This window comes from Leucopleurus acutus (assembly GCF_964270905.1).
Source record: "Leucopleurus acutus genome assembly, chromosome: 17".
Classification (NCBI taxonomy): domain Eukaryota; kingdom Metazoa; phylum Chordata; class Mammalia; order Artiodactyla; family Delphinidae; genus Leucopleurus; species Leucopleurus acutus.
In genome coordinates, this window is record NC_139159.1 from 34,740,256 (window position 1) to 34,812,344 (window position 72,089).

General features: G+C 43.7%; 1 protein-coding gene and 2 pseudogenes across 3 annotated transcripts; 2 read left to right on the forward strand and 1 right to left on the reverse strand.

Annotated features, from left to right (window-relative positions):
* Positions 1 to 38,670: 38,670 nt before the first annotated feature.
* LOC309974433 (KH domain-containing, RNA-binding, signal transduction-associated protein 3-like) lies at positions 38,671 to 39,866 on the forward strand (annotated as a pseudogene). The gene has a single exon. The product of its transcript is annotated as a KH domain-containing, RNA-binding, signal transduction-associated protein 3-like (transcript).
* Positions 39,867 to 40,106: 240 nt separating this feature from the next.
* Positions 40,107 to 46,822, forward strand: LOC309974372 (ferritin light chain-like; annotated as a pseudogene). The gene is made up of 2 exons: positions 40,107 to 40,147; positions 46,280 to 46,822. The product of its transcript is annotated as a ferritin light chain-like (transcript).
* A 13,398-nt stretch (positions 46,823 to 60,220) lies between these two features.
* On the reverse strand, positions 60,221 to 63,361 carry LOC309974167 (UDP-N-acetylglucosamine--peptide N-acetylglucosaminyltransferase 110 kDa subunit-like; the record flags this gene model as incomplete). The annotated part of the gene is made up of 1 exon (XM_082858628.1): positions 60,221 to 63,361. One exon carries the CDS (start codon positions 63,359 to 63,361, stop codon positions 60,221 to 60,223), a length of 3,141 nt encoding a protein of 1,046 aa, XP_082714754.1.
* Positions 63,362 to 72,089: the final 8,728 nt, after the last annotated feature.

Genomic DNA, 72,089 nt, shown 5'->3' on the forward strand with positions numbered 1-72,089 from the left:
AGCTGGGGGTGAATTGCAGAATCCCTCTGCTTTCTGGCTAAGGGCGCATTCCCCTGCTGGGTCCTGGTCCCCAGGCAGAGCCAGAGGGGCAGAGGGCTGGCTCTGAGTCTAGGAAATAACCTTGTTTCGTGTTCTACAGGAAAAGGGACAGCAACCCAGAGTTTGGGGGCTGGGGATGAAGACTGATGGGAGCTGGAGGGGTTCCCCAGCAGCCTGACGCCCCAGCCTCCTGCCAGGCGAAGGGGCCAGCTGAGGGAGGAAGGATGTGGGCCTTGCTGGCCTGAGGCGGGAGCTGGGGCCGTCCCTGAGACGGGCAGCGGGCACTGAGAGGGAGGAGGGAGAGAGAGAGAAGCGGGGGTGGGAATTCTCTGCCGCAGACCCTGGGGGCCAGGGCCAGATGTGGAGGGGTGGGGAGTCCCCCCTCCCTCCTAGCTTGGGGGCCCTGGGGCTGGGCTGGGAGGGGCTGAGCCTGGTGCCCTCCGTTCTGCACCAGTGTCTGACTGGCAGAGCCAGCTGAATTTGGGCCCAGGCGTCACCCTGGGAGGTAGGGCCAGGCTGCACCAGCCTGGCTCCTGAGCACAAGGAGGGACCCTTGGGGGGGCCTGTGCCTGTCTGGCTGGGCAGGCGTTTCCCGCCGGACCAGTTGGTGTCAGGTGGGACTTGGCCCCAGTTCCCCGGGCAGAGCTCAGGGTGTGAGGACAAGTTTTGCCTCCAGGTCAGGGTGGCCACATTTTGTCCGCTGCTGCCGCCGGCAGGGCGGGGGCATGCGCCCGATCCTGGGCACAGTCCTGCCAGGAGCATTTGGGGTGTTTCTCTTGTTGGCTTGTTCCTGTTCCTTGTGGCCCGGTGTGTGTAGCTGTGTGAGCTGGGGCTGTAGGTGACAGATTACCAGTTGGTCGTCCCCCACCCACACACAGTCCCCACCCCTGCCGCCTGGAGGGGTAGGCTGGGTTGTGGTGGTGAGCTGCAGGGGGACCCCCCAGGTGGCATGTGCCTGCAGCTTGCCATCTCCCTCCTTTGAGCAGATGTATATTTTTATAGTAATGGAAAATCAAACTGGATAGTAAGTTGAATTCATTTTTTTCTTCTGCTGTGTCAATAGTTGGAATAACCCCTAGAGACTAGTGAACTTCTTGCCCCAGAGCTCCTACCCTCCAGAGGTTGCAAAGATCAGTGAGGGCATGAGCTTTGGGAGACCAGTTCAAACCAGTGACTCTTGTCCCTCTTGGTCTGGCATTGGGGCAGGTGCCCAGGTGGGCGGGCATTGCCCCCTCCCCAGGCATTCCCCCCACACCCCACCTCACCCCAGGTGTAGTCTGTCCTCTCAGCCACCTCCTTGGTCAGTGCCTAAGCTGTGCCCAAGCCCTCAGGGACCTTCTCCTGGTGGGCTCTCTCCCCCTGCCTGGGCTCCCGGCCCACGTGTTGATATTTATTTTCTGTAGTAAAATCCATTTTTAATGCCGTTACTATTGAAATAATATAGAGAGAAACAAATGTGATGTGTTTAAGTTGCCCTCTGTGAGTTTTTAATGTGATCTATGGCTGAGGTAGTGATGGAAGGAGCTGTTCGGCTTGGAGGAATTTGGTGTCATAAAGAAAAAGAGCTTGCTGTTTATTATGGTTGCTGGGCTGGGGGGTCTGGAACAGGGTCGTGGGGGCAGGGAGCCCCAGCACCCCCAGGTGCTGTGGATGGACAGGGTTGCTTCTCAGTTTGAAGGTGCGTGGGTTCCAGGATTGTTTTGCATTGCTCCCCAGCCCTTGATGGGGCCTTTGGTGAGGGGGCTTGGGAGCTGGGGGGCTTTGTCCCCTCCCATTCCACCTGGTTAGATTGGGGCAGGGAGGCTTATGGAACCCCCTGCTGAGCTAAGTGGAGGTGTACTGTAGGGAGGATGGATTTGGATTCTAAAGGAGATTAAGAGACAGAGACGCGGGATCTTTACCTGCTTGGTGTGGCTGTGCTGGAGGCTTGGAGGGCAAACTGTCCCCGGCAGAAGACCTTTTTTTTAGGGGGAGCTGATCTGGACCAGCAGAGCCCCAGAGGGACATTGCTTGTTCTCAGTCAGCCTGGAGCGCTGGCTCAAGCCACTACCTCCTCTTGCCTCTGTTCCCCATTGGACAGGGGCTTCCTCCAGGCAAACCTGATCCCCCTCACTTCCCCTCTTCTCTGCTCTGCCCCACCCCAAGTCAACTTTTTTTTTTTTTTTTTTTTTTTGGTTTGTGGAATACAGAGCTCTGTGCCTCAGGCCAGCCACCCAAGACCGCAGGGTGCCATGCCTTCATACCAGATGCCCAGGCACTTCTGGTGTGATTAGTGAGGTCAAGCAGACTCACCATTATGGGATGGAGCCCAGCTCTGCCTCTGGGTCCCCTGGGTCTCTTGGGACAGAGCCGGGGAGGGGGAAGCCAGGATGGGGTGGAGCTGGGAACTGAAGGGGGGGAGCAACGGTAACATTGTTGCTAATGTCAGCAGATGGGCCCCCCAGGGAGAGAGCTGGGGGAGGTGGGGAGGAAAGAGACCCAGAGAGCCCGACTTGAGGTGGAAAGAGGAAAAGATGATGACAGAAGCCAGTGATGAGGGGGTGAGAGAGAAAACGGTCAAGGAGAAGAGCCAGGATCACAGCCCCTGGAGATGGCATCCAGGGGACCAAGAAGGCCTAGGCATGTGCCACTCCCCACCCCACAGCCCAAGATGAGCGGGCACTGAGAGCCTCTCACCCAAGATCAATTGCTGCTAAGATAGTATCTGAAGGAGAGACAAGCAAACGTCTCTGGGAAAAGGGAGGAGGACAGGTGGGAGAGAGAGAGAAGGAAGCTCTCCCACAGGAGGAGGGAGAACGGGGAGACAGGGGGATTCCAGGGGTCACTTGACTAATGCTCCTGCCCCAGGGCAGCGTCTCCCCACTCCCCAAATGTCTGGGAACAGAGCCGACCTCTTCTTTGGACCTGGGGGCGGAGCCTGAGGCAGGTACAGCACCCCACAGGTTGTGGGCGCTCTGTCAGGAGGCACTGGGCTTTTAAAAGCGGGGAACATTAGGACTGTTAGAGACACCAGGGGTGTCATCCGGTTGGATCCCCCCCACCTTGTTTGACAGGAGGAAATCCAGTCTAGAGGGGCCCCCTCCCCTTGCTTGCCTGGGACCTAGGCTCTTTCCGTCCACCTCTCTGTAGTTAGAGAGCTGGAACAGCTGCAGGGGGCCTCCTGGGTGCGGAGGGGGCCAGAGCCTGAGGAGAGGAGCAGCCGGGCACCCTTGTGGCCAGAGCCCCCCCAGGGGAGGGGGAGGCACCTTTGCTGGGAGAGAGGAGGGGAAACAGTGAGTCAGGCTTCCAAGAGCTGAGGATTAGAGAGCCAGAGCTGGGAGGGAGAGGGTAGGGAGGGCTGCTCAGAAGTGAGGAGACGGAGGGGGCCCAGCCAGGGGCAAGGAGAGCTCTAGAGGGAGGGAGCCAGCCCCTGGCCCTGGCCCAGCGGTAGGGCTGTGCAGGGCTGTGCAGCCAACATGGACTTTGCCCGTGGCAGGTCAGGAAGGAGCCAGATTCTGCCCCTGCGGCATCCTTTTCATTCCCTATTCCTCATTTATGATCCCACCCCAGGGTCTCAGGAAGAATGACTGACTGTGTCATCCCATCCCTTCCTCAGTTTCCCCATCTATTGTGGGATTTGGACTGTGAGCTCTTCTTAGAGAGGGAGGAACAGAGCCTCCTGGGAAGTGTTGGGGGTACTTCCTCCAGCTGCTGGCTTTGTGCCGGGGGCCCTGCTGGAGGCTGCCACCAGTCAGTGTAGGGTGCAGGTCTCCGCGGTAGGGCTCCTCTCGAGCCCTCAGAGTTGCTGGGCCAGGGAGTGGCGGTGGTGGGCCACGAGTGCTGGGGTGCAGTGTGTGTGTATGTGTGTGGTGCCGGGCTGGCAATGGTAGGTGGACTGCCTGGGGCCTCTCAGGATGGCCAGGGCGTAGACAGGGCCACGAACTCCAGATCCAGAGCCAACCTCCATTTGGGGAGGGAAGAGACACCCTTGTGATCCACCCCCCTCCACCTTATCCCTGTGGGTCAGAGGCTCTGGGGCAGCTGGGAGGTAGGAATGGTCCCTGTGGGAGCTGGTGAGAACTGCCTATGGGGCCCCTCGTGTCCGGAGCTGGGACCAGCACTGGAGGGATCCCTAGGGACTGCCTGGGAGGGAGGAGAGAAGGAGCCCCCCTCCCACCCATCTGACAGGAAGCTATGGCTTCATCCAAGGCCTGGCATCCCCCAGCCCTTCCCTCCTGGATCCCCAGCATCTCTTCCATTGGTGAGGGGATGAGGGAGGTGGGCACTGAAGCTTCCTCTCCTACAGGGCCTGGCTTTGGGGGGAACGGTGAAGTGAAGGCATAGTGAGGCCCCCTGCCTCCCCCTACGCGCGCACACACAGACTCAGCTGCAGTGAGGCCCTGCTTTCTCCTCTCTCTGCTCTGGGGTCCTTGGCTTGGGAGCCCAGGGGAGGGGCCACTTCTGCAGCTGGTTGGCCCCGAACTCCCAGCTCAGCCAGCTGCTACTGAAGCTTCCAGAAGCTGCAGCTCTGCACCCCCTCCCCGCCCCCTGAGCCAGGAGAGGCCTTTGCTGACCTGGGGGAGGGTGTCTTGGTGAGCGAGTGGGCACCCTTAGAAGGACTAGCACAGACAACCAGACAGATGGGTGGCGGAGCCGATGGACAGAGACACCCACGCACAGGCAGACGGAGAGAGACAGACAGATGGACCAGGACTGGGAGAGACGGACATACAGAGGTGCTGGCAGAGACAGGAGTCAGAAAAATGGAAGGGCCTGGGGAGAGAGTAACAGACAGAGAGAGACAGACTTGGAGATAGGGAGATCCAAGGGGGGAGACAAGGTGACTGAGATGGGAGGAGAGATACACGGGAGAGAGGGAGGGGCAGGAAGAGATAAAGAAAGGGGGAAACCCAGACTGAGAGAAAGAGAGAGGAGAGACTGAAGGCTACAAACCACAAACAAGGATTTGATGAGAATCTGGAAGGTGTTTTCTCCTGCTTCCCTCCCGAAACCCCCAGGCCAGCCAAGTCTCCATTCCTTCCACCCCCGGCTCAGTTTCCAGCTGCTAAAGAGGTCAGGGAGAAAGAGAGAGAGGAAGACACACACACACACACACACACACACACACACACACACACACACACACACACACACACACACACACTCCCCCCAAATTTAGAGACCCCATTCCCCTGATCTCTTTGTAGGAGGAGGGAGTTGCGGAGGGTGCCTCTCCTAGCCCTGACCCCTACTCACAAATGTACATACCCCTTGTCTCAGAAAATATCCCAGAATACTTCCCACTCACTCCCCACTCACACTCACTGTGTGTCTCCTTGTGTAAGTGCACCCCCCATACTCACACCTGTCCACAGGGGCCTGGCCTCACACACACTCACAAATACACATTTTGTGGCATACATGTCTCTGCTCTCACACTCATCTTGAATCTCACAAACATAACCGGTGAACCTGTCCCTATGCTTTCTTACCCATACAGGCAGTGACACACAGGCCTCATCGTGGCTTCTCAAAACATGTTGATACACACACATACACAGTCACACTCTCACACAACAGTGGCAGTCACCCCAGAGCCGAGAGAGGACTCTTTCTCTCTGGAGGGGAAGATCAGGGTTCCCAGGGAGCCATGGTGTCATGGTGGGGGGGTATGCCCCCCACTCTGACCTAGCTGGCAGGGCAGGGAGGCAGGAGACACTTTCAGCCGGTGGCAGCCTTCCTGCAGGGCCTGGCCTGGACACAGAGAAACTGGCTGGTGTGAAAGAGCTGAGAGCTGGTGAGAGTGGGTATGCACGTGTACAAACATGTGTGCGTATGTACAGGTATAAGGGATGGTGAGTATCTGTTACAATGTGTATGAGAGAGACTGAGTGCATATGAGGTGGGATATGGGTGTGACAGGGAGATCCACTCCCCAAGGTGTGTGGAGTGTGTGGGTGTGGGTGTGACAGCTACTTGTCAGGTATGTCTGTGTGGAGGCATGCATATGTGACAGGTGCATGTGGCTGTACCTGGCTTTGCAGTGTGCGGGTGTGTGTCATGGGCGTACACATGTGAAGGACTGGGACTCTGGGGCTGAGGGGCATGTGTACCAGGGTGCAGTGTTCTGCAGATGTGAAGGTGTGGGGGATGTTTGCGTGTGAGTGTAGTGTAGGCAGGGTGCATGGATGAGGGGGTAGCTGCCTGTGTGAGGCTGTGAGCTCGTAGCCTGGATTGGAGGGCTGTTTTCCAAGGCAAGGATGCTGCTTGAACAGAGGCCACCGGCATGAACACATGCGAAGGGGCTCCAAGGCACACAGTTGGGCGCTGACCCGCACGACGTACAAGGACACACATACCCGCCCCTGTCCTCCCTCTTCGTCTCTCCTGGCGTCAGTGGTTTTCAAAGGAGCCTCCACGAGGACTGTTTGCTGTGCAGTTCCCCCCACCCCCCAGCCCGTGCCTCTTCAAACACAGGGATGCCCTCTAGGCAGCTTTGTGGAGGCTCCTGCCTCGACCATCTGAAGGCAGATGGGTGGGCTGGGATCTGCTGCCGCCCCCCCAGGGAGCGAGGAGGCGGCACTGCTCCTTCAGCCTGGGCACAGGAAGAGACAGATGGACTGCCTGTCTCGACACCCGGATGTGGGGTCTGGGGGTGGGCGGGCACCACCGGCAGAGGGGCTCTAGCGGGCTGCCCCCAGGTGGGCCCGAGCAAAGGCCAGGACTCTGCCCTTCACCTCCTCAGAGGGGCACCCGCCCTCACCCCGCAGCCCCATCACCTGTCTGGGCACAGGGGCCCAACTCCAGCCCCTTGTACCTCCTAAATACACAACCACTTCCCCACTCACAGCTCCAGCACCCCTAAACACACAGCCCCAGCACGCCCCCAAACACACAACCACCACATGCCTACCCACCCAAACACATATTACAGCCCTAGTACTTAACCAAAACCCAGATGTTTATGACCCCCAATATACCCCCAGACACCCCAACACACACACAAGGCTTCTACCACATCCTGAAACAGATCAACTCTTCCTCCAATCCCAGCACCTCCCCAGATACACCCAGGACCCTACTGTAGCCCTAATACCTTCCACACACTCAGGTTCTCAGAGTCCCAGCACCTAACCAGACACCCACAGACTCTCCCGACGGCCCCAGCGTTTCCCTCTGCTGCAGCTCATCACGTCCCCAGACACACCGATACAGCCCCCTACACCTTTCCAAACTCTCCCCGCGACATACACGTACACACACCGCCTCAACACCCACGCGGAGGAGGACACCCCTGTAGCCACACCATTTACCTCAAACACACAGACAAGGTGCATCTTGGAACAGTAATGTCCTCTCAGCTTCTCGTACCTTCCAGGCCGTGCACATGCATGCGCATCCCGCACACGCACACACACCCCCCAGGTCCCAGCACCTCCGCAAACAAGCAGTCCTCTGTGTGTTCCCCAGCAAGCTCCAGCTCCAGTACTTTCCTCAGCCATCCAAGGGCCCAGGGACAGCCCCCACCCCTCTCCAAACACCAGTCCCGCACTCATACACGAACACACAGGGCCCCAGCCCAGTCACCCCTCAGAGCAGCTCTGCCCTGCGCCCCCACCTCACCCTGCAGCCGCACTCCCACCATCACACGTTCCAGCACAGCCTCCCTCCTCAGCGCTCTCCATCACCGCTCCCCCACCCCACCTTGTCCTCCCCAGCCTCCCTCCCCCAAACTCCCCCCAGATAGCCTCAGCCTTGCAGACACACTGGCCCGCTCTTCGGTGCTCTCTCTCATTCTCGGCTGCCTGGTCCTCCCCCACTTCCCAGAGCCTCCTCTGCCTGGGGAGGCATCTCCACCCCCCCCTCATTGCCTCAGGCCTTTCGTTCCTGGACAGTGAGGCTGTACATCTGGTTCAAAGCTGCCCCACCCAAGACCCTGTGCTCTGGGCACCCTGGCCTGGGCTTTGGGGCTTTGGGGCCTCTTTGGGGGCTCTTGGCACCTGGTCATCCTGGTGTGTCAGCCAAGAACTCTGAGTACCCAGCCATGCCCTGACTCTGTCGTGTATGGGTGGGGGTGGGGGGTCTGGGCAGGGGGATTTACCCCCAGCCTGCACATTCTCAGGTGCTTGCCAAATCCCCCCCTTTTTGGGCTCACCTGAGGGGGACATTGGGCCTGGAGCTTCAGGAAAAAAGATGGAGAAGGTGCTGGCTTGACATGCTTCCCCTCCCACCCCAACCCCAGATCCAGGCTTGGGGCTTGGTCTCCCTGGGAGTGAGTTCCAACAGTGAAGGTTACTTTACTAGATGCATGATTTTAAACGGAATCTCCACCATCTGTTCCACCCCCTAATTACAGATGCACAGACTCCGCCTCAGAGGGCAGCATGAGGGGAGTGATTTAGAGGCTGAGCTGCTTCTGCCTGCATTAGGGCTGGGGAGACTGGGGGGGCCTCTGGGTATTGCTCACAGCCCCCCAATCCCATCTCTTTCCCAGGGGCCCCTCGTGCCTCTTCTCTTGTTGGGGGAAAGGCTGCTAGAAAGGTGCCCCGACCCCCTAGACCTGAAAGAGGAAGCAACTGCAATGCTGAGGGAGGGGTCCCTGAGAGATCACCTGTGTCCCAGGCCCCAAGTCTGGGGAGGCAGGCTCCATTAGAGCCTTAAAAAATTCAGTGGATCGATCTCTTGCCTGCTTCTTGTGCCCTGGGGAGCCACAGGCGCCGGCCTGGCCCAGCTGTCTGCCCACCCCAGGGGTAGCAAGGATTAGTGAGGTTAGGGAGGGGGCGGTTAGAGCAGAGGTGGGGACATCCAGGTTTTGGCAGCAGAGGATGTGGCCAGGCACGCCAGGACCCACCAGGTGTGTTTGCACGTATGTGCCGGTCCTCCTTGGCACAGCTGGCAGGCCCGACCCCAGCTTGAGCCTTGCCCTGTGGGGCTGGACGGGCACCAGGGGCCGGAGGGGATGGGTCAGGGCCTGGGCCTCAGAGGGTTCCGAGGGACACCCCGAGAATGGGTCTACCTTTGCCCGTGGCTCCGGGGACCTGGGGCCCCGGCTAGCTCGCTGGTGGTGGTGTCGGCCGCGGGCACACTGTGGTAGAAGCTGGAGCATTCATTGTGGGGAGAAGGGGAGAGAGGCCAGGCTACAGGAATTTTAGATTGCTGCAGGCAGGAGGGTCTCTGGAATGCTGTGGAGCGGGCAGTCATGCAGAAGTAATCCTGTCGCCACCTGCCTGGAGGAGAGGAGAGGAGAGGGGGCTGGGAGGGGAAGGATGGCGCAGCCGCCCCTTTCCCACCTCAGCCCCTGCCCCAGCCAGCTGTGGAGGGAGCCCGGGACCCCAGGGGGCTCCCCCGGGGAGGCACCACCCTTCCACCGCTGCCTGTGCCCCCTGGAGGAGCGGCACAACAGCTGTTGCTCGGCTAGGAGCTCTGGGTTTTATAAATAATGCAGCTTGGAGGTGAGGGCCAGCTCAGCCTTGGGTCACCCACTGTGGCATCATCTCCAGCTGGCAGTCCTGTGGCAGAGCCCCTCTGCCTTCCAGCCTGCTCCTCCTCTTTTGCTATGTGAGTTTGGGCCAGAGGCCCAGCCTGTGTGAGCTGGGCCAGGGCAAAGGAGTGTGGAAGAACCCAGAACCCCCTGTCCTTTTGTACCCCGCCCCCACCAGCCTTCACAGGTTAACTGGCCACTGGCTCAGCAAATCCAGGCTGGGAAGGGATGACCCGCTGTACAGGGGCCTCCCCAGTTCCAGCCCCTCCATTTTGCAGATGGAGTAACCAAGCCCAGAGAGGGCAGGGATGGCCAAGGCCAGCCAGCTGATGAGCACCTCCTTCCTGTCCCATTCTGCTGTCAGTCAAGGCTCTTCTCAGCCTCAGCTCAGCTAAGAGCAGGGCCTGGGGAGCGGGGGGGATGTTTGGGAAAGTGGTTGTGGCTGAGACGTTACCATGGCGATGCTGCAGGATGCCGAGCTGAAGTGGGGGTCTTACAGGGTCCCTGGGGCCCCCAGCTCCACACCCCTGTGGTCTTCTCCTCCCCATCTCCTGTCCCTCACCCAGAGGCCCGTCAGGCAGCTCCGGTGACAGGCTGAGTGGGTGACAGGTGGTGCAGGTGATGGGCTGGGTGGGTGACGAGCTGGGTGGGTGACAGGTGGTGCAGGTGATGGGCTGGGTGGGTGACGAGCTGGGTGGGTGACAGGTGGTGCAGGTGATGGGCTGGGTGGGTGATGGGCTGGGTGGGTGACGAGCTGGGTGGGTGACAGGTGATGCCGGGTGCGAGGCAGGCAGGTGACAAGCTGGGTGGTGATGGGCCCTGCTGATGACAGGCAGGGGGTGTGGTTGGCGGGGATGCTGTCTCCTGGCTGGTGGCCTGTCGCAGCCCCCCACCCTCACGCGTGTGCACATGCACAGACTGTGGGCTCAGAACTTGGGGCTAAGATACTAATGAGGCTTATTACGTGTGGGGGGGCAGGTGCCCAGGCTCACTAATGAGAGGCCTTTAACGAAGAGGGGAGACAGCTGGGGGGCTCTGAGGTATTTGGCTGGCCCTCCTGGTCTGGAGGATGAGCCCGGTCGGGACCCCACCTACCCTTCCCCCCGGCCACTTGGCTTTGTGTTAATGCTACCCACAGTCATGATAGTTACCATTGTCCAAGCGTTTGCTACACTGGCCGAGCCCTTTACATGCGTTTTCTTATTTCAACTGAGCAGTCGTAGGAGGGAGGCACTATTGCCCATTTTATGGATGAGGAATCTGAGGCTGAGAAGGCAAGGGACTTCCCATAACAAGTTTCTGTTGCAGCTGACATTTTAATCTTAAGTCTTTCTGTCCCCAGAGCCTGTGCTCTTAACCATCCCACCAGTAACACTCAGGTCTTGGCGCAGACCCCGACCTTCTCTCAGGGCCTCAGTTTCACTCTTCTGGGAAATGGATGTGCGGTGGAGGAGTGAGCACCATATGTTCTTCAGCTCTGACTTGGGTGGCTTCAGGGGCTCCTCCAGTTAACTGCCAAAGCCTCACCCCATCTGGCCCAGATTCTAGGTGACACCCCTGGACTGGAGAGAGGGCAGGGCTTAGCACTGAGGGAGCGGAGCTGAAGGGGGGATGCCTGGGGTATCCAGACCACTTCCTGCATTGTGTGGTGGGGAGGCTGAGGCTTGGAGAGGAGCAGCAAGGGCCCAAGGCCACACACCCTGTAAGCTGTAGGGTCCCGTGGGATCCCCGGTCTCCTGGCCTGTTGGAAGGGCGGGGCTGGGAGTGGTGCCAGAGCTGGGAGGTCCCCTCCTCCTGGACCCCACCCACCAGCCTAGCTTCTGCCCTGGAGGTTGTGAGCCCCTACATCCTGGGAGGGGGCAGGGGGCTGTTGGCCACCTCTTTAGGGCCATGCCCCTTCCCCATCAGTCTGGGCCCGTAGTGTCAGTTGATCTCCTCCCTTTGGGACCCATTGGGGTGGAAACTCCCTGGCAACAACTGATGGATGGGTTAAGGCCTTGACATTGGCCTGGGGCCACAGCATGACCCTGGAGGGACCAGGCTAGGGCTGGGGGGCTTGGAGGGGAATTTAAGGGAGAAGAATTAGGGTCATGAATCTTGGAGCGTCTGGGTTCTCTTCTCCTCGACCTTAATCTCTTACCAAACCTGCTCTCCGGCTGCTCATCCAAGTCTGAGGGTTGAGGGGGGTCCACCTGCCCATTCCCCTCTCCCTCCAACTGATGCCTCCCGCCCCGAAATTGCACCCCTTATGGGGAAGAACAAGTTGCAGCCACTGCCGCTGGACAGAATTAAGAACTTGTGTGTCTAGACTACTGGATTTGGCCTCTGATTCATAACGGTAGGCAGGGCAGAGAGCTTCACTGCCTCAGTGTCCCCAGCCTTGGGTTTGAAATCCTCTCCTGGTGCCTGACTGCTCAGTCAGGAAGGAGTGCTAAGACCAAGAGGGATTTCACAGCTGCAGGACACATGGCCCTGTCCTCAGAAGCCCCATTCTGAGATAAGCAGCACAGTCCTGGCCTTGAGAGCCCTCAAACCCAGAGGTGAGGTCTTGAACTCAGGCTGGGTGTGCGCTGAAGCTCAGGTAGGGAGTGGGTGGTGCTGGGTGGCTGGTCTGCTTTCTGAAGCAAAGGCCGAGGCTGGGGAGAGGCCAGAAGAAGGGTGGCGGTTTGCCTGGGGGGCTGAGGAGCCGTCTGTGGTTGGGGGTGGGAGCCTGGAAGGGTCTGGCTTTCCCATAGTCCCGGGCAGCTGTAGCCTGAAGTTCTGGGGCCCTCCTAGCTCCCCAGGGAACCTGCTGCTGCCCGGCCCTGGGGACCCAGGCGTCCTGGCGGGTGAGGGCGAGTCTCCGGCAGGCGCCCTGCCAAGCCTCGCAGCCTGCTCACCAGGAATCTTGTTGCTGAGAGATGGAAGATCCAGGTCGCGCCTGCAGCTCATCCCTCTCCTCCGGGAGGAGGAGGGGCCCAAAGATTGCTTCCTCCCATCTGGGGCAGGGCCCTCCTCAGCAGTGGGTGGGGCTGGGGGGCTCAGGACAGGCCTCTAAGACTCCGTCACTTGTCCTGGAGCCTAGCCCAGCCAGCAGTGGGCACCGGGGCACTCTGGAGGCAGAATGAGCCTGGTGTGGCAGAGGAGAGGCGGGGGTAGGGTGCTGAGGCCACAGGGGGCCCTGCATAGGGGCCTAAGCCTGGCCCTGGCTCCCACTGGCTCCCCCAGGGCAGAGGGTGAAGAGTTGGTTCTCTCCCATTATGGGAGCGTGATTTTATTCCACGTGTCACGGAGTCTGAGATTAACTTGCTCACCAGTCTGTGACAAACCCCTCACACCCAACACACATACACACACAGAGGCACAGAGACACACGGAGATCCTTGGTCTCACAAACGCACCTTCCACAGACACACATAAGCATTTCCATGCTACAACGCATGGCAGACTTTCACATGCAGATACACAAGCACACACTCACACTTAAAGATACACCGAGATCTAGATCCACAGTCTCCAAAGCACAACGTTCTCCCACTCACACTAAGGCCACACAGACAGAGATACAAACAGGCGGTCCAGGGGGATGCTCGCAGCCCTACTTAGACATGCACAGATCAAGGACGCCCGGTGCCCCACAGGCACAGATACACGTAGACACACACAACCCCAGACACAGTCTTGTGGGCAAGCCTAGACCAACCGCCACACACACTGAGACAAAGGCCCAGATACATACAGAGACAAAGACAGGCACAGACACACAGCCGGCAGCACGCACACAAGCACAGGCGTGCACACCCGGACACAGACAAAGACAAATAAATGCCCAGAGGTTTTGCTGTGGACAAAATGTGAGGCGCACACACACATCTGGGCCTCCTGCTCGACCCCTCTACCTGGGGACGTGGTGATCTGGCGCCCGTGGCTCCAGGGAGAACTCTGAGGAACCTTCTGCTCGGTCAGAGCCCCACCCTGGGCCCAGGGCCAGCCCCCACCTCTGGCTCCCGGCCCCGTGGCCGAGGCCATGCAGCCATACCCTCAGCAGCGCCCTGACATCCTACCTTACCCTCCGTGTCATGCACACTCACGGTCACACCGTCTCCTCCTGCACGTGCTTACAACACCCTCCACGCCCGCACACTTACGGTTTCTCTCTCACACCCCCCTCAGGTGTCCCCTCCTTGTTGTCTTTCTCAATCACTGTCCCCACCCCCTCGCCCTGCAGACATGCACAACCTCCGGCACAGCCTTCGTGGCCCACACCCTCGCCTTCTCACGCAGACCCCCATGCACAAATAGAACGCACGGGCTCTCCGCCACAGACCCACAAGCCACGTACACGTGCTCCTTCACATACTTCCTCAGCACCGCTCTCACAGACTGATTCACAAATGCAGCACACTCACACACGCACACTCCCCCGCATACATCCCCACCGCCTTCTCACATGCGCGTGTGCGTGCACACACACACATACTTTCAGAGCCTCCCTCACACCATCACTTTCCTTCCTCTGTCTCTCACAAACACTCCCTCTGCCAAGAGCGTGGCTCTGCTGCAGAGCAGCCCCTGAAGTACTTGTCACTGTACTCCACCACGTCCTTGGCCTTCCTGGCCTCAGTCTCTTCCCTTCCACCTCCAGCCCTGCATACTGTGGCCTTGTATTCTTTTGCCATTTCTCCGTTTAGTCAACAAGAATATATAGAGTATTCATTTATTCATTCAACAAATGTTGACTGAGCACTGATTATGGGTTAAGCATTGGGGATTCTATGATGACACAGGTCCTTCCCTCGTAGAGCTCTCAATTTTGTGTCCAATTCGTTTGCTGCTTGTCTCATCTGACTAGACTGGAAGGTAACCCTTGATCTTAGATGTTGAGAGATGTGTAGGAGTTCACAGGAGGAAAAGTAGGGGAAGGGTGTTCTAGGCAGAGGGCAAAGCATGTGCAGAGCCTACAAGTAAATCAAGGTACAGTAGGCTGGAAACTGACGTGATGCTCAGAGACTAGAGGAGAAGCTGCAAAGAGGGAAGAAGCCAGATGTCACAGAGTTTAGATGCCATGCTTAGGGGTTTAGATTTTGTCTAGTGGGCCACAAGGAGTCATGGGAAGTCTTTAGTGACAGGACAGGGTGAGGAAATGATGGTGGCCTGACTTAGAAGAGGTGAGTGGGAAGGAAAGGAGACTCATTTAGGCACAAGAACCAGTGGGGTTCCAGTTCCAGAGCTCTGACCTCAGGAAAGTCACACAACCTCTGTGACCTGGGTCCATCACATGAGGATGGGAGACAGTACCAGAGCCGGGCTTATGGTATATGCTCAGTAAACAATAGGTATTATTGTCAGTTATCGGTAGGACATGGCAGGGCATCAGATGAGGAGGAGATTTTACTGAGCACCTACTGAGTGCTGGGTACTGCGCCAGGTGCTGGGGCCCAGATGGGAGGTGGTCTGCGGCTTCAGGAAGCTCACACACCGTAACCACAGCTCACGTGGACAACAGAGCGCGGGGTGTGAGGGTGGAGGCAAAGCACCTCGGAAGGTTAGAGAAGCATGAGGGCTCTGGGTGGCTCATGAAGGAGCTGGCATTGAGCCGGACCCTAAAGAGGCTGGTTGAACTTGGGCAGGCAGAGGTGGGAGAAGGAGCTTCGGGGAGAAGGAGCCCTGTGAACGACAGCCTGAGGGCAAGGGGTCTAATCCGGCTGTTGTGTGGGACACAGGTAGGGGGTGTCGTGGGATGGGATTATGGAGGCGAGACCTTGGTGGCCAGGCTAAGGGGGGGGGGTGTCAGCACGGGGTGAGCTGCACTCTAGAAATCCCATGTTTTGGTGGTAACATGGAATGTGTCCATTAGAGACTCTGCTCCAGGCTCCGCCAGTAAGCCGTTGCCCTCTTGGACCTCAGTTTCCCCATCTGTGTGGTGAGTTCAGTCTTGTTAAGGAGGGACTTCCGGTATCATGTCCTGGGGCTGGCCTAGCCTACTTTGTTGGGCATCTTCTGGCCTGGGATTCTGGGTCTCAGCAGTGCTTCCTTCCTGAGCACCCTCAGCCAAAGAAAGGAGCAAAATGAGGGGTTCCCCAGAGGCAGGTTTTGGGCGCTGCAAATGAGGGGCCAGGAGCTCCACACGGAAGGGAGGGGTCTTTGCCTGGATCTGACTCCAAGCCCCAGAGGGAAACCAGAAGAGAATGTCAAGGTCCCTCTTCCCTCTCGCCCTGACCCGTGTGGTGGCAGATGTGGGCCATGTGCCCAGTCCCTGGTCCAGGGGGTATCAGGACTATTCTGCCCACTGACAGAGGAGCAGGGCTTGGGTTCAAGAATGTGGCCCAGGGCTTAGAGTCCCCTGGGGTTAAGGAGCCAGGAGGCCAATCTTAGGGTGGCAGAGCCAAGTAAACGCCCATGGGTAACAGGGTTCATTTATATTTGGTGTTGCCAGGAGTTGTGGTCTAAGGCAAGTCCTGGTGACACCCAAAAAAATAAGAAAAAAAATGCTGATTTTATAAAGACTGCTTTCTTCCATAGTTGACAAACTTATGATGGTACCGATGGTTGGATACTACTCTTAGAGATGAAAAAGGTCTTAAGGAATCTTCCATATTCCATTCACCAATCTGTGTTCTTGTTCAAAGCAAAATTAATTCCTTTCAAAATTAAAGTATTAGCTTAATAATAATTTTTAATCTTAAAATAATCTATCTGTGAGAATGGGAATTTTGGGTAGGAAAAAGTGACAGAAGATGGGACAAAAAGACAATTCATAGAAAGACAAAACAGAATTTTTTAAATGGTGGGTACGAACTTCTGTTTCCAACTGTATCAGTTTACCTTAGGAAAACGTACTAGAAAGGCCAGATAAATCATAAGCAACATTTGACTGTGAGCGTTAGAAAGCTACTGAGGTAGCCATGACCTAGAAAAGTAAAATAGAGAAAGAAACTCACTGAAGTGAGAACAATATTCTGCACATGCATTTCTAGCCCAGTCATTTAGGAACTACTGATGAAGAGCAAAAGTCTGAGAAACCAAATGTGGCTCCTAAGAGGTAGAAAAGCCAGTAGATCTTAGGACAATGTCATAGGACTAAGGAAACCAGAGTTGGAATTGAGAAATAACAAGGCAGCTAGAATTTTAAGGACCAAAATCACAGAGAGAGTAAAGATTCAGAGAACGGAGCTGGATTCAGCAACAGTGTTCCCTTGCAGTATTTTCCATGTATAAAAGGTAGACAAGACAAGATGCTAAGAAGTCAAACAAAAGCTAACTGAAGTCAAAGCAAAGACTTAGTTGGCTCATAATGCTGAAGAGACAAAATTGGGGTTCAGAACCTATGAAAGATTTGTGGCCCAATGGAAAACTAATGATATGAATTAGGATATTGGAAGTCTCTACATATGTGTGTGTGTGTGTGTGTGTGTGTGTGTTAGGAAGGTTGATGCAACATCTACATTGAACCTTATAAAGAAGGAAAATGAGTATGAAGTTGGTCCAGGTGACTGAGGTGATCTTCCTCTCTGCTCCCTACCTAAGAATAGGAAATTCTCTCCTCAAGTAAATACAGTTGACCCTGGAACAATGTAGGATTTAGAGCCACTGACTCCCTGTGCAGTCAAAAATCCACATACAACTTTATGGTCGGCCCTTCTTATCTGTGGTTCTGAATCTGAGGATTCAACCAACCACAGATCATGTAGTACTGTATTACTTATTGAAAAAAAATCCATGTATAAGTGGATCTGTGCAGTTCAAACCCAGGTTGTTCAAAGGACAACTGTAATGTCATTCAGATTCTCTACAACTTGTCATATCCCAAGTCTGGTATTCACTGAAGAACCACCAAGACTACCAAGAAAAGGAGAATTAGAATAAAAAACAAAACAGAATCAGAACCATAGATGACCTAAACGTTCAAGTTCATACATATTTTGGTAAATATTATCAAGTTCAAGAAAACAGATGACAAGGTGAAGAATTTAACTTGACAACTAGAAACTAGAAACTGAAGTTGAACTGATAGAATTAAAAATTATACGAAATTTAAAACTCGGTAGTGGATTGGACACAGGTAAAGAGAGGTAAGTGAACTGGAAGATAGAGTAGTAACAATATTAAGACTAAAGCACGGGAAACGAAAAGAATAAAAAGTACACATAAGCGCATTTGAGACATATGGGCCACAGTAAACATTTTTATCATATGTGTAAACTGGAGTCCAAAGAAAAAAGGAGAGAGAGATTGGGATGAAAACAATATTTCAGAAATATTAACAGCTGAGAGTTCTCTAAAACTAAAAGGAATATATGGAGCCATAAATCAATAAGCACTAAAAAAATGCAACAAGAACAAATACAAAGAAAACCACACCTAACATCACCACAGTACAATTCACGAATAGCAAAGAAAAGCATGACATCTTAAAAGCAGCCCGACCAAAACGAGAGAGATTACTTTCAAAGGAACAATAGGATTAAGATTACAGTTTACTTCTCAGCGAAACTGAATGGATACTAGAAAATAATGGAATAACATTTTTAAGTGCTGAAGAAAAGAACTGCCCATTGGGAATTCTAGAGGCAGAGAAATTGTTGTTTGGAAGGAAAGATGCAATAAGGAAATTTGCAGACAAACAAAATTTAGAAAATATTTTCTCATCAGAACTGACTGAATTAAATTATAAAGGGAGACCTGCAGGCAGAAGGAAGATTATCACAGATGAACATAAGGAATTTATAAAGAATTATGTATAACAGAAAGGATAAATAAGTGGATAAACCTAAATAAAATCTAACAACACAAAAGGGTAATAATAAAATATATCAAAAATTAGAATGCATTAAAACAAATGGAAGAGGAAAATATAGTAAAAGAAATTTAAGATCTCAGCATTGCCTGAGAAGCAGTAAAAGAGCTAATAAGTCATGGTACATGTGTAACTGCTACTTATGTAAAAATAACAAGCTAATACAAGGGAAAATGGAATTTGAAGAAATCTCAAAGGAAGAAATAAGAGCAAAAGGAACATAACAAGGTGGGACAAATAGTAAACAAGGAGTAAACGATCTGTAAGAAAATACATTAACTGTAAATACTCAAATTAAAGGACAAGGATTATTGAAACAAACAAAAAACCTAATTCTATGCCACCTACAAGAGACAAGAGTCAGATTGAAAATGAAAGGATTCAGCAATTATGTCATAACAACAATAAGCAAAATTGAAGAAGATTTTTTAATGTTAACAGATTTGAAAGCAAAAAGTATCACTGGCGATAAGGCAGGATAATAAAACCCACTGTTACTTTACAAGGAATATATTATAAATCTAAACTTCAATGCAATATATGAAGGGAAATTCCAAAAATCTAAGTAGAAATAGAAAAATCTGAATTACCTAGATCAGTAACATAGAACCACAACAATAAATCAGCAGATTATAGAAGATCTGAATACCATCATTAAAAACTTTGGCCTAAATTTATATAAGACACTGTACCAACAATGATGGAATATATATATCACGCAGAAATTTTTAGGTGCACGTGGCACACTTATAAAATTGACTATATTCTGGTTATAAAACAAGACTCCGAATAAGCAAGAAATTTAAAACTATATAACCAATATTTTACCAAATAGTTGGATATTAAAGACTTACTTTTGATCATTATGTAGGTCAAAGATAAAGTCGCAATGGGAATTAGAATTTTATTAATTGAATGATAATGAAAACATGCCATAACAAAACCTGTGGGTTGCAAATAAAGCTGTGGTCACAGAGAAGTTTATGTATTCCAATTATACTCTCCAAATGTAAAACGGAAAGGAATAAAACAACTAGAAGATAACCTATCACCCTGAGGTAGGCAGCTCCTGAACTGTACCTGGTGGGAAAGACAGGGCAGAACTTCAGGAGGCCAGCTGAGAGCACGGTGAACACATGTCAGGAACAGTCTCCAAGAAAGAGAATTTAATGTACAAAGGGATGCCTAAAATATATTTAAGAGCTAGCACCCTGACCCCTCTTAAGGATGACTTATGTTGCTGGGGAAAAAATAAGAAGTGCTCGATGTAGAAGGTGAATAGCTTTATAATTCCCAGGAGAATCTTGGTACCAGGACCACACAATGAAGAACTTGGAGTCCCCATGGCTAATCCAGCAGACAGAAAAGGAGGAACAGAGATGCGAGAGAAAATAAAGGGAACTCTTGGTGCAATTCGGTGCTGCTGCAGGCCCAAGTCCAGGTATGTGCTCTCTATCTCCACATCTTAAATAAAAGCCACCATGTTCCTCAGTCTTTCAGGTACTTAGAATTTCTCTTTAGAACCTGAAAATGGGGTCAGGTTTCCGGTCTGCATTGCTACAGTACAAAATAGAGGCAGGATGTTTGAAATAGTTCTCCATCTGGCAGAGGAGGCCTTGAAGCTGTGAGCCACTCACTGCAAACCAGCAGGACATGAAGGATTCTTGAGCAGATCTGAAGCTACTGGGAGGCCTTTGAGGAGTTAAATCCCATAGTAAATACTGTACCTTCAATGGCCCCTTCTCCCTCTCTGTCCAGTCTTCCTCCACTCCCGTGGGGGCCCAAAGGGGTTAAATGAGCACTCTTTGACTTGTACTTGGTGGTCCCAGAAGTTGACGTGGGCTTGGAGACTTCCATGAAAAGTCTGCCTTCCATCTACTGGCTTGGGTTTCTTGGGCTCTCTGCTCCAGGCTAATCCCTTCAACCTGCTTTTTCCATTTCTGCCAATAATCCCCCTCTCCAGACCTTCCTAATGCTCTTCTGGGGCAGGAGGGAGACTTACTGAGGGCAATATTTATTTCTAGAGGGAGAGGTGACCACATGACTTCACACTGGTCGTCCCCTTGATTATTCAGTTTCTGTCTAGATTAGTCGTGGGTGTTTGTGCACCCCAGCCTCACCCCCAGGAGGCTTTAGAACACTGTCCTTATCTCAGCACTGAGCCTCTCTCTAGCCTCCTTCCCTCTCTCTCCTTACCCATCTTTACCCACAGACTCGCAGGCTTTCTGGACCTCTGAGAAAGATAAGCACTTCACTAGAACCTCTGCTACAGAACCAAATATATTGAAATGAATCTTTAGGAAGATACTGAAACAACAGAAAAAGAATACATGACGATTGTTTCTCCTGAGGGTTCAGTTACCGAGGGGGCCTTTAGCAAACTTTGATAAATCTAACCTTTCCTTCCTTGGCAATAGTTGATCACACTGTGAGGAAAACAAGTTAGAGAATGGAAAAATAATATTTGGATTTCAACGAAATAATGAAGATGCAGGGACTATCTTTGACTTTTGCAAGGTGAGAAGAGAGTTTACATTTTGATTATTTGATGGCAGGAATCCCTTTTAAAACAGGGCCAGTCTGCATGATGCATTTAAAAATCAACCTTTTCAAATATAGCCATAACCCCCACAAGATTTCTTGATTTCTCTGGGGTCAGATAAACCATCACATCTCACAGTGGTGCCCTGTACATGAAAGTGATAAACATAACCTGGAAGCACGGCAATGGCTAAAACTATGGAGCTGGCAGCCATTCGCTGAAAGGATTTTTTGCTTTTAATTCATCACATAAAATGCTAATGTCCAAATTCAGGCAGGTAGATCTTACCAGCCATCAAGAGCTTCAGCCCTGCAAACAGCTAAGTATGCACTGTTAAACCCTACTTTGACTGCTCCAGAAACTTACTGGGTTTCGTTAATGCCTCTGTTACTATTTCCTTTGTGTCGTTTTCTTTTTCTTTAAAAACACAGCTGTGCGATCTTGGGGAAGTTATATTATTTCCTTGAGACTTGGTTGCCTTCTCTGTGAATATCTGGGTATAATTTTAGTATTGCTCAATAGAATTTTTGGTGATAATGAAAATATTCTATATCTGTACTATGTAAAGCAGTGTTCAACAGCTACATGGAGCTAATAAACATCTTTGGAATATGGCAAATGCAACTGAGGAACTGATTTTTTAATCTTATTTTTAAATTTGTTTAAATATAAATAATGCCATGTGGCTAGCATCTGTTGACAGTACAGATCTACATAATATTTTAAGGACACCCTCCACTCAAAAACTCTACCATTCATTAACTCAACCTAAATATTTTTGCCCTCTGACAAACAAAAAATAATTTATGCTTCCCTTGAAATTTTCTGTCAAGACCTTTATCAGTTTGGGGACATTATATTCTTAAAATTGACTTTGCTTTATGAAACTTTAATAATGCTGGAGTTTCCTGCCCTTGGTACCACCTTTGTGATGATGGGAAATATTGTGGATGATCAAGGACCATTTCAAGAGATCATGGAGAGAAACCTCCTTCTGGATTTAATTTCATTATGAGGATGTCAAAATGCTACATTACTTAAAATAAAACCCATACCGTTTTTATGCTAAGTTATATTCTACATGTAGATGGAAAAATGTTTAAAAGATTTTTAAAGAACTGCGCATCTGTTTTTGAAGCTGATTTGGGCTAGCACTTTATCCATCTCAGTACTATTTCACTTAGTAAACAAATGCAGTTGCCATAATTGCTGCTTAGGTGTCTGTGGTTCCCTTCTAGGCTATATGTTTTTGAAATTAGATACAATATTTATATCACAGCGCCTATGTATAGCACAATACCCATTGCTAATTCAGATTGTGTTTTAAGATATGAGACAAAATGTAAGACTTTTTTTATAGTCATAAACATCTAGCAAACCAACCAGAAAATAAAAGCTAATTTTCAGTTGGTTGGCCGAGAACAAAAAGGCGAAGAATACCTACTGCAAAACCATATCTCTAATAACTACTGTAGGATTTAGAGCACACACATGCTAAAAAATATCTTCTTATCAAAGATTTGAGGTTAGACCTGCAAAAATTATATCAGAAGTGAAAATAATCATGTGGTCTGACCAGCGTGGATCACACAAAGTAAGTGTATACTATATATAAAGTAGATAGACTACGAGGTCCTACTGTATAGCACAGGCAACTATATTCAATACCTTGTAATAACCTAAAATGGAAAAGGATCTGAAAAAGAAATACATATATCGGAATAACTTGGCTGTACACCTGAAACATAACATTGTCAATCAACTATACTTCAAGTAAAACAAAACAAAACTAAGTGTAAAGGGAAGTATAGTTTTATAAATTCACCTCTGATATCCAATGGACCAGCTGAAAGACAACAGAGAGTACAACTTTCTAAGAGACAGGACATGGCCAGCAAACCAGGCCGTTACCCTCGGTAACGGGCATACCTGCCAAAAAATATACAGACTAGCCTGCATTCATGAATACATAGGAATTCTTCATTTATCTGGCATTATTAGGCAATGAAAGTATTGTATGTTAGGAGAAGTTTTTTTTCAAATGACAAATTTAAGAGGAGTTATTTTAACCTTCACTCGGTAGTTTTTTTCTAAAATTAAGAAATGTATCCACTGGTGTATCTAATGTTTCCGTGATAACTCGGGGTCATCAGTTCAATCAACGTTTGCATGAATAATGCAAATGGAAACAAGACAGGCATGCTTACTGAAACTGAAAATGACATAGCAATGGCTGGAATAACTGATGAGAGAGCAAGAAAAAAGCAAAACTGAAAACAAACCGTGATCAGGAAACAATCAGTCAAGTTCTGACTTTCTGTACTTAGTTTCAAAAAGAGATACCACAAATCCCAGCGAGAGACTCCAGCATCATTAGCTGTCTTTCTCCTTTGTTTCCACCTTCCTTTCCTTTTCCTTCTACCCTAGATTGTTCCAAGAAGTGTTTAATAGCTCCTTGCAAGACACATTCTAATACTTGCTTTCTCTCACACAAACTTCACAATATGTCCATGTGATAAATGGTGTGGAGGTAAAAGAGAATTCATCACAGGCACATCTCCTACGAAAATAAAATTAGAAACTAGCTTCTAAACATGCAGAGAGAAGGGCGTGGTGTCAGGCACTAATGTCCTTGCGAATTCCTCTCCATTTCTAATAGACGTTCTTCTTTACCAAGATCCCTTTTTATTGGTGTCCTATTCCAGACTGCTCCACTCCGCCCATCCTCATCCTGTAAAATACATTCACACTCTTTTGTGACCCTACTTATTTGCCCATTAAATAATCAATCATAGAACTGTCGGAATTAAATACAGAGTGAAATTAAAATACTGGAGTCAGTTGGAGGGTTTAAGCAGCTCCACCAGAAAATACTGGGCAAGGATTTAAAAGAGGCTGCGTGGGACTTGCTCTTGTCCAACTTCTTTCTCAAGAAGTATCTGAAATAAGCCTAAATTCTGAGTTAATCAGACTGGCCTGCTTTCTCAGGTGGACTGGAATTCTGTTCTTTCCCCTCAACTCCCTGATGTCAGTGGTAATTTCCGGAGAGGAGGTGGACTTCTCTGCCTACTGCAGAAGCTCAGTTCCCCCCGGGTCCACTCCCTGTCTGAATCCCACACTTGAGGCCAGATGCCAGCCTTCCCAGAACATTCGTGGCCTCATTTCAGTTTTTGACCTCAGATTGAGTCCCTCTAGACTCTTCCTCAGCTTGAAACCTGATCTTCTACCCCTTCCCTGACCTTGATGGTTACCTTCCTACTTTAGGCCTCAGGTGCTTTAGCTATAAAATGATATAGTTGCCCTTAATTCTACAGTCTTCTTTCTAAAGCGCTACAATGTGGTGGCTCCTTGAAAATGTTTCTCTTTGCTGGTTTTAATTTTGTAGAGAATTAAAACCCCAGCCACTCTAAAAGACAGTAAGTTACATTGGATAAGGAAAGTGTGCTTTTGTAGTTAGATTAACAGGGATGGAAGATGACTTAATATGTTTTAAGATACTCATGATCCGTTCTCGTGAGAGTCGGGGAAGAAGGGGAAGAGAGTTAATAAAATACCAAACGATTGTGACAATTAAGTTCACCAAGATGTAGCTGATTAGTTACTACTTGAATAAGCCACACAAATCCAATCCAAGTTTTCCTTTAGTTTTCTAAGAAGGATCCCAGTGAACTGAGTCCCATGTTCAGTAACTCCACGTTCAATGGCTTAGTCTTTAAAAACTGTTTTGTTGCTGGAAGCAGAAATATTGCCCATCAGTCCTAATTGATGTTTAGCTATCACGCACATTTGAAATAAATTTATTACTTTGCCTTAGCTCAGTGTAATACATTCCAAAGGGGCAAAGAACACACGAAAAGTTATGGAGTCTCCATCTTCTACACTAAAGTGTGCAATAAATTACATATTATTTGGCCGTGAAATTCACAAGCCATAGAAACCACGCCATTAGCAATGTATACAGTGGTAAACAGCAGGTAATGAGAATGATATAAAACAAAACAGACTGTGTATGTTGGCACTGCTGCCAATAAAACAATCATTAAATGCATTCATATGCATCTACGCTAGGTAAGCTCTTTAGGGCAACTGCTATGAGTTCTACATACCTGTCAGGATACTATATATAGCCCAGTTTCTATGGCCTTTATTAAAAGACGCTGAGAAAGGGTTACTCTGGGTAAATTCAGACTTTTTCTCAATATAGAATTTGGTCAACATGCATTCTGAACAGCAAAATTTCACAGTATTTTCCTACACTAATTGCCACCTCAGCAAATGCAGGATTAAGTATAATGGATTATAAGAAGTTAGAAAGGAAAGATGGAAGAAAAGAAGGAAAGTAGGAAAAAGGTTGGTATGGAGTACTTCAACATTTATGTAAAGAGTGGACCTAAAACTAACCTGAGGTTTCCCTGAGCTATTAGCATACGCTATAGAAACTTAAATGAAAAAATAAAAAAAAACAGCAAGGGACACTCAAAGATTCTTTGCTTTTTTACTTTACTGCGTATACACGTCCGTCTTAAACAATCTATATGCTTATATCCAACACGAGAGCATTATTTTGCAAGGCTATTTGGGTTCTATCAGCATGTAAAGGTCGGACAACTCAACTTTAGCAGAGTTAGCCTTCAGGTGAATAATTGCTTCTTTCAGGTTGCGAGCATTTGAATTTTCTAGAAATGTTTCCCAAAAAATGAAAACTAAAAGGGTCCTAGAACAGTGTCCTTTAGAAGGTTTATAGTATCAAGGTTTTTGGAGGAAGAGTATCCTTGTCGATTATCAACACAATGATTCCAAGCAGGTCAATTTATGCTGAGAATATTATATAACAGAACCCACTTCACCTCCATTATACTGACAATGATCTTCCTTACTTCAACCTTGTGCTTCTTAGAAAGTTGAAAATACTGAGCCAAGAACAGACAGTGACAATGCCAGAGATTCAGATTTACCTATAAGGTGCCTTCAGACAACATCAGCCACCCAGGCTAAAGTCCTGGTTTAAAACATCCCAACATGAATGAATCTCAAAAGCCATATGCTGAGCAAGTGAAGCCACATCAGAAGGGCACCTACTGTATTATTCAACTTACATGAAATTGTAAACTCGGCAAAAGTCATCTCTAAAGATAAAAAACAAATCCGTGGTTGCCTTGGGGTGGGAGATGGGGATACTTTTGCAGAAGCCTAGGAGGAAACTTTCTAGGGTTTTAGAACTGTTATCTATCTTTATGGGGATGGTAGTTATACAAATGTATATATTAATTAAAAGTCACTGAACCGTTAACTAAAAATGTCTGCATTTTATTATATATAAGTGATTCCTTAATAAGGCTGATTACAAAATGAAGGAAAACCAAAACAAAGCGGAAGAAAAACCTCTCAAGACCTCAAAGGAAATACACTGTTTTCTTCCAGGGTACCAGACTGGAAATGAGGCATTGGTCTGTTCTACCCTCAGATTATCCCTAGGATTATCTAGTCTATTTTAAAGCACTAGAGTCCCCTATCAGGAAAACTCACCCCATGTTTAATTACTTTGATTTCTTCTCTGCCTCTTCTCCTAACACAGTGAAGCCATTCACGGAAGGAAAACCAGCTTTTTCCAACTTTGCATCACCACATATTCTTTCCAAAGCTATTATTTATGGAATAAAATTTGGCTACACTTCGTAAAAATCTAGCTTTTTGAGCCTTACAAATCTTAACAGTTAACCTATTGCCTTCACTGGAATTTGGAAAAAAATTATTTTGAAACTGAATAGCTGAGACTTGACATTTTTGTTTTTTGTGATTTTTCACTTCTCCTAAGAGAGAAGTGAGAAGGAATGAGAAACACATACATAAAGAAAAATAAATTATCTTGCTGCCTTTGCATGGTTATAATTTATAGGAGGCCCTTTTCAACAATAATCTATTATCAGAATCAATAAAATATAATCTCCATGAAGGCCAGGCCAGGATATTTGTCTCTTTTTCAGCAGATTGCAATACAAACTACATTCATGGATATGCTTCTTGATGATCTTTGTAATACTGTAACAGTTGACCATTTCCTCATGCCTCTTCACCTTAACTTCAACCTGGTTTTTCACCAATGACCTCACATTTCCCTCTCTATCACTTGGTTGTGGGCCTCTTTTCCAACTCCAACTCCAACTCGAATTTCACTCTGTCACCAAAGGAAGACTCACACCTTCCTGCTTTTTAGTGATACCTCAAGGTCATTACCATATTGTGATCACCCTGAAGAATAGCCAGACAATTGTTATTTCAGAGCCATCTGACAGTTTGTAGCTCTAAAAATTAACTAAGGACCAAATTTGTCAAAAATATCCTAGTTTAAGATTTTGGTAATACAGCAACAGTAATTCCGAAGTCATTTGTGACAATCAGTGTGGGAAGCACCCTCCTTCAAGAAGATCCTTTGCCATACAATACTCTTTCCCTGTCTGGTAATAAGGAAGCACGGCCGTGGAAAGTAACCTTTTCTGGAAATAAATACTTGGCTTCGAGAAGGCTTGAAGTTCATATCTTTTTCTTAAATTAGATTCCCCATTAATTACTTTATCCACAAAGAGGTAATTATCAGAATTATGTAAGCAATTAAGGAGATGCTACTCCACATTCTTTCAGCTTGTTGACCTTTCTCACTTTATTTCATGTGGCTATCTGAAACATCAGTGATTTACATGTCTATCTTTTTTTTTAACAGATTTCTGTGTGTGTGTGTCCCCATGATGAAAACATCATTAAAGTAAAATATCATGAATACACTCTTAAGAAGCAGAGTCTACTGAAAGTCCTGGAAAATATGAAAGCACTAATATTCATGGACAGCTCTACACTCTGAAAGTTACTCCAAATGTTGTTGATCTCTCTTTTGTCTAGGAGTTTTTCAAATTTTCTACCATGATCATTTGTTAGTTTTATAATTACATAATAAAGGCATTACATCATACAATCTTTTGTTATCTATTGCAGTTTTAAAACTATTCCTTTCCTTGTCCTCAGCAGATATGTCATACATTATTAGTACACAAGCAGACTTTCAACGTAAGAGTACTTTATAGTGAGAAGAACTATACTGAGCTATCTCTATCCTAAGACAATGCACTAGGAAAGCACTAGGAATTCTTAAGCACTAGGAATACAGAGACGATCAAGGGGCAAGTTCCTTGCCTTCGAGTATACATGATCATTATAGCAAATGCTTAAATAGCACTTAGTATGTAACTCACCACAGCAGTCTTATTATCCTCCTTTTTAATAGGTGAGCAGAGGAAGCCACAGGGAAGTCATAGGGTAAAGCCAGAATTTGAACCTAGGTAGACTAGTACACTCCACACGGCTTTAACTACTACGTTAAAAAATATATATATAAAAGTTATATATATATATATATATAACTCCAAGTATTCCAAAGTTACAAAACACTTATCTACCAAAACTTAAAAAGGAGCACACAAACTTGCATAGTAAATAAACATGTGGGCTTCCTTGTGGCGCAGTGGTTGAAGGTCTGCCTGCCGATGCAGGGGACATGGGTTCGTGCCCCAGTCCGGGAAGATCCCACATGCCGCGGAGTGGCTAGGCCCGTGAGCCATGGCGCTGAGCCTGCGTGTCCGGAGCCTGTGCTCCTCAACGGGAGAGGCCGCAACAGTGAGAGGCCCGCATACCGCAAAGAAGAAAATAAACATGTAAAAGTTCATAAATAAACCACAATATAATCTGCTCCACATAATATACTGACTGCAGTGTCCTGGGCCTCTCCCATCCTTAGGTAGCTGGAAATCACAACAAAATAATACTTTTCACCTTTGGAAGCCACAACATCTCTCATACCAACTAACCAATTACTTCCTTAGAGAGAATAGGAAATTAACCTAAATATCATTATATATCATTATATATATATATATATAATGATATATATAATTATATATATATCATTATATATATATAACCTATATATCATTATATATATATATATAGCATTAGTGATGTAGAATCTTTGTTTAAAGACAATAACTTAAATAGCAGAGGGATCTTTACTATTGCAGGCTTCAGATAACCTCTATATTTCTCAGATTTCATGCTAAATCATAAAATGCCATATTGTGTCTGAGGCTATTTTTTCAATAGTCCATTTTCTTAAATGGACGAGCAAAGCCGTAAATACTGAGGAACATTTTGGCTCCCAAATCCTAAAGCAATTCTGATTATGCCTGGGTGATCATGGGGATGTCATCGGAACTACCAGAGGACTGGCTGAAATACCAGTGTTCTGGCCAGCCTACAAATCAGAAATTATACAGAATCCAATTTTATTTCTTTGTTAAGTAATTCCTATGAGGCTTTTGGGATGTCAATGTAAAGTCCTTTCATGTGTAATCTTTAGATAGGGAACAATGCCAATCCCCGTCATAAATACTTTCACAACCTGACACTGAAAATCCACTGTAGGGCATAGGACCTGCAAACAGGATATGAATAACACACATCCACTCATTCAGACAATCACAAATATCCATTTTTAAGTCTACTATATGCCAATAATGTACCAGCCTCTCAGATGCTAGACCATGCTAAATGCTGAAACAGACATACTCAGTTCGGGCCCTCCTGGAACTTACTACCTACAGAAGTGCCTTCATTGTAAATGGTCAGGTCTCAGCCAATGCTATTATCATCAGCAGGTGACCAAAGGATAGAGCTTGCTTTCTAAACAAGCTCCACACTCTTTGCTTTCAACATTTTTTCTTTCCTTCAAGGCACATAATCCAGTGGTCAGTTTCTCCCAGTTAGTGAGGTTTGGGGAAAATGTACCCAGTGAACAATTCCTTGTGGCCTCACTCTTTCCTCACACTCTCCTCTGTGCTCTTGAGCTAAAGAGACCTGGATTAAAGTCAGTTGTTCTAAGCTTATTATTTTAAAATACGGCTGCTCCTGCTTTGAGGATTTCCACTGGACCAACACAGCAGCAAAGCAGCACTGAATCAGAAGCAGGTAAATTTCAAAATGACAGCTCTAAACATATCCACTCTCCTTTTGTTCTCCTCCTATCCCTTTGCTCTGAACACCTCTGCCCTGAGGCTTTGCCTTTACCCTTCTCTGATTACTGCTCCAAAAGGGTTTCCAAGAGCGGGGAGTATTTATGGTTTCATTTGCTCCCAAGTCCTTGGTGGAAAAGGATGCTTGCTTCCTGATTCTTACTAATTCCACACTCACATCATCAACACAAAAATCATCATTAAAAAAAAAAGTTCCTCAGCTTCATATTTCTTCTGGGCCAACACTGAAAGAATATTTTCAAAGAAACACTATCCTCTCTCCTTTGCTCTTCTGAGTTTCACGTTCTTACCTCCAGTCTCATTTTCAACCCTTATTAAGGGATGCATCACAAAAACGGAAGAAAGTTCTTTGTGCTGTCCTGTACCAGCTAATTATTCTAATTTGTTCTGTCTCTACCGAACAGAATGCGAAATCAACACAAAGGCTGATTATGCGACCTCTTCCAAGGGAATGGTCTGAGAGTTGTCTATTTACTAATGAAGCTCAGTGTGTATTAAGGCTTGACTGAAGCAATCATCAGGAATTTTCATCCCTTAAATTAGTCTTTTCTACCAGATGCACATCTTTCATTTCGGATAATATAACTTTTAAGTTCAGGATACAACTGGACAAAAGAAAAGAAAAAAAGGTAACCAACACAACATTTGCAGTAATAACACAGTAACAGCTATCATCCTTCCCTGAGGAATTCAGCCTACTTTATGGACACAATTTAGTACAAACTCATAAGAAAGCTAACAAAGCCCCAAACCACTTCACAAGAGCGTAGAGAGGTAAAGGTCAGAAATTATTACTGCCAGACCCAGCAGACAATGGCACCTACCGGAAAGAGCACAGGACAGGAAAACCTGGAAGCCTGTGTTCCAGTTTCGGTTATTCCTTTAAGGACTAGTACGATCTGAGTGAACTCAGCCTGCCCTGCTTTTTCCGTTTATAAAAACCTACATCATCCTCTCAGTAGAATGAAATGCCACATCTGAAAAGTTGCAGATCTCTTTAGGAAAGAAAAAAACTCATGCTTTCCAACCAAAATGGAATAATTCAGTCAATGGAGACTTAATAAAAATCTGCCATAAAGCAATTGTTTACTTGAAATCTATCTTTTGTGGTATATTTATTGGGGTAAGAAGTGTAAGCAAGTCATAATTAGAGTTACCGATTATTCCAGAAATCAAGGTCATTGAGTTCAGATTCCAACTTTGACCCTGACCCAGGCTTACAGAGATGTAAGATGTCCCAATACCTCATATCCACCATACATGGGAGAAACAAGGTATGCAGACAGATCCTCTTATAAATATCCCATATGTCGTGGTTTTAATACAGGGTCTCAGATTCATTGCCATTCTTCGCATCCAGATGTGGGCATTTTCCCTTGAATTTGGGCAGGCTTTCCATGGCTTCAAACAATAGAGCAGGGGTCAGTAAATTATGGCTGGTGTGCCAAGTCTAGGCCTCTACCAGCTTTTATAAATGAAGCTTTATTGGAACACAGCCATGTTCCTTAGTATATGTATTGTTTGTGTCTGTTTTCACATCACAGCAGCAGAGCTAAGTAGTTGCAAAAGAGACTGTATGGCTTGTAATGCCTAAAATATTGACTGTCTGACACTTTATGGAAAAAGGTCTCCAACGCCTGCAATAGTATATAATGAAAGTGATGCTATGTAACATCTAAGACTAGGTCATAAAAGGTCATGCAGCTTTTGCATGATTCTCATGGAATGCTTCAACCCTGGACACTCATTCTCTTGGAATACTCTTTCTTGAATCCTAACTACCACGTTATGAGAAGTCCAAGCCACCTGGGCAGCCATCTATAGGCACTCCAGTAACAGTCCTTGTTGGGCCCAGTCTTCAAGGGCCAGACATGTGAATTAAAATTATCTAGATGATTCCAGCCCCAGCCATCTGAATCCTCATGAGCTGAGGTTCCAGACATCAGTCATGGAGTAGAGACAAGCCATCTCCTCTGTGTACTGTTTGAATTGCTGACCCACAGAATCTGGGCACATATTAAAATTTTTGTTTATTTCACCACGAAGTTTGGACTTCTTTATTATGCAGCAATAGATAACTATAGCACTGTGTCTGTACACAGGATATCTACATTTCACAGAGCACAGATTTTTAGATGTGAATGTTGACTGCTCAATTTCTAAGAAGAACGTATACACACACATAGGTACAAAATGTTTATGTATATGTAAATATTAGACCTATATAAACTAATCTATATTATCCATAAAATGAGGTATTTCAGTATTTATTGTGTTCCAAGAACTGATAAATTGTTGCATTGTATGAATTTTCTCTTTAACCCTCATAGCAACTCCCTGAGAGAAGTAATGTTATCTTTATTTTATAGATGGGAAAACTGAGGCAAAAACAGATAACATGCTCAAGAGTACTCAACAAGTAAATTTTAGAGTCAAGATTTGAACCCAAATTCTCAAGTTTTAGATCCCTTACTCATACTCACCAAGCTATATACTGAGGAAGGGGATGAAAGCTGATGCCATTACCTCATGCTCAAGAAGTCAGACAGAAACTTAGCAGGTATGGTTGAAAGAAGACAGGACTTGGAGTTGTAAGTCCAGAGCCTGAGTTATGAGATGAATTCTCCTCTCATCTAGATATAGGTTTGTTTTTAGAAAATGAAGAAGATCACTGCATATTTTGATTGTTAATTTCTGTACTTAATGATTACCAAAGAATGGAATTTTACCAGGGAGCTATTTTGCAATGACATAAATGATTGATTCAAAATCAAACCTTTATTATAAATTATTGATTCAAAATCAAATCTTTATTAATTCTCCCTTGCATCAGAAGTCTTTCCCACTCTTCATTTCTTTGAAGCCCTTTCCTGTCTACTCTTGGCCAAAGCTTGAAGCTTAATTTATTAAAATTTGGAAATAAAATAATGAAATAGTCATAACACAGCAATTCCAGTGCCTACTGAAATGGAAGCTCTAAATAATTTTTCAGATAATTTAGGAAATTAAAAATATTTACATCATAGATGCAAAGACAGAAGTTACTTGTGTAATAAATGGTGAGACAAAAAGTTTCTGGTCAAGTAGATTTGTTTAAATATGATCACTAATCTGAGTTCTACCCCTGTGCTAAAACCCAGTGACAGGTTGCATACAGCTTCTAAAGGGATAGTTCAGTGCATTGGGTCAAATTCATGCCATAAAATGTGGTATTAGTAGTAGTACTAGAAGACAGAGTGACTGTCTTCTTTGGGACATAGATGAAGACCCCAAGATAGACAATATCAAGGACAAATTATGTAGAATAAGATATTATCTCAGTCCTTGGAACATGTCATGCAGGATAGAACAAGAAGTAGATTTATTATCAAGTACATGAAGCCAGAGACAGTAAGCAATGAGTGGTAGTTGGTTAAAATAGACAGGTTTTAGAAGCAGAGGCACGGATGTAGAAAACAAACTTAGGGTTACCAGGGGATTGTAGCAGGGAAGCTAAATTGGGAGATTGGGACTGAAATATACACACTACTATACATAAAATAGATAACTAGTAAGAACCTGCTCTTCTTATTAGCACAGGGAACTCCACTCAGTACTCTGTAATGGGCTATTTGGAAAAGACTCTAAAAAAAAAATAAAAGTGGGGCTTCCCTGGTGGCGCAGTGGTTGAGAGTCTGCCTGCTGATGCAGGGAACACGGGTTCGTGCCCTGGTCCGCGAAGATCCCACATGCCGCGGAGCGGCTGGGCCCGTGAGCCATGGCCGCTGAGTCTGCGCGTCTGGAGCCTGTGCTCCACAACGGGAGAGGCCACAACAGTGAGAGGCCCGCGTACTGAAAAAAGAAAAAAAAAAAGTGGATATGTGTATATGTATAAGTGATTCACTCTGTTGTACACCTGAACCTAACACAACACTGTACATCAACTACACTCCAATAAAATTTAAAAAAAAAAAACAGGGTTTAAGAACCATAGTCAGGGAGCAGTGTGGATTGGAAAGACCTGGCAAGAAATATTTCTGCATCCTCAGACAGTGCTCCCCAAGCTGGCTATTGCAAGGGTAAGCATTTAAGATATCTTTGACCTAAGGAGGACATGAGATTAACAATCTATCCCAATGTGCATGAATTATTCTCCTCGGTGCTATCAGAAATCAGATGGCATCCTAGAGCAGGGGTCAGCAGATCTTTTTTGTAAAGGGTCAGATAGTAAATATTTTGGATTTTCTGTACCATACGTCTCCATTGCAACTGCCCATCTGCTGCTGTAGCACAGAAACAGCCATGCACAATACGTTAATGAATGGATGCGGCTGTGTTCAAGCAAAACGTTATGTACAAAACCAGGAGTCAAGCGAGATCTCATCAGTGGGCCAGAGTGTGCGGACGCCAGTTCTGGGTCAGTGTTCACAGCTGAATGAGTCATGAGGCCTTAAGTTCCAGTTCTCATTGTACTACTTTCTACCTGGGTGAACTTGGGTTCGTCCTTTTATTTATATGGGCCACTGTATTAGTCAAGGTTCTCCAGAAAAACAGAACCAACAGCATGTGTATACAATGTGCCCATATATACTGATATAGATCTAGATATCGATATTGATACCTAGATCTATATCCATATCTATATAAAGACAGAGAAAGAGAGAGAGATTTTAAACAACTGGTTCACACAATAATAGAGGCTTGGTAAATTCAAAATCTGCAGGTTAGGCTGTCTAGAGACTCTCGGAAGAGCTGCAGTTCAATTTCTGTAAGTCTTCTGGCAGAATTCCTTTTTGCGACAGGGAGGTCAGTCTTTATTAAGAGCTTCACCTGATTGGATGAGGCCCATGCATATTATGGAGGATACTCTGCTTTACTCAAAGTCCACCACAAATTTAATTATTAATTTCATCCAAAAACACCATCACAGGGACTACCCTGGTGGCACTGTGGTTAAGAATCCGCCTGCCAATGCAGGGGACACGGGTTTGAGCCCTGGTCTGGGAAGATCTCACATGCCGTGGAGCAACTAAGCCCATGCACCACTGAGCCCGTGCACCTAGCGCCCATGCTCTGCAACAAGAGAAGCCACCGCAATGAGAAGCCCGCACACCCCAACAAAGAGTAGCCCTCGCTTGCTGCAAATAGAGAGAGCCCACGTGCAGCAACAAAGACCCAATGCAGCCAAAAATATAAATAAATAAAACATAAAAATTTTAAAAAACACAAAAACACCATCACAGAAATATCCAGAATAATATTTGACCAAATAACTGGGCATGGTGGCCCAGACAAATTGACATGGAAAATTCACCACCTAAGCCATAGTTTTGTCACCTGTTACTGAGAAATATGACTTATCTGAGCTATTTTGATACCTAGAAGATACCTTCTGGAGGTAACACCCTCAGTATTTTACATGGTAGGCAGTAGAGGGAATGAGCCCATTAGCCCAGTCATATGACACCTAAAGGATAAACTTCTGTCTTCTCTCTCCAACCCACAAGGATGAATGCCAAAAATACATCACTTATATCTGCTTTAGCTAACATAGGATAGGTCTGGAACAGACCTATGCTCCCAGTAAGTCTCATGAAATGCTGTTTCATTAAGGAGAGACTTTACTTGCTAAGATTAGAAGCAAAAGAGGGTGGTGGATGAAAAACTGCCCAAGGATATAAGCTCATGCAAGGAAGCAGGAGAGAGAATGGGTATCCGAAGATGTGCGCTCTGAACGAACACTAATTCCACAGCATCAGGTTATAATTCAGGGAGCCCAACCGCTGGGGTTTTTTTTCCCCTTCTTCTTTTCCCCCAAAGAGGGACAAGCATACTGACAAAGGAAGAGCATCAGTCACCACAGATAAATTGCTTTTTAGAGGTGATCTCGCAAATGATTTGGCTCAGTGTAGACTATGATTTGGCTCCCCAAACCATAAGCTAGAGCATTTCATTCCAGGTCCCTCCTCAAATATCCATGATAGGTAAAACTTTGGCATCAAGTAGGTCTTGAAATCTCCCCAGGTGATTATAATATGCAACCAGGGCTGAGAATCTGGAGATGTAGAGCAAATTTAAATTGAACTTTAGTTAAACAGTAAAACAAGCTCTGACTCTACTGGCTGGAGCTAGACAAGGGATATGGATTTAGTGGGATGAGAAGATAAAGGACACCAGGGAGTAAATCAAATGCTTTACACCTGTGCTTAGCTAATTGCTACTCAGATAATTCAGACAATCTTACAGCACCTGAACCCTGAAATGCCTTAGTTCTGTTTAAAAAAAAGTAACTCTTCAAGTAACTGAACTCTGAGAATCATGCCAATCATAAAGAAAAAGAAGAAATCTTATTTTTTGAATTAGTTGATTTCATATATACTGTTTCACTTTCATGATTTTAACTAGTTATCTTTCTTTCCATTTTATGTTTGAGGAAAGTAAGGCTTTAAAGTCTCAGTAATTTTCTCAAGGTCACTTGTTAAGGGTGTGGTAGGCAGCATAATGGCTCCTAAAAATGCCCTCACCCTAATCCCTAGAACCTAATAATATGTTACCTTACATGGTAAAGAGGACTTTGCAGATATGACTGAAGTTATAGGCCTTGAGATAGAAAGATTATCCTGGATTACCTCATGGAACAAATCTAATTGCATGAGTCCTTAAAAGCAGAAAACCATTCCCAACTGTAGAAAGAGAAAGAGAGAGATGTCCTAATAGAAGCAGAATCAGAGAGATGCAACATTTTGGGTTTTGTAGGTGGAGAAAGGGGACTCTGAGTCAAGGACTACAAGTGACCGCTGGAAGTGGATAAAGTCCAGGGAACAGAAACACCCCTAAGAGCCTCCAGAAAAGAATGTAGCTCTGCCAACACTTTTTTTTCTTTTTTAACCATCTTTATTGGAGTATAATTGCTTTACAATGGCGTGTTAGTTTCTGCTTCATAACAAAGTGAATCAGCTATACATACACATATATCCCCATATCTCGTCCCTCTTGCATCTCCCTCCCACCCTCCCTTCCCTATCCCACACATCTAGGTGGACACAAAGCACAGAGCTGATCTCCCTGTGCTTTGTGGCTGCTTCCCACTAGCTAGCTCTTTTACATTTGGTAGTGTATATATGTCCATGCCACTCTCTCACTTCATCCCAGATTACCCTTCCCCATCCCTGTGTCCTCAAGTCCACTCTCTATGGCTGCGTCTTTATTCCTGCCCTACCCCTAGGTTCTTCATAACCATTTTTTCTTTTTTTTTTTTGATTCCATATATATGTGTTAGCATATGGTATTTGTTTTTCTCTTTCTGACTTACTTCACTCTGTATGACAGTCTCTAGGTCAATCCACCTCACTACAAATAACTCAATTTCATTTCTTTTTATGGCTGAGTAATATTCCATTGTATATATGTGCCACATCTTTATCCATTCATCTGTCGATCCTGCCAACACTTTTACTCAATTGAGGCCAATGTCAGACTTGTAAGGTAATAAATTTACGTTGTTTTGAGTCACTAAATTTGGGATAATTTGTATGAAAGCAATAAAAAAAAATACAGAGGTCCTACAAGAGCCAGGCTATATATTTATACTTAAGTATTTCTGAAATGAATTTAACCTTGTGATTGACAGCAGCAGCAGCAGCAGCTTCCAAGGGATCCCACCACACACCTGAGGCAAAAGGAGCCTAATACAAAGCAGTGACAGCAGCAGGTCACTGCCCCACACTTGGGGTAGAGGGGGACTTGATCTACTGTAGCAGCAGCATAGCCTGAATGGGAACCCATCCTCCTGTGGCACTAGTCCCATCAACATTAGTCTAATCTGCTAGCATCTGCTGTGCCAACAGGCCCAACATATACAAACCCTCCAACTCAGTAGCATTAAGTGAGCCAGGCTCAGTGTTTCCTGAAACTCATATCCAGTTGCACTGGAAATCCAAGATATCACCTACTGTTATGAAAACATAAACAATAACAGAAGACTGGGAACTTCAGAAAGAAAAGGGGAACAATGGAATGCGTGAAAACAAATGGGGTAAATATAAGAGACTATCATTAGCCTCATGAGTTTCTTAACTTCTATATGATGGTCAAAGCAAAAATGATGACACCATCTGATGGGGTTCTCAATGTAGAGAAAGGAAATACTACAGAAAATCATACTTTAAAACTGGGGAATATTAAGAGACCTAAATGGAAGTAAAATTTTGAAACTTCACTTGAAGTAATGAAACACTGATTCCAGTAGGCTATGATAAGTTACATATGTATACTGTAATGCCAAAAGCAACCACTAAGAAAACTATACAAACAGTATACACAAATGATTATAAATGAATTAAATTAAAATGGACTTATTAAAAAATGTTTAAGTAGAGCTCGGAGAACGCGGGGCGGCGCGCGGCGTGAGGGTGGCGGCTGAGCTCGGCGCTGGCGCTGGCGCCGGCTGCCGGGGTTCGCCCGGGACTGCCTCAGGCTCGCAGAGTGTGCCGCCGGCCCGGCAAGAGGGCCCGCCTGACCGCGCCGGCCCGTGGCGGGAGCTCGGGGACCGCGTCCGGGAGGCAGTGGCCGCCAGCGCGGGGCAGTCGGCGGCCACCCCCTGGGGACCGGGGCTGCGCGGCCGCTTCCCGCCTCGCGGCGCCGCCAGGACGACCGCCCGGCTTGGCTCCGCCGCGCCCCGGCCGCGGCGTCCGGCCCGGGTTCCGCGCCGCTAGTGCGCGGGCGGGGTCGGGGGTTGCGTGGCCGGCGCTGCTCGCCCGCCTCGAGTCCGCGTCCAGGGCCCTGGCGGCCGGCGAGCATGGAGGAGAAGTACCTGCTGGAGCTGATGGCGGAGAAGGACTCCCTGGACCCCTCCTTCACGCACGCCCTGCGGCTGGTGAACCAAGAAATAGAAAAGTTTCACAAAGGAGAAGGCAAGGACGAAGAAAAGTACATTGATGTGGTGATTAATAAGAACATGAAGCTGGGACAGAAAGTGTTGATTCCTGTAAAACAGCTCCCTAAGTTCAACTTTGTGGGAAAACTTTTGAGGCCACGTGGCAATTCTCTGAAGCGCTTGCAAGAAGAAACCTTGACAAAAATGTCCATCCTTGGAAAAGGCTCCATGAGAGACAAGGCAAAGGAAGAAGAGTTGAGGAAAAGTGGAGAAGCAAAGTACTTCCACCTCAATGATGATCTCCATGTTCTGATTGAAGTGTTTGCCCCGCCACAGAAGCCTATGCCCGGATAGGACATGCTCTGGAGGAAATCAAAAAGTTCCTCATTCCGGACTATGATGATGAAATCAGGCAAGCACAGCTCCAGGAATTAACATATTTGAATGGTGGTTCAGAAAATGCAGATGTACCAGCTGTTCGAGGGAAACCTACCTTGCGTACAAGAGGTGTACCAACCCCAGCAATAACCAGGGGAAGGGGAGGAGTCGCGGCCCGGCCAGTGGGAGTCGGGGTACCGCGAGGGACGCCAACTTCCAGAGGAATCCTTTCCACCCGAGGGCCAGTGAGTCGAGGAAGAGGACTTCTCACTCCCAGAGCAAGAGATGTCCCCCCAACTGGGTACAGACCTCCACCGCCGCCCCCAACACAAGAGACCTATGGAGATTATGACTATGATGATGGATATGGCGCTGCTTATGATGAACAGAGTTATGATTCCTATGATAACAGCTATAGCGCCCCAGCCCAAAGTGGTGCTGATTACTATGATTATGGACACGGACTCAGTGAAGAGACTTATGATTCCTACGGGCAAGAGGAGGGGACAAACTCAAGACACAAGGCACCCTCGGCAAGGACAGCAAAGGGCGTCTACAGAGACCAGCCATACAGCAGATACTGATTGTACTGTCTGATGTTGTGACATAGCCAGTCTCCACCAGTCCTGTATACTGTTCAAAGTAATTGTTTTCTATGAACAATCCCTTTTTAAATAAATCAAAATGCTTAACATCTGAATGGATGGAATTTAAAATTACTTTGTTGAAACATCAACCTGGGCAGAAAAAAAAAAAAAGACATGTAAAATTTTGTTATTTCCAGTCTGTATATGAAAAAATAGGTCATCAAAAGGAAAAAAAAAACTTTGATTAACTAGTGTTAAACAAAAAAGATAGGTTTACTAAATATGTTAATCCATCCTTTTAACATAAGCCTCACCTTTCATTTTAAAGGTTTCCATAGAAATTTAGTTATTTTATCTTTCAGCCATATGCTAGTTTTTTTTTCTCTTGCCAACATGCGTAAAAAGGGAAGCCAATTACAAGTGCAAATAATGTGGTATTCTTTTGTAACTCAAGTCTTGAAATGTTCTGTAGTGTTAAGCAAAGTCTCCTCTTGCTTGATACTAAATAAACTTTTGAAAGAAAAAAAAATGTTTAAGTAACCCACAAGAAGGAAAAATAAGGGAAACACAGGATTGAGAAACTAAGGTAAAAGACAAAACAAAAAATAACATGGTAGACCAAATCTTTGACATGGCAATAATTACATTAATGGTAAATGATCTAAATAACCAAGTCAAAGACAGAGATTGGAAGAGTAGATTAAAAAATCGCAAGCATGATCCAACTATATACTGTCTATAAGAAGCTTACTTTAAACATCATGATATAGGTAGTTCAAAGTAAAAGGATGAAAATGATATATCATGTGAACATTAATCAGAAAAAGCAGGAATGGCTATATTAATATCAGATAAAGTAGACTTCAGAGCAAAGGAAATTATTAGGGGCAAAGAGGGTCATTACATAAAGATAACAGGAATAATCCACCTAGATGACCTAGTGATACTAAATGTGTGCGCACCAAACAACAGAACTTCAAAATGCATGAAGCAAACACTGAAAAAGGTAAAAGGAGAAAGTTTTAAATCCACAATTATTATTTGAGACTTCAACACAGCAATTTATACAGCTACCAGAGAGAAAAATCAGCAAGGATATGGAAGAACTGAAAACATCATCAATCAACAGGATATAACTGACATTTAAAGAACACACTCAGTAAGAGCAGAATACATATTCAAGTGTCCATGCAACATTCACTCATATACCATATACTGGGCGATAAAAAAACATTAGCAGATTTAAAAGAATTAAAATCACAGAGAGTATGTTCTCTAGCCATAATGGAATCAGACTAGAAATCAATAAGAGAAAGACAACAGGAAAATCTTCAATCACATGAAAACTAAACATCACACTTCCAAATAACTCATGGGTAAAAAAGACAGCATCAAGGAAAAAATTTTTAAATGCATAGAATAAAATAAAATGGAGATATAACAGATCAAAGTTTGCGGAATGAAGTGAAAGCAATGCTGAAAGGGAAGTTTATAGCACTAAATTGGGAAAGAAAATATTTCAAAGCAATAATCTAATTTTCTATATTAAAATAGTAAAAAAGGAAGAGGAAAAAACACTAAACAAGCAGAAAGAAGGAAATAATAAAGATGAAACAGAAATCCATGAAACTGAAAACAGGAAAATAGGGGGGAAAATCAATGAAACAAAAGGCTGGTTCTTTGAAATAAACAATCTAACCAATAAAGATCTAGAAAGACTGATAAAGATAAACAGAGAGATGGCACAAATCACAGATATCAGAAGTGCAACCAGGGATACCATGACATATCCTGCAGGTTAATGAGGGACAAGTTACTATGAACAAGTCTACACTATAAATTCAAAAATGTAGATGAAATGGGCCAATGTTTCTACACCCAAAACTACCAAAACTCAGCCAAGATGAAATAGATAATCTCAATTTTCCTGTAACCATTAGAAACACTGGTTTTTCATTTAAAAACTCCCAAAAGAAATATTCAGGCTTAGATGTTTCACTTTTACCCAAGACTTAAAGAATTAACACCAATTTTACATGATTTGATAAGAAATAGAAGTAGAGGGAACAGTTTCTAATTAATTTTATGAAGCCAGTATTACCTTGATACCAAAACCAGACAGGGATAGTATAGAAAGAAGAAACCTACAGACCAATATTTTTTATGAAATTGGCTGAAAAACCCTCAGCCAAATATTAGCAAATTAAATCCAGAAATATATGAAAAGAATAATATACCATGACCAAGTGGGATTTATTCCAGTTATGCAAAGTTGGTTAAATATTTGAAAATTAAACAGTGTAATCCACCATATCCAATAGATTAAGGGGGAAAAGTCATGTGATCCTATCCATTAATGCAGAGAAAGCATTTGACAAAATCCAATCCCATTCATGATTTTAAAGAAAGAAGAAAAAAAACTCCAAGCAAACTAGGAATAGAAAAGGAACATACTGAAACTCATAAAGATGATCTACAAACAACCTATACCGACATGATATTTAACTGTGAAAGACTGGATGCTTTCTCTGTAAGATCAGAAACAAGGCACCGATATCTGCTCTCACCACTTTTATTAAATATATCACTGGAGGTTCTAGTAAGAAAATAAAGCAAAAATAAATAAATACATAAATTTAAAAGTTAAATTTTTAAAAAGTTTATTTAAAAGATAAAAGGACTATTCCTACTACGTTGCATAGGAAGGAACATATCCTACTGAATGTTGAATAGCAATATATCCTATTATACTGAATAAGGAAAAGTAAAACTGTCTGTATCTGAAGATGAGATGATAATCTAAATGGAGAAAATACCAAGGAATCCACAAAAAGCTTGAGAAATAATATTAGTTTGTAAATGATTTAGAGTACAAGATCACCACAATTTTATCAAATTATATATTAATAACAAATGTGTAGAAGCTTAAATAAAAATATGTGATGCCATTTACAACTGACCTAAATAAATACTTAAATATAAGCCCAATAAGACATTTATAGGACCTCTATACTGAAAATTACAAAATGCTGATGAAGAAAAATTTTTAAGTCCCAAACAAATAGGGAGACATACCTTGTTCATGGATTAGAAAACACAACATGATAAAGATGTCAATTCTCCCCAAGTTAAGAGGCTTAACACAATTACTCTTAAAATGCCCTCAAGGTTTTTGTGGATATAGACAAGCTTATTCTAAGATTTATATGGTAAGAAGAGGCTGAAGAATAGCTAAAACAACTTGTAAAGGAAGATGAAAATGGGAGGAATTAATCTACCCAATTTCAAGAGTTTGCAGTAATGATGGAGGGTAGATACATAGATCAATGGAATGGAATAGAGAACCCAGAAATAGACTGACATCAATACATATAACTTGTTTTTGACAGCAGTGCAAAAGCTATCAAGGAAGAATAGACTTTTCAAAAAATGGTACTGAAACAGTTGGACATCCCTCGACAAAAACAAACAAACAAAAAATGAACCTTAACCTCCACACCTTACACAAAAATTAAATCAAAGTGGATCATAATCTTAAATGTAAAAGCAGGACATTTTTAGAAAAAAATAGGAGAAAATGTTTGGCATCTAGAACTAGGGGAATAATTCTTAGACTTGACACCAAAAGTATGATCAATAAGGGCAAAAACTGATAAATTGGATCTCATCAAAATGAGTTAAAAATGCTTCATAGAAGATCCTTTTAAGTGGATGAAAACTCAAATTACACAGTAGGAAAACATATTTGAAAATCCCATATGAGACAAATGACTTGTATCTATAATATACAAAGAACTCTCCAAACAACTTAAAAAAATCCAACTAGAAAATAGGCAGAAGACAGGAACAGACATTTCATGGAAGAGAATATACACACGGCAAAGGAGCACATGAAAAGATGCTCAGCAGCATTAGCCATTAGGGAAATGCCAATTAAGACCATAATGAGATGTCAGAGAGTAACTAAAATTAAAGTATAGTGACAACATCAAATGCTGGCGAGTACATAGAAAAATTATATCACATCACTGGTGGGAAAATAAAATGGTTTAGCCACTCTGATCAACAGCTTGACAGTCTCTTTTAATCCTAAAAGTAGATTCACCCTACAACGCAGTAATTGTACTCTTGAGCATTTATCCAAAAGAAACAAAAACTTAATTAAGTTCCCACAGAAACTTACACATAAATGTTCATAGCAGTTTTATTTATAATAGCCAAAAACTGGCAACTACCCAAATGTCTTTCAGTGGATGAATGTTGAAACAAATTGTGATAAAATCTTATGATAGAATACTACCGAGCAACAGAAAGGAACAAATTATTAATATACGCAAAAATTGAAATGAACTTCAAGGGAATGATGCCGAGGGAAAAATTTTGAAAAGCCGATCTCCGAAGATTAAGTAATTCATGATTATGTTTACATATTATTCTTAAAATAACAAAACTGTGGAGATGGAGAACAGATTAGAAGTTGCCAAGGGTTAGAGTGGGGGTAGAAGGTACAGCGGGGGAACTCTGTGAGGTTTTTGTGGTTCCAGTACAAATAATACAGCAATCTTGGTTTTAATCCCTAAAGATTTCTAAAAGCAATTCCTAATAAGAGGTGTCCAGATATTTAGCAATGGCAGATTAGAGGTATAGCTCCCCAACATAACAACTTCAAAAGAGAACATACTAATTCAATGCATATGTTAATTTCAAAAAAGGCCTGTCACAATACTTAAATGGTATATATCTTAACTATATTATTCTAAGTATCCAGCTATACCAGATGGACTAGCAAGATTTTCTGTACATTCAACCTTATTTAAGACAGTAAATCTTATAATAAGACAGTTAGAAAAAGAAAAAAAAAACAAACCTCAACTACAGTTGGATATTCTCATAGGAAGATGAGGTGAAAATATGCAGCAGCGGTTCAAAAGCTTAAGCAGTGGCACCTAAATTTGGTTGTGCATTAGAATCATCTGAAGCACTTTTTAAAAACCCTCACACTGACGGTTGGTCATCGTAGACCAATAAAATCATTTTAAATCTCCTCAGACGATGCCAATGTCTAGCCAGAACTGAGAACCAGCGGACTAAGCAGAAGGGGATGTTTCTACAAAGATCTCTTAACAATAAGTCCTTTCACCCAATCAGATTTACCTCCCCGCAAAGGGCTAAAGAATGCTAGTGTTGTCCATACTTGCTTAGCTTTAATTAGCACTTGTGACTTGCCCAAAACCTAGATCATGTTTCCCCTAAATTTCATGTTATTCCCTACGTTTTTCAAAACCAGGGCTAAGGGGTTTGCCAGGATGAGATTTTAAGTGCTCACACAGGGCAAGTCCCTGGCAAACCAGGACAGCGGTCCCTCTACATTGAAATGTAAAGCATCCTAAATAACCCTGCCACTGCTCCCAGATCCTAGTCTGTGCCAACCAGTGGAGAAAAGGCATTCTCCATTACCACCACGGCAAATGCTGCTGTACTTGCCTTGGCTGGTCCCTATCTTTTCCAGGCACCACTCCCCTTCACCTGCTGGTGGACGCTTTGGCCAGCTGACAATGCAGATATTTTCAAACTTTAAGGTGAATAAAAATCATCTGGAGGGCCTGTTATAACAGAGATCACTGAGCCCCACCAGAGTTGCTGATTGCATAGGGCTGGGACAGGGCCCTAAAACTTGAATATCTGACGCTGGTAAAACTGGTCAGGTTGTTACCGAATGCAGGTTCGTGTGTCTGAAGCACAGTGAGGCCAAACAAACCTAAAGGTTGGAGTCTGGAGTAGAGAAAGGTTTATTGCAGGATCGAGCAAGGAGAGGGGTGGCCCGAGTTCCAAAACACCCTGAAATCTCCAAAGGATTTCAGCAAAGCATGTTTAAAGGCCAGGTGAGGGAGGGACGTCCCAGGGAATGTGATCAGCTCGTGCACAATCCTCTGATTGGTTGATGTGGAGGCCACAGGGCAGGTAACATTAACCATCCTTAGGTGCCAGAAGGTCTGGGGGCTACGTGCTCATGATCATCAAGGAGTTAATTTCTTCCATTGGGTGGTGGTTTTTAGCATCTGAAAACTCAAGAAATATGCCTGAGATACTATTATCTGAGTACTTCAGAGAGGAACTACAGCAGAGGATATGGGGGATGGGTCTGTCCTAGGAAGGCCCCATAGGGTACTGCTTGGTTACAAGGTGACCATACTTTCAGAACCACTGCTCTAGTGGCTTGGAATGTTCAGAAAGTAATGGAAGAATCCCTTCCCAGGTCTAGATTCTAGTATCGCCAGCTATTTTGGCGGGGGGAAGGGTAAGTTTTGTCCTTGCTTGGACTTCTGGTTCATTTATATCAAAGCCTATTTGAGGCAGTGCGCTCGGCAGTCCTGCAGTTCTGTCTTTTGCTTCAACAGTGTTTGGAATGAACAGACCCAGGGACGCTCCTTGCTCCAGCCCCCGACCACCCTCCAACCTTTCTTCCTGTCGCAACCTTTGGAATCAGCCACTCAGCTATCCTCAGCCTCCAGGACAGGCCAACACCGTTTTTTGAGCTTAGCTCCTTATCACTGATCAACCACGAGTTCCCAGGTGCGTCAGAATTATTCCATCGAGGTGGAGGCCGCCGTCCACCGCCTGTTCAACATGCATCTGGGGACACTTACCTCTCTCTGAGCTTCTATTTCGACAGCAACGATGGGACTCTGGACAGTGTGGGCCACATTTTTCGCCAACTGGCTGAGGAGAAGTGTGAGGGCGCGCAGCGTCTCTTGAAAATGCAAAACCAGTGCTGTGGCCGCGCCCTCTTCCAGGATGCGCGGAAGCCTTCTCAAGATGAGTGGGGTAAAACCCAGGATGCTGTGGAAGCCGCCATTCTTAGGGAGAAGAGCCTGCACCAGGCACTATCAGATCTGCGCGCCCTGGCTTCCGCCCGCGCAGACTCCCACCTCTGTGACTTCCTGGAGAGCCGCTTCCTGGAGGAGCAGGTGAAACTCATCAAGAAGATGGGCGACCACCTGACCAACCTCCGCAGGCTGGCTGGTCCGCAGGCTGTGCTGGGCGAGTATCTCTTTGAAAGGCTCACCCTCGAGCACAAACAGGAGTCTCTGAAGTCCAGCGGCCTCTGAGGAGCCCCTCTGGCATCAGAGCTTCTGCCTGAAGCCCTGCTCTGCAGCTACTAGGCAGCTCTGTAACCGCCCTGGAGCCCTCTCCCAAGCCTTGGACCAAATGGAAACAATAACGCTTTTTGCAGAAGGAAAAAAAAAAAAAGCCTATTTGAAACACAAACAGAATAAAGAGGAAAAAAAGAAATATATATATATATATATTCATGTTTTTTTTCCTTTTTTTAAAAATTTATTTTACTGAAGTATAGTTGATATACAATGTTTAGTTTATGCTGTACAACAAAGTGATTCAGTTACACGTATATATAATTTTTCATATTCTTTTCCATTATGGTTAATTACAGGACATTGACTATAGTTCCCTGTACTATACAGTAGGACCTTGTTGTTTATCCATCATATATATAATAGGTTACCTCTGCTAATCCCAAACTCCCAATCCATCACTCCCCCACCTCCCCCTTCCCCTCGGGAACCACAAGTTTGTGTGCTATGTCTGTGAGTCTGTTTCTGTTTCATGGATAAGTTCATTTGTATCATATTCTAGATTCCACATATAAGTGATATCATATGGTATTCGTCTTCCTCCTTCTCACTTACTTCATTTAGTATAATAGTCTCTAGGTCCAGCCATGTTGCTGCAAATGGCATTATTTCATTCTTTTTTATAGCTGAGTAGTATTCCATTTTATATATATCACATCTTTATCCATTCATCTGTGAGTGGACATTTAGGTTGTTTTCATGTCTTGGCTATTATAAATAGTGCTGCTGTGAACATAGGGGTGCATGTATGTTTTCGAATTATAGTTTTGTCCAGATATATGCCCAGGAGTAAGATTGCTGGATCATATGGTAGCTCTACTTTTAGCTTTTTGAGGAACTGCCATAGTGTTTTCCATAGTGGTTGCACCGATTTACATCCCCACCAACAGTGTAGAAGTCAGTCAGAAAGAGAGAGACAAATACCGTATGCTAACACATATATATGGAATTTAAGAAAAAAAAATGTCATGAAGAACCTAGGGGTAAAACAGGAATAAAGACACAGACTTACTAGAGAACGGACTTGAGGATATGGGGAGGGGGAAGGGTAAACTGTGACAAAGTGTGAGAGAGGCATGGACATATATTCATGTTCTTTTAACATATGAATTGCCCCACTTTATCTGTGTGAAATAAGTTTGTTCCCGTTATTGGGCTGCTTCTCAAGCTTTGCTGCTCATTTGAATTACCTAAAGAGCTTTTAAGAAAAACATTGGTGTCTGGGTCCCAGCCCCAGAGATTTTGATTCAGTAGGTCTAGGGAGGAGCCTGGGCACAGGGAGGTCTCAGAGTTCCCCAGGTGATTCTAATGTGCAGCAACTTTGGGAACCACCTCTTGGCTTCAATCCAGCTAGTGATCAGATATTAAATCTAAGACACATGGGCTAGTGCGTGAGCTCTAGGAAGATTCGTGCCAGGGAAAATGATCGATAGTTGTGTTACTTCTCTGAAATGGACTGAAATTTCCAATTAGCATGAACAGGGGAGGGTGAATGGGTGAATGCAATAAGGTGTATCATTTACGTATTGCCCTATGTGTATGGCTAGAAGCTTTTGCAACTGAGATCTGCCCTACTTTTCATGCTAATGGTAATGCTTGTCCTCCTAATGCAGCTGTAAACTTTATAAGCCCATAGGTAGACAGCATCACAAAATATTTACCCCTCCCCACTGGCCCACTCTCAAGCTTCTCTCCCCTTCCCCAATACACAAATGTACATCAATGCTCTTGAGACCACTATCAACATATTGACCTTCAATTCTTCTACTTTGCAGCTTCCCTCTTATCAGGAGATGTCAGCATTTAGTGCAAGGACAAATGCTTGGCTCTTGGTGAGTAATGTAGGCAATGCCTCCAAGAGACAAATAGCCCTTAGGAAGGGGGAAAAAGTCTTTCAAAAAGGTTGATGCCCAGAGGAGGCATTTTCAGTCATCTCAGCTTAGAGGTCAAATATCCAAAATTAAAAAGGTTAAAAAAAGCAAGGAAGAAAAGGAAAAAAGCAAGGAAGAAAAGAAGGAAACAATTTTCTTATCTCATAGTAATAAGGCAGTTTTCCTTAAAAAAAAAAAAGACTTAAGCCATAAATTCTCTTTCCTAATCAAAATGTGCTTTTCGGTCTTTAGACTATTCCTCTTATATCCTGTATTATTCATGACGTTTAATTCTTGAAATAGCACATGGCTGAAAACAGAAGCTAACCTCTTGTCCACTATGAATTAAATCTTCTTTTCTTAGGACCTGTCTACAGTGTACAATTTGGGGTTTGCCAACATAATTATTTTCTCTGAAATAAGTTACAGCATTTTGCCTTTTCAATATATAGTTATACAATATATTGTTAACACAACATAGTTAATATAGTCAATATAGTAAATACAACTATAACACACGTGATATGATGCCACTTTGGTGATTTTCTTCATCCATGTAATTCTGAAATTTGACAGTATAGTTTTCATATTCTAATGAGCTGAGTATTACCTTTGCAAGGATAGAAAAATAAAATAAATTCATAATATTCTTGTGTGGTTTGCCCCTGGGGTGGATATTTGAGCCTTTCCCCAAGTCATTAAAAAACCTCCAGCGAGCAGCCCCTTGTCCTTTCCAGGGAGTGGGGGGAAAGGATCTTTAATCATAATAATCCTGGGGGGAGAAATCTCAGAAATAAGACATCTGCTTCTGCGCCTTGTTGTTTTGCAGAATAGCAATGATTGCTTTAGCAGCTTCTATTGCCATGTGTGTACAATAAGTAAATGAACATAAAATTGAATGAACGCATAAAAGAAGGATAAACCCACCCAGCTTAACAAATCCACTCTCTCACCTGCTGTGCCCTGAAACATGAAAGAAAGAATCACGGGATCATAAGGATTAATAAAATAACAGTCTCTGTTAACAATATTGACAGGAGGTATAAGGATAATTTGTCTGATGTGGGACCAACAGCTTAACTGCTTAATCCTTTTTTTTTTTTTTTAAGGGCAACTCATTCATTTGTTGTTTAAAGATTGCAAGACAACTTCTGAATTTCTGTAGCACAGTTTAAATGTTTTACTTTTTTGATAAATCAGAGTATAATAGAAAAAACAATTAGTTTCCAGTAATATCTATATCTCTATTCAGAATTAAGTCTTCCACAGACATGTAACCTGGAAACAAAAGCCTGTTACAATAAGCAAAGCTTCAACAGAGCTGCTACTTTTCGGGCCAGGGAAAGGTTCATCCCTATAGGAGGAGGATGTGCTATGTAAAATGGCTGCAAGGTCACAGCCTTGAGGGCGCTGGAAGTCTATTATCCTATCCCACATTAAGTAGTTTGGTGAACTTCAAACGTCCGTTCATCTGCAACCAAGCTGGCAAACTTTAACTGATATCTCAAGCAGGTAAAAAATAAAAGAAATCCTTACACTGATGTTCCTTGATTCACACTGTTAAATGGTTCATTAACATGTAATTCTGGCTAAGAATTACATTTGAGACTCCTTGCTCAGATTTTGGTTAACAGTACAAATCTTTGAGAAATTCAAGTTCTTATTAATCAATAATTTGTCAGCTAGGCTACATTCAGGCATCAGCTGCAACTACAGAATAGGTGCACTGCCTCAGTGCTTTGGAAAGACATAATCTAGAACACTACTAGCAGACAAAATATCTGTTACTAGACAGCACACGTGCAGTACAGCAAGACAAAAACATATATTCATGTGTGCCGCGGACCAGCTGGAGAAAGAGGATTTCACCGCCCAGGGTCAGAAGGGAAGGGGTAAGGAACTGAAGTGGCACCGACGAATAGGGTCAGAAGGACCAAGACAACTGATGGTTGCAAGGCAAATTTTATTGCTCTACAGTTGCAGATTATCTAGACTAGAAATCGGAAGGTTGCCAGATGGTGGTTTACATTATCTACAGACTGTCTCGGCTCAAGGTTAACTTCCCTGGGAGAAAACCCATAAACCCAGAAGCATCAGAAATAACCTGCATGTGCAGGGGGAAGACAGCTTTGCTTGTCTCATTTTACATTCTTTCTGATCTCTGGGGCCTGGTGATTTATCTCCCATGGAATGGAACAAGGAGGGGAACAAGTAGGGACAGTCCCTTCGAGCAGCGGCGGCATGCCTAGCATGTCCTTACCTGCTCTCAAGGCTGACTGCTTCCCACAGGTCCCCCTTTTTTATTTTTTAACTTTTGCTGCAAAATAATTCCATGAAGTTTAGTGCCGAGAGTAGTGTACTGTTGCATGAGGATACGAAACAGACATGAGAAGATTATTATCAATAATAGGCAAATTATGGCCAGGGTAATAAATCCTGACAACCTTCCAGTAATCCAAGACTGAGGGTTTAACCACTTTAAATGATCCAGTAAAGTTTGAATTACATCTTCTGGCGAAACATCATCAAGATGTGTATTTTGTATACCCTGAATTTCAGCATTTAATTTCTTAAGATCAAGACTAATATTATTATCTGACCAAACATTCAGCAGATGCATTTTTACTTTTTCCCATTCCCAAATAGTCACTGTACTTTTAAGGAGTAACACACATCCATGTATACTTTGCATGACAAGCTAAACGCATCCTCAATTTTAATGCTTCTATCTGATCTCCAATCCCCAAAATTGCGTTTTTGAATTCATCTAACTTGTTATTAATCTGTAAATCTATGTGACTTTGTAAAGATAAAGCAAGACTGGTATGTTGAGATAACTGATTAGCAAAGTGAGCATGATGAATACTCTGTGAAAGAGCAAGACCGGCAGTAGCCACGGTAGCAGACAGAGCAGCCGAGGCAAGTAAACTTACTATTAGCCACCCAAGAAAGCGTCTCCTTCTCTGCAAGGCTTTAGAGAGTTCCACCCATGCCTGTACTCCAGTATCTTCATACCAAGGTTCTCTCAGATGTACAGGCACCATAACATACATGGGTTGCTTTAGTATAAGCACAGATTGCGTTCCTGCAGAAGGGAACATACAACTGCTAAAAATACAATTAACACAGCTAATATTATATCCTCCTTTGGAAGAATTACCAATGTTAATAGAACCAAACAAAAGTGTATATGGAGGAGCAACACAAGTTATAACAGGTGTATTGGAATAAGTTAGAGCTAGTTTCCATATATCCCAGTTCTTTTGCAATGTGATAAACCTATCTATGATGGGAAAAGAAGAGATAAGAATTGACAGCTTGGTATAATCTATAGTAGACCATATTTGGTTATTATTCCAAGATGCATTGCAACGTTCAAAATTGGATGCAGGAAAGTTAACGGTCATAAGGGGAGGCAATTGATTTTTTGATTTTCTGTTAAGCATAGTAACCTTATGTCCAGCTATAAGTATCCCTTGTCCTCCAAGTAAACGCTTCATACAGAAATAATTTCCTGAATCTTCACCTGTAACCTTGGCTATAGTAATAGCGGAATCCCTAAGTGGTGAGCCGTATGAGATTTGACCTCTAATATTAATAGCTTGCCCATTTTATACCAAATGATGGTATCCTTAAGATCCTCTCGTCGGCTGGTAGCCTGGCATGTAAGAGTAATGTTGGTTCCTGTAAAACGAAGGATGCCTGGAGAGCCTGACAAACTAATTGATTGATCCGTTCCCTCATAAACATCTGTATGCTCATAACTAATAGCCTTTACACATCCAGTTTCCAGATTCAATGGGCTAAGACAGACAGGATGGGTACTAAACCAGTTAGTATAATTTACAGACATATTGATTTGTTTTATATTCCCAATAAGAGGCCCATAAACAGTTATCATTGTAAAATACAGGAAACTCTGCTTCAGACCAAGATATGGGTTGTAATAGTGGAGGATCAGGTACATAGGCCCAGTAAGTTGCTGCATTAACAGAGGGAACACATGAAATGGTTGCCAACATAGCCAAAAATAAAGTTACAGGTGTAACAGGATTATTCTGTTGTTTCACTGACTCTTGAGCTCGTGAAACCAGTTGTTTAATTTGTCCCCAAGTTGGAACATCACTCCTTTGAGTCGTCCTGGCAAGTGGTCTCCTCTTCTTCTTCTTTTTCTCAATCAACACTGTCAAATTTTCGGGAAAGGTGCAGAGCTTCTTCATCTTCTGAACTAGGTGAGCTGTGGCGAGCCATCTATTTGCTTGACTAAGCGCTCAGGAAGCCAGCGAGGTCCAGGCGCTGATCTGGGAAAGATACACACGTGACCACGTCCCCAAATCAACACAGGATCAGGACCATGCCAAGTGCTGGTTAACGGATCTTTCCAGAGGACCTCCGGAGACTGAGAGGCCAATCTTGGCTCAGCCACCAACCTTCCCCCTGCAGAGCAGCCAAATTTGTCAACAGTGAGAACATTTAAAATAAACAGAGCATGATTTATAAGGTTATGTGGCGTTGTTCTATACAATTCCCCCCTGTTTATTTTTTCAATAGTTAGCTTTAAAGATCTATTTGCACGTTCTATAATACCTTGTCCTTGAGGGGTATATGGAATGCCTGTAATATGGGTAATTTTGTAATGAATTACAAAATGTTGCAAAAGCAGCGGGCCCATTATCTGTTTTAATAATTTTGGGAAGGTTCATGAAAGCAAAACAGTGTAATAAATGAGTGATAACATGTTTAGTAGCTTCTCCGGTCTGTGCTGTAGCACAGAGGAAACCAGAATAAGTATCGATAGTGACATGAACAAACTGTAATTTCCCAAAAGACGGGATATGAGTAACATCCATTTGCCATAAATGTCTAGGTAATAATCCACGAGGATTAACAACATAATGTGGAACAGGAAGGTGAGGTAAGCATTGTGCGCATTGCTTAACAATTTGTGGGGCGGCTTCACCAGTAAGGGAAAATTGTGTGTGTAATGTAGCCGCTGACTGACGGTGTAAAGCGTGCAACTGCTGTGCTGCTTGTGAAGCAGTTTGATCATAACTTACCATAATATGAGGGTGTCCAGGACATGGACCATGAGTATCAAGAGTATGAAGATAATGAATGCAGTATATTAGCCATTCTTGACAGCATGACGAACGGAAAGGAGGAGTACGGTAAATTGGGACATGTCCTGCTTTAGGGAAAAGAGATTGAGGAGGAGGAGTAACTTCAACTCTATTCTTGGGAGGAAAATCTACAGGATAAAGATCACGTTTAGATCGAGTTAAAACATCTGCAGTCGCATTAAGTTTAGTCAATGGACCAGGCAAGTTAGAATGAGCACGGATATACAGACCTGCAACAGGACCATCATGGGAACGAATAAGCTGTTGAAGCAAACGAAAAGAGGATGGTAATTCAGGGTCATTAGTATGTCCTATGCGCGCAGTCTCTAGAAGAAATCACAAGCTAATAAGATATTTACTATCAGAAAACAAATTAAAAGATATAGAAGGCAAATGTTTAAAAGACATAATGACAGCATACAGTTCAACACGTTGAGCTGAAGTCAAGGAAGTTTCTTTAATGAGGTTTGTTCCGTCGTCAATGATTACAGTAGCCACTCCTGAAGAAGAACCATCCGTAAAAACCAAAGGTACATGAGGAACAGGCTGTTGCCTAATTATAGAAGGAAAGATATGAGTTAAGTTTGCTGAATTGGATCAATTTATCAGCAGGGTAATGGCATTCCAAGGTACCTGAAAATCCTGCAAGAGCAAGACCCCATTCATTACTACGTTGAAAAAGCCAATTTTGTGGACTAACTGAATAAGGGATAATAATTTGAGAAGGTTCTATACTTATAGGTTGTAAGCATCTAGTTCTACCTTGCATTATTAAATTACTAATAAGTTCATAATAAGGGTTAATAACTTTAGAGGGTGTAGTTTTCATATGAATCTATTCAATAATTCCAACAGTTTGCCATAAGACAGCAGTAGGCACATGAGGAGTTGGACAAATTATTAAGAAAATTGGAAGGTGAGTATGAATTCTAGTTAATTGTGTAGAACTGATAGATCTATTGACTATTTGTAAAGCTTGAAATCCTTCTGGAGTCATAGAGCGTGAAGAAGGAGGATCTGAGTCACCTTTAAGAATATCAAACAAAGGCTGTAATTGAGCAGTAGTAAGTTTTAAGGAAGGCCTTAGCCAATTAATATCGCCAAGTAATTTTTGAAAAGCATTTAATGTTTTTAAATTATCAACTCGAATTTGCAGTTTTTGAGGCCTAATAGTAGTGTTATCAATATATTTTCCAAAATATAAAAATGGAGATTGTCTTTGAATTTGTTTTGAGGCAATGACCAAGCCAAATGATTGTAAGGACTGTTGTAAAAATTGAAAAGCAGTCTCTAATAAAGAAATATTATCAGTGGCTAAAAGTATATCATCCATATAATGTATGAGATATAACGATGGAAACCTTTTTCTCACAGGAGTCAAGGCCTGAGCCACATATTTTTGGCATAATGTAGGACTATTTGCCATGCCCTGAGGCAATACTTTCCATTGAAATCTCCTCATGGGTTCCTTAAAAATTAAGGCAGGCAAGCTAAAAGCAAAATGTTTTCTATCTTCAGGAAACAAAGGAATAGTGAAAAAACAATCTTTTAAATCTATAACTAAAAGATGATAATTGTGTAGTATGGCTGTTGGAGAGGGTAGGCCTGGTTGAAGAGCTCCCATTATTAGCATAGTTTTATTAACAGCTCTTAGATCCTGTAATAACCTATATTTTCCAGGTTTTTTCTTGATAATAAAAATAGGAGTATTCCAAGGACTACTGGAAATTTCTAAATGCCCTAATTGTTCCAGTACTAATTGTTCTGCAGCTTCTCATTTCTCCTTTGTGAGGGGCCATTGGTCCACCCATACAGGGTCATCAGTCAGCCAAGTAATTGGATCAGCAGTGAGTGGAGGAGACTCCAAGGCCCCTAAGAAAAACCCAAACCTTGTCTATCATTTTTTATTTTCACATCAATAGGATAGACAGTTCCTTGTTGATTTGTTCCCAGCGCTTTTGTGGGAAGAAATCCTTGATCCAACATCATATTAGAGACTTGAGAGTTTGGACTATAAAGTAATACTCCCATTTCTTTTACTATATCTCGGCCCCAGAGGTTTAAAGGCAGCCCAGGCAAAACATAAGGCTGGAAGTATCCTGAATGGTCCTCACTATCTTGCCATAAAAAAAACTGACTACTTTGCATAGGAGAAGAACTTTGTCCTATTCCGTGAAGTTCTGTAATAGTAGGACTAATGGGCTAACGTTTAGGCCAGTGTATCTGCGTCATAACAGAGACATCAGCTCCAGTGTCTAACAAACCTGAAAAAACCTTTCCATTAATGGTTCATTTCATTTCTGGACGTTCTTTCCCTATCTTCTGAATCCAGTAGGCAGCATCAGACGATCCAAAAGCCTTTGTTTCTCTCTTTTGATGTTGTAATCTTTGTCCATGAGGTACAAAGGGCAAAAGTAGCAATTGTCCAATTTTATCACCAGGAGAAATAGTTATTATATTTTTAATAGTTTGTGCCATGACTTTTATTTCTCCTTCGTAGTCAGAAACCATGACTCCTGGCATAACAGTTAAACCTTTCATGGTGACACTACTTCTTCCCAATAATAGTCCCATCAAACCCTTGGGTAAAGGTCCACAGATGCCTGCAGAGAGGGCCTGAGGACCCATTTCAGGAGTTAATACATATCGGGCGGAGGTACTGAGCTCCAGTCCTGCGCTTCCTGGTGTTGCTCCGGAGAGCGAGGATATTGTATGTTTTTGTTTTTGGTTAATGTCTGATTGATAATTTGAGGAGGATACACAGACATTACCCTTATTATTTGTTGGGGCTGGGGAAGGCCCCGGGAGGAGTTTCCCGACAGTGGTGGCCCATCCTTGTGGGCCACTGAGCAACCATCTGTGCCCAATGTTTTCCCCTATTGCATTTAGGGCATAAACCAGGGATTTTCTGACCATCTGGAGGTTTCTGAGTAGGGAAGGAAGGACTAGGGTTAGAATTAAAAGATCTACATTCTCTAGCAAAATGACCTGCCTTTCTGCATTTAAAACAAGTCTTTGTTTTCTTTTGATTGTTTTTAAACCCCACTTTAGTTAATGCTGCAGCCACAGCAGCACCCTGTATATAAGTAGGCCCAATGTCTGCACAAAGGTGAATATAATCCTCCAATGTTCCCCGTTTTCTCCAAGGTCGAATCGCAGCCTGACACGCATTATTAGCATTTTCAAAAGCAAGTTGCTTAACTACAATCATACCAGTGAGTCCGTCCACAATGAGTCTCCCCACCGCCTGTGACAACCTATCTACAAAATCAGCATATGGTTCATCAGGTCCCTGTCTAAGTTTTGAAAGATCTTCAGTTTTGTGTGTAGAAGGACATTTCCTCCAGGCTTGTAATGCCAAATGATTTATTTGAGGATAAGCAACAAAGGGATAAGTTAATTGATCTTGTAAAGAAAGATATTGTCCTTCCCCAATCAGCATATGGTAATCAACTGGAATATTATGGGCAGCATTCTTTTCTGCTTGTTCAGCAGCCCGTTCATAAAAATCAAACTTCCATATTAAATAATCTCCACCATTTAAACAAGCTCGTGCAATAGACTTCCAATCAGCGGGGGGAAGAGCTTCTCCTGTCAACCATAGCAGTAGTAAAAGGAGCAGTGGGCCCATATTGAGCACAGGCAGATTTTCAATCTTTCAAACCTTTCAAAGGGAGAGCCTGATGCTCCCTAGTAGCTTGTTGAGGATTATTAGGATCAGGTCTTTCTATGACGGGACAACAGAAAATAGGATCTTCTCCTCGTTTTATTGCTCCTTGTACAGCGCGCTGCAAGGGACTGAGCATTTTTACAGATGTGGATTTTTGAGGAAGACAGTCCTTATTAACCTGCAGCTTTTTCACTGACTTATCTATCACAGCCATTAGAAAATCATCCTCAGGATATTTCTCTCTTTTATGTTTACAAGCCTCATCTGTTAAGTCAAAATGTTCCTCTTCATCTAAAATATTTAAATTAATTAGCTCTTGGTTTAGGAAGTGGCGACACAGTAGCTGATAATACAGTCTCTCCTTCTGTCAGAGGCTTATGTTTTTCTGACTTTACATTCAAATCAACACTATCATGAGAAGAATCTAAACATATTTTTTATCAGATTCCACAAACTATATGTAACAACAGGAGTATGAGTAGGCCCTCGAGACTTGTAATAATTTTTTAATCTTCTCCAACTTTCTGCCAGATTTCTATGTCAACAGAGCCGCCATCAGGAAACCAGGGAGATACACCATGGATATTCTGTAAAAATTCAGTCAACTGTGAGGTAGAAACTTTATTACCCCGAGCTTTAAGCATCGAAAGTAAAACCTGAGCAAATAATTCATACATCTTTGAGCCCTTTTGCCCCATCTTATTTTACTTCTGACTATTGCCTTATGCCTCTATTAGTTCCACTTTTACTGGTGGCCACACATATTTTGCATAAGGGTTCTCTTACCTGCACTTTCTTTTTCTTTTAATTGCCTTCACGCTTCAGGTCCCTGTTCGAGTGCCACTTGCCGCGGACCAGCCGGAGAAAGAGGATCTCACCGCCCAGGGTCAGAAGGGAAGGGGTAAGGAACTGAAGTAGCACCGACGGATGGGGTCAGAAGGACCAAGACAACTGATGGTTGCAAGGCAAATTTTATTATGCTACAGTTGCAGATTATCTAGCCTAGAAATCGGAAGGTTGCCAGATGGTGGTTTACATTATCTACAGACTGTCTCGGCTCAAGGTTAACTTCCCTGGGAGGAAACCCATAAACCCAGAAGCATCAAAAATAACCTGCATGTGCAGGGGGGAGACAGCTTTGCTTGTCTCATTCTACATTCTTTCTGACCTCTGGGCCCTGGTGATTTATCTCCCATGGAATGGAACAAGGAGGGGAACAAGTAGGGACAGTCCCTTCGAGCAGCGGCCGCATGCCTGGCATGTCCTTACCTGCCCTCAAGGCTGACTGCTTCCCACACGTATGTTGCCTTGTTTAAGCCTCAAGCCCTCGATCCTTTGTTGAAATACAATAATTTCATTCCTATGGTTTTCAATACCAAAAACTCAACCTCCAGGAGGGCTAAAGTCTAATTTGTACTCCAAACCAAGTAGCAATGCAGTTTGCTACTACTGAGACTGAATCCATAAAGACTTCAAGACCACGTCCAGAAGACAAGTTATTATATATAATACCCTAGAAGGTCTGAAACATAATTATCATATACATAGCTGGTCCTTCAGAGCTTTTTACCTATAACATGTTTTTTGATGAAAGTTATTTAATGTACTGGAGATAACTGTGACTTACTGATCAAATATTTGAATACTTATACTTACCTGGGATTTCATTTCTGCTGAAAGAAAAAGGTAGAACAGGACTCACTAAAAAAAACAAACAAACATTAGAAATGAAAGTAAAAATCTTAACACACACTATCACTTTTGGAAGCAGCATAGAGGGGCAGCCAACGGTAAAACACTGGTGAAATAGGTCAAAACTCTAGGCCAAAAATCCATTATTATTATCATCAGTGACAGTACCACAACTGTGCCCTTCAGAATTAATAATCGCTCCTAAGAATCTTCATTTGGCACCAGATGATGCGGCTAAGAGAAACACTCTGGGAGGTTTTGAATCAGACTTGGTTTTTTGTTAGCCAAGTTACAGGAGAATTTTTAAAGTGGGGGGAAGGGAAGAAGCAAACGGACCAGGAAAAGAATTTAAGCCATCATCTATAAACCAACAAAGCACTGATAGTTCCAAACATTATGTCAGACACTAAAATGACTGATATAGGCTCAAGTGGTTTATAAAACCTATAAAAAGACTACACCAGCAAAGTTCCCATTTATCTGTAGAGTTCAGAAACTAAAACAAGGAATATTTTAGCTTAAAAGCTTATCTCAAGAGAATCATACACACTTCACATGAATACAAATACCCGAAACCAAACATTTTTAAAAGCTCCAATACCCAAAATATAAAGAAAAATATTAATTCAGAAGACTCGATCAATCCATGATAATCACAAAACGGCTGGGCAATCTCTATCTCCCTTCCACACTAACCATCCATCCCATGGAAGACCAAGGGAGAACAGACCTTCCAGACTTACCTTCCAGACCTTCCAGACACCTGGCTGCTGCAAAATTCTATGGAGACTCCTTGTGCAACAGCAGTTTCCCATCTCTTGTGTCTCTCCCTATCGTGATCATGATCATGCAGGAAGCAAGTCTGGCTGTGCTATTTCTTATCATTGACTGTCACCCATCTGCAGCATGGTATTGTACAGATAAGGAAAAAGTAGTTCCCTTTCCCCCAGAAGGTTGAGGCTCAGGTACAGGGTAATTCTCCTGTGCACACAGTCATTATTTAGGCCGACTCAGTGACTTCAACAGGCGTAATCATGTGATCAGGTTTGTTGCCAGCTGCGTAATGCTCCCACATCTGTAGATAGAGCCGCTCTAGGTCCATTGTGTATTGTTTGGTGTTGAACAGAGGGCTAGATGTTCTCTGCTTCCAGACTTTGCCACGAATTTTCTTCAGGTATTCTAGATCAGTTCCCAGTTTCACAGCTATGTCTTCATATTCTTGTCTATTTTGAGCAATAAGCTCAAGACAGCCTAAACAAGTGAGCTGGGAAGCTGCAACTCGGGAAGCAAGAGTCTCTCCTGGCATAGTCACCACGGGTGTCCCTGACCAAAGGACATCCATCCCTGTGGTGTGTCCATTACAGAGTGGAGTGTCCAAGCAGACATCAGCCAGCTGGCCTCTCCGAACATGTTCCTCTTTAGGAGCAACAGGTGAAAAAATGATACGCTTCTGGGGAAGGCCCATATTTTGTGCATACTGTTGAATATTAGGTTCTCCTACTGCTGGAAAACGCAACAGCCACAGTACACTATTGGGAACACGCTTCAGAATATTTGCCCACATCTGCAAAGTAGATGGGTCAATTTTATATAACTGATTGAAGTTACAGTACACAATGGCATCTTCCGGTAACCCGTACTGAGAACGGGTGGTTACAATAATGGTACGGGGAACCTCCTCTCCAGTGGCAGCCTTAATGTTGATCTGGGTAGTTGCCAGTCCATTGCTAAGACTGAATCCATTAATTGTTATCTGAATTTGTCCTCTGTTAATCATTTCAATAACTGCCTCTGCAATAGTATTCATAGGAATGACAGGCATATTAAGAGCCGTATTACTGCTGTCTGCGTTGTCTCCTCCATCAGGACATTTCATCTTGACAATCTGCACATCTGGGAGACTATCAAGAAATGCTTTGAGGTCGATGCCATTCAGCACAATCCGATTGTCATAAATGTGCCCATTGGACTTAAAATCGATGACTGCCTTCTTCTTCAGGTGAGGGAACATATTAGCATGATCACCAATAAAGAAAGTACGGGGCATATAAGCCAGTTTCTCAGAATACTGCTCAGCAACTTCAGCAGGTGAAGTTTCCTGATCAGTGATGATATAATCCATGAAAAGCACGCCACTGGTCCCAGGGTAGCCCAGCCACATTGCCTGAATAGGAGCTGGCCTGAGAGCAAAGAGTTCATTTCGAGCACCCCTGGTATAACCATTCATATTTACAAGGATGTGTATACCATCTTGATGGATGCGATCAGCTGCTTTCCCATTGCATGGAATCTGAGAAAGATCAATGAAATGATGGGCTTCTGCCATCACCTTCGCTCGGAAGTTTGTGCCATCATCTGGGCTCAGGGCATAACAGAATACCTCAAATTTATCAGGATTGTGCATGCCTGGAATAGACTGCATAAGATGAGAAGTAGGATGATTCCCAAAGTCAGAACTCACGTATCCTACACGCAGTCGACCATCACTGAGCTTCAAGTCTTTTGGATGTTCGTACGGTGGTTTATGAAGGACACTGATCTCATCCAAGCAGAGGTTCCCATGGCTCTCAGCAATAGCCTTCCTGAAGCCATGAGAAAGAGGATAGAGCATACTATGATGAGGCTGCACAGAAGGTAACCTATTCTTCTCCAGCTGGTCAGGCACAATGCTGACCAACTTCTTCATTCGCTCATCATAGTCTGTCCAATCACAGACAATCTGCAGGCAGTGAGCCAAATCACAATAAGCGTCAGGAAAATCAGGTTCAAGCTTCAGAGCAGTGCGATAAGAAGCAATTGCTTCTGGAATATTCCCTGAATACTTGTGGATGGAAGCCAGATTGCTGTGGGCATCCGCAAGTGCAGGGTTAATCTGAATGGCACGAGTATAACACTGCAAGGCTCCCTGAACATCCTGCATCTCCTTTAGAGTGTTTCCCATGTTACAATAGGCATCAGCAAAGGTAGGACTGATTCGAACAGCCTCCTTATAATGCATCAGAGCTTCCTGCAGTTTTCCCTGCTGCTGCAATACACTTGCTAAATTTGAATGGGCAACAGCAAACTCTGGGAAGACTTCTAATGCTTTACAATACAAGCGAACTGCCTCTTCAATGTTTCCCTGGTCTCCTTTGATATTGGCTAGGTTATTCAGAGAGTCTGCATGGGTGGGACACAGCCGCAGAGCTGTATTATAACACTCTTCTGCTTCGGCAACACTGCCCTTCTCTTCCAGAGCGTTGGCTAGGTTGCAGTAAGCATCAGGGAAATGTGGTTGCAATTCAATAGCTCGCCTGCAGGTGTCTATTGCCAGATCTATCAGGCCTTGCTCATAGTATACACAAGCCAGGTTGGCATGTACCACTGCATGATTTGGGCTCAAGCTTAGGGCACAAAGGTAAGCTGCCACAGCTCTGTCAAAAATCCGTGCCTCTTTCAAGACATTTCCTAAATTGATATAAGCATCCAGAAAATTGGGGTCAAGGGTGACAGCCTTTTCAAAGTGATGAATTGCAAGCCAAATCTCCCCTTGTGCATTGAAAACACAGCCAAGATTACTCCAAGCTACTGCAAAGTTCGGTTGCGTCTCCATTGCTTTCAAATAACATGCCTTGGCTCCTTCCAAGCGACCCAGGGCTTTGAGCAGGTTCCCCAGGTCACTGCGAACACAGTACAAATCAGGATTGCACTGAAGAGCAGAGACGTAAGCTTGTACTGCCCCTTCCATGTCGCCTGCTGCTACCAAAGCGGCTGCCAGGTTAATATAACCATCGATGAAATCTGGTTTGAGATGCAATGCATGCCGGTAATGCTCAATTGCTTCCTGCAACTGCCCTCTTTCCTTGTACACATTCCCCAAATTCGAATAGGCTTCTGCCAGAAGAGGGTTCTGTTTAATTGCCAGAGTACTAAAGTGGGCAGATCTGTCCAGCCTTCGACACTGGAAGTGTAGAGATGAAAGTAATAAAAGTACTCCAGTATTGTCTGGCTCTTGTCTCCACAGCTGCATGCAGTGTCTCTCAGCTGCCTCAAAATCTCCTGCCTGATACTCTCGATGTGCCAACTCAGCTAACCCTTGGAAGGAAAGCATACGTTTTGTTGGTTCTGTGCTGTCGGCCACGTTGCCCACAGAAGACGCCATCTGGAGCTTCTGGAGAGAGTGAGAAAAGGGGGTAATTGAGTCCCGCTGCCGCCACTACTGGCAAGAATATTTCTAGAGGTAGCAAGTACGAGGGCAGCAGCCGTACCACTGCTTTGACAGGCTTAAGCGGCGGCGACAGTTACAGGCACCGAACCTTAGGAACTCTGGTTGGTCGTCTAACTCTCATGCTCTTGAAATCTTAATTCTTAACCCTGCCCTCTTCCACCATTTTTCTCCTAATCAGGGAATAAAAATTACCTATACACTTGCCTTAGAAGAAATCAAAAGTCAGTAGTCCAAACACTTTTCAAAATTTTGATTTCTGCCCAGTTGGAAAGGAAATACATGATTGACTTTACTTCATCATTCATATAGTCAATGTGGAAAACATTAGGGCCGTGAATTTCAATACAGTAAGATCAGAAAATTTTAAATTGGCCTTCCCAAACCACTAATAAGTAACCAATGTTGTATATAATGCTAAAATCTTAGAGACTGAGTTTGATATTTTAAAAGTTCTGAAAGGATTAGCTAATTTCTCCTCATCATATTTCTCATGCCTCAAACCTGAGTATTACATTTTTAAAAATAAATTTATTTATCTTTATTTATTTATTTTTATTTTGGCTGCGTTGGGTCTTCAATGCTGCGTGCAGACTTTCTCTAGTTGTGGCGAGCGGGGGCTACTCTTTGTTGCGGTGCCTGGGCTTCTCATCACAGCAGCTTCTATTGTTGTTCCACAACTCTATGGGTTCCTTTTTAGGTCCTATGAAGAACCCTAGAAATTAGTTCATGGAATTATAAGTTTTTGCAAAATTGTCAAAAGTGAGATATTTTAACTTCCATCAGGTAAGACCAGCGTCTCTTTTCTTTGCCAATTTTCCTTCTATCATATTCCGTTATGTTGGATCATATTGGAATGGCCACAGGCTTTTTTGAAATCTGGCTAAGGAGATTTTCTTTTTTCTGTGGTACGCGGGCCTCTCACTGTTGTGGCCTCTCCCGTTGTGGAGCACAGGCTCTGGACGCACAGGCTCAGCGGCCATGGCTCACGGGCCTAGCCGCTCCGCGGCATGTGGGATCTTCCCGGACCGGGACACGAACCCGTGTCCCCTGCGTCGGCAGGTGGACTCTCAACCACTGCGCCACCAGGGAAGCCCTAAGGAGATGTTTTAAGTGAGGCTATTATGTGATTTTCAGACACCGCCATATGTAATTGACTATATACTATCGCATTACAGGAATAACTTCCAGTACTCATACTGACTACTCTACTGACTTAACCTAGCACAAGACACAGAAGCATAAGGACAGAAACCACCTTACAATATAGCCATGTCTTGCACTTCACAGCTCTCAAAGCATGTGCGTTTGAAGAAGAAAAAAAGAACTGAAAAGTACAAAACCAGAAGCTATTCTGTGGAAAATTATTTCAATCATCAGGCATGTGAAAGATAAGTCAAAGATTCAGTTCTCATCAATGCTTAGTCAAAACGGAAATTTTCTTCTGTCAAGAATATACTCCAGGGGCTTCCCTGATGGCACAGTGGTTAAGAAGCCACTGCCAATGCAGGGGACAAGGGTTCGAGCCCTGGTCCGGGAAGATCCCACATGCCACGGAGCAACTAAGCCGGTGTGCCACAACTACGGAACCTGCGCTCTAGAGCCCGTGAGCCACGACTATTGAGCCTGCTAGCCACAACTACTGAAGCCTCCGTGCCTAGCGCCCATGCTCTGCAACAAGAGAAGCCACCGCAATGAGAAGCCTGTGCACCGCAACGAAGAGTAGCCCCCACTCCCTGCAAGTAGAGAAAGCCTGCGCACAGCAACAAAGACCCAACACAGCCAAAAATAAATAAATGAATGAATGAATGAATGAATGAATGAATATACTCCATCAACAATGTGTGTAATGGAATGGTGTGAATGAGTATTTTATCAGAATCCCTGTAATGCACAAACCTATAGCAGTACTGAAATCAGTAATGCATTTATAATAGTAAATACTCATGAGGAAGTAATCCATAGAGGTTTTCTCAAAGTTAACAATGAAAATTAATATGACATTATCAATAATAAATTGTGAAGCTGAAATAAACTTTTCTAAACTATTAATAACTAGAAGCAAATTCTAATCAACCATGTTACAAGAAATCTATGTCTAAAAACTACAAAGTTTATTTCTTAAAATTTCATTTCGAAAATACATAAACTGTCATATGAGGAGGCAGTTAAAGAATATATAGCTAAAAGAGTGGGGGAAAAGCTTTATAGAGACACATCTGGCAGTAGTTCATTTTTAAATGTCATTTTTCTAGATTTTGTGACACCTATAGTATTGATATTTGAAAGCATTTAAAAAATTGTAATTTGAAGATTTGCTACTTCCAGGTAGAATAAAATATTTTGAAGCAAAACAACGTTTCCACTGAGAAAAACAAAAGAAGCCAAATAAAATAGCCAGCATTCAATCAAAAAGTTCTAGACAAACCAAGAGATAGAATCATATGGCTAAAATTCTAAGAAAAGAGCAGATAATACAAAAATATTTATATAAGATATTGTGTATCTTTATCAGGAAAAGTCTTTATCAAGAAAAGACTTTAAAATCATCAGAATTAATATTGTATTTTATTTGTATATTATATTTATATATAGATATTTATATATTTATATAAAGAACTTAAAGATAAAGCCCTAGTTAAGGCAGTGACAATAGCAGTAGCAGTGGGAGTGAAAAGAAATGGTTATATTCAAGCATATTTTGTCAGGAAAAGTCCAAGATCAAATGTCTGACTGCATACATGGGATGGATAGACGGAGTGGGAAAAATCAAAGTTACCTATAGAGGTTCTAGTGAAGATGGGTTGCCGTCACCCAACCCAAGGGGCTGCGATCATCCCCAAGGTCTAGGAGACTCAAAGGGAAGGTCATGGTCAGAGGCAAAGTTAATTGGTGGGAAAATAAGACTCCCAGTCTCCCCATCTCCTTATACCAGTTTTTTTTGGTAACATCTTTATTGGAGTATAATTGCTTTACAATGGTGTGTTAGTTTCTGCTTTATAACAAAGTAAATCAGTTATACATATGTCCCCATATCTCCTCCCTCTTGCATCTCCCTCCCTCCCACCCTCCCTATCCCACCCCTCTAGGTGGTCACAAAGCACCGAGCGCATCTCCCTGTGCTATGCGGCTGCTTCCCACTAGCTATCTATTCCTTATACCAGTTTTGTTTTTCTGCTCATATACGTAGCAGCATTTCATTCAAGGGGAAAGTCATTGATCTGACTGGTCAAATTAAACAACATAGTTCACGGCACATTTACAATGGTTAGTTCCTCCACAATTTAGAAAGTCACATTCACAATTTCCCTCTTCCTACGCCGCGGAACACATTGGCCATTCCTCCAAAGTTTCCACTCCACAGAGTGGACCAGAGATGACGTGAGCCCAGAACTGAGAGCTTGGCATGAGACGGTGTCAGCCCCACGTAGAGCTCTGGCATAAGTTATAACCCATCCTAGCTCTACAGAGAGCTCTGCATGGAATCCTGGGAGTAAACTCAGCCATAATAATGTGATTCTGTTTTTCATTTGCTTTTCTTCCTTGCTTAACTTTCCCTGGCCACTCTGACAAACAAACTTTCAGGCATTCCTGGGCCACTCACTAACTTTATTCCATTTAATCTCATCCAGATTCCCAAGAAAATTACTAACTATAAGGAGGGATATTTGGAACATGGTGAGTTTTAGATGCCTGAAATATACAGGTCATTGAATCCAGTTAAGTAGCAAATTATCTGGATCTCAAATATGCCAGTAGAATAGCAGACTAAGCTCAATATAATGTACTCTTACTGGAGACACATGTAAATTCTGGGTCAATTTTGAAAAAGTTAAAAGCACGTAGCTGAGATTAAAAGAAAGAAAGGAACACCTGCATGTTTCAGAAAGTAACAGAGAAATTAAATCCAGAGAAAGAAGAGCGGACTGATGTCTGTGGGTTCCGTTCCTTAGTATAGGCCTTATGTAAATAGGGGCTGGAGCAAGAAATCTAACATTACCTTGTGGCCAGGAATTTATAGACTCAGGATGGAACAATATTGAGAAGTTGGTACAGATATCCTACAGAAATTTCATGAGGAACTGCTTAGTCCATTAAGAGGGCCAAGGGCAGTGGTGAGGAAGATTGATATCTCTTGAAAACCTTCAGGTACAGAAAACAGCAACACCTCTGAAAAGTAGGCCTCTCCTTCCCAGCGTTGTGATGGCCAGGTTGTCACTAACCTGTAAGGCCCTGTATGAATCAGAAACTGCAAGGAGAGTAATTCAAAGAAAAACAGATGCAGGATGGGTGTGGCAATAAATCCTAGGACCCTATCAGAAACAAAATTAAAACCACTCTAAAGGGAAATTTTAACAAACCAGAGCAGATAGTATCCTAACCAGAACAGAATAATAATTCTGAGGAAGTTACTTTAGTTATTTAAGTAATATTCAATGCATTTCCATGGCCAGGCCCTTTTGAAGAATTCTAAAACATATACAAACAATTCGTTTACATCTTCTATATCCCACCATCCAGAGCAAAATTCACTTAAGTACTGTACTGGTGGAAATTGGGCAGCACTATGGAGACAATAAAAAGGTGTTTACCATCAAAAAACGTCAAGGTAAGAAAGATAATGTCTAATTTTTAATTATCCTGTGGTTTATTGAAATCTTTTGGAAACCCAAAATAGAGAAAACCTAGGAGGCAATGAAGACTTAAATCTTTAGAGATTTATCAACTCATCTATAAAAGCTTTATTAATCTCTTCTTTTAATACCACTCCTGAGAGGTATAAATGTGTCCAGTGATAGGGTTGAAGAAGCCTGAGAGAATTTCAATTGTTTACTATTCTTGGTCAGCTATTAAGACCTTTCAGGAGCATCTTGATTTTCATGGCATCATCCAACAAAAAGCAGGATATTTTGCAGAAAGTCCTGGTCCACTTTTTGGCTTGCTTTTGTGTTTATGTTTTTGGTTTTCTCACATTGGGCGGTACATTAGGCTACCTATTGCACACTCCCTCATTCATGCATGCATTCATTCAAACAATATTTACTGAGTTGAGATATTTAATTAACACCCAATAAATGATGTTTAGATGAATGAATGCGCTTTTTATCAAAGTAAGTGTAAGTACTGAGAAAAATTACAGAATGTATGATCCCAGCCCCACAAAAGCGTATAATTGTGTTGAGGATATAACATATGCTGGTGAAATAACTAATATATCATATTGGACAGTTTCTAAGTTCAAAAATGAGTTTTTGTAAATAATCAGAGCCTAAGGAGGACAAAGAAGGGACAGTTCATTATGGGTTGAATCTATCAATAAATGTACATTTCAGATGAGATTTGAGATTGACCTTAAAGAAAGAAGAGGACTTAGATATATGAACAGAGAACAAAAAAGGCATGGTGATAGCATGTGCATAGATAGTGTGGCCAATATTTATGTTCTTCATTAAAGACAGTCAGAGATAACCCAAATGTAACTGTTTCCATGGGTCCATTCTCAGTATCCAAACAAAACGGCAAATCCTATCTTAGTAAAACTAATGAAAAACACAGTCTTTAACGAAGACATTGTGAAGGAAAGGGGGAGAGAAAGGCTTGCGTCCCACACCACACAACAAAACTTATTTAATTATTTGTTTCATTTTCTCCCTCTGAAAATTTCCTCTCCCTCTCTCTGTACGTCTCTCTTCTCCCACATCTGGCCACACTCTACCAGCCACCTTTCCAGATCTTTCCAGAACTCTCCATCCTAGTTTCATTATGCCACAAGTTGAACATCTCACAGGTCTCCAGGATGCATCCTCATCACTTATTCCACAAAGACAAACAAAGGACACTTCTCAGGATCAAGTTTCTTGGAAGGAAGAGGTCACGAGGAGTGATTATAAATAACGTAAGGTGGAGAGCAGTGACTTAAAATACCATTTTTCCTCTTAGAATGTGAATACAGGGAACTTTGGGAAACTAGAAAATCTAGAAAGGATTCATTGATAATTGTTTATTTTCAATGAATAAAATAAAATGTAATAATACGGCTAAACTCTGACAGATTAACTTTTTCAAAAGTTGCTTTCACACACCTTCACTATTGGGATGTTTGATAAACACATCTTTCTTCTTTATTTGCAGATACTGGCACCAAACTTTCAAACAATAAGAACCTTCCCATAAGTCCCTTGCCAGGCAAGATTAAGGTATAACACTCCAAACAGATTTTTGAAGAAGATAACTGGTTGAAAGCACAGGAAAAGAGCTGGGTTGCTCTTTTTCAACGGTCACATGATGAGTAATGTGGGAATTGGTTTACAAAGTCTCTCTCCATGAGGGGCTAAGGTTAAGATTAGAACTTCTGAGGCCAGAAGAGCAAAATAACTACAACAACACACATAGTTTCAAGAGCCGCCCTTTGGATGTGAGGGATTGATTTTTCCCACGCTTTTTTCAGCAACCCAACTGGTGTCTTTATTAAATGACATAAGGGAATACAGTGTGGCCAAGAAGGCTTAGATTTCCTTAGCCGCAAGTCAGATATTCTCAAGTGACTGTCCACTCAAATTAAAAAGAGAGATTTACAAGAGGAAACTGGATACAACTGAGTGTACTTTTATTTCAACCCTTTATCTGAATGCTTTGTTTTGATTTCAGTTCTCCACTGAAGTTGCCTACATTAATATATTTTTAAGAACATTTCCTTAAGTTGAAGTATTCATTCAGTATATTCATTTACTATAATTGAGAAAAGCCAAATGACTTAGGCAAATTCATTTCTATATTGCCACAGCAGTGTATTGTGAACTAAATGACACCTGGCAGTTCTTTACTCAGATACTAACTCAATTAGAAGGCAGAACAAGGATACCTACCCATTGAGGGAAGGAAAGGTCACTTAGCCTCTGTAGCTGTCTTAGGTCTCTTATCATCACAGTAACAAACTGAAGACTAAAAACCATACGATCATCTCAATAGATGCAGAAAAAGCTTTTGAAAAAATTCAATATCCATTCATGGTAAAAACTCTCCAGAAAGTGGGCATAGAGGGAACATACCTCAACATAATAAAGGCCATATATGACAAGCCCATAGCTATCATACTCAATGGTGAAAAGCTGAAAGCATTTCCCCTAAGATCAGGAACAAGACAAGGATGCCCACTCTCACCACTTTTATTGAACAGAGTTTTGGAAGTCCTAGCCACAGCAATCAGACAAGAAAAAATAAATAAATAAAAGGACTCCAAAATGGAAAGGAAAAAGTAAAACTGTCACTGTTTGCAGATGGCATGATACATAGAAAATCTGAAAGACACCATCAAAAAACTATTCGAGCTCAAACATGAACTTGGTAAATTTGCAGGATACAATAGATTTCTATATATAAATTTTGTATTTCTATACACTCACAGTGAACTATCAGAAAGAGAAATTAAGGAAACAATCCCATTTACAATCACATAAAAAAGAATAAAATACATTAAGAATAAACCTGCCTAAGGAGGTAAAAGACCTGTACCCAGGAAACTATATGACACTCATAAAAGAAATGAAAGATGACACAAACAGCTGGAAAGATATACCATGGTCACGGAGTGGAAGAATTAATATTGTTAAAATGACCATCATACCCAAGGACATCTACGCATTCAATGCAGTCTGTATCAACATATCAAGGGCATTTTCCACAGACCTAGAACAAATAATTTTAAAGTTTGTATGGAAACACAAAAGATCCTGAATAGCTAAAACAGTCTTGAGAAAGAAGAACACAACTGGAGGAATCATGCTCCCTGGCTTCAGACTGTGCTACAAACCTACAGTAATCAAAACAGTATGGTACCGGCACAACAACATCCATCACTGGAACAGAATAGAGAGCCCAGAAAGAAACCCATGCACTTATGGTCAATGAATCTATGACAAAGGAGGCAAGAATATGCAATGGAGAAAAGTCTGGGCTTCCTTAGGGATGGTTTCATCAATTAATTTGTTTTCTTAAATGGACCATACTTTTCCATGTCTTTGTATACCTTGTGAGTTTTTTGGTTGAACATTTGGCTTTCAAATATTATAATGTGGTGTCTATGGAAATCAGATTCTCCCACTTTCCCAGGGTTTTCTGGGCTTTGGATTGTTGAAGGCTGTAGTAGTCTGTTTGTTTAGGGACCTTTCCAAACTAGTTTTGCAATGACTGTACCCCTTATCGTATGTAGGCACTGAAGTCTCTGTTCCTTTAGTTCATGTTTAGCTAATGTTTTGACAGAGATGTCCTTGAATTCCCGCACCTAAGACAAACAAAAACAAATATACACAAGCACATCCACATGCACACTCAAAACCACACACCTCTCCCCATTGTGCAGATTGCTGGATCACTCCTTCAACATTTAGCTGACCTGCACTGAGTTCAGGGCTCAGCCCATGGCAAAAGCTTAGAGACTCCTCTGGTGTTTTCAGAACATGCATCTTATCTTGAGTATGCATGTGGCTTTCTTAATTTCTCTGGACACATGTGTACTTTTTGTATGTTCTAAGTTCCCAAAGAATCTCCCCCAACTTTTGCTCCTGCATCTTATGTGGTCTATTGTATTTCAATGCACAGTCTTCTGCCCCAGCCATCTGTGCTTTGTTAGTTCACCTTGCACTTTTTTTGAGCAATGACCGCTGCT